The following is a 72,089-nucleotide window of genomic DNA, read 5'->3' on the forward strand; positions in this document are numbered from 1 at the left end:
GTCATTCCTAGTTTTACTATTTATTCTGGCAGATCATTGCATATACACTCTAACCTATGGTGAAAATGGGACTTCTCAGGTCCCTTTGAAATCCCAACCTTTGCTGCAGGAATTCAATGGGAGAAAAATAATAGTTAATGTTTCAAGATGAAACTCTTCATCAGGATTGAAAGGTGTACAGAAGCAGTGCAATGAGGATTCAGTGGGAGAGGTGAGATAGGGCCCCATGAGATTGGCCAATGAGTAGAGATGAAATATGATGGACAGAGGCAGTAGATTGGAAGATGCCAGACAAAGAAGAGAGAGAGAGGCAAGAAAAACAAAGGGACAGGTGGATGAAAATGTGTCATACAGGCTGGAGTGGATGATTAGAAGAGAAAAGCCGCCTGTCCTGGAATCTGATAAATAGAAAAGATGAGAATGGTGGTGTAAAGAGGAACCAGATGGAGTCAAAATTACGGGGTTTTGAATGGGAAAAAGAGAAAGTTGGGAGAATTCAGTGGAGAGAAGAGGGTGGGGGATGGGAGAACTAAAGAGCTGAGGGATGAATGGTGTATGCATGGTTGGGAAGAGGGAAAAAATAGATGGGAAGGTAAGAGTGGAAGGGATACAGAAAAGAAGAGAGAGAGAGACCATTACCTGAAATTAGAAAAATCTATGTTTATATCATTGGGATAGGACTGCCTTGGCAGAAAATGAGGTGTTGTTCCTGTGATAGACCTGTGTGGAAATGGGAGGAGAGTTAAAATGGCATGTGACTCAAGGTGTACATCCACGACAGGTAATGTAGGTTGGTGGGAACTGCAGGTGACGTGACTGAGTGGGATCTGAACCAAGCTTAATCTAGCCTGCAAATATGTTTAATATTGTCAGAAAACTATTGCCCAAAAGTACATATTTAGATCAGCTGAATGACCCACTTAGAAGGAAAATATGAGTAGTGACATTTTGCTACTTAATCCACATGGATGCAGTTTTATTTCTGAACAAAATTTTTGACCCACTCCACTACATTTCTCAATTGTATCTGATTAAAGAAAGTGAGAATTTAAGCAGGAGTGCTTTGGAACGCAAGGTCAAAGAATGGTGCAATGCCTACAACCAAGCAGATCCTTCTATATTCCCTGCATATCAGGATGCAAATTACCAAGCTTTTCAAAAAAAAATACCTGCAATGTCAGAGATAAATTGAACAAATACCATTTAATACTACAGTCTGTTTTATAATGTCGCTGAAGACATAATCTTTCTTTTTCCTGAGGCGACTGGATGAGGATATGTATGGAAACTGCTGATGGTGTTACTTGCTGACCCACTTGCTGCATCCCAGTGGATTGCACCAATCTATACAAAATGTTCTTCACATCCTTAATGCAGCAGAGCTGGAAAGTTGCAATGCTAAATAAGGTGGGTTAAATGTTATTGGATTATGCATGTTTTAATAAATGTCAAGCTTACTTATTTTATATGCTGAGAATTTTTGAAAATGTCTCCTCTCACTGTTTTGCCTCCCTCAATAACTATGATTCGATCAAAGGACTATACAGCATTTTATCTTGTGCAACTGTGGGATTGGACGGGGGAGGTAGAGGTGGAAAGAATCTCAACAGATGTTTATTTTTAGAAGTTAGTTATTGGCATATTGTCCATTCACTCTGCTTACATAAACTGATCTAGTCACCAGAGACACCACCAACTCACCAGTACAAGTCAGTGAAGCACCAAAGTCTGAAAACACTGTGGTTGTTGTTGAAAGAACTCACTCCATGTGAAGTAACAATACTTAACCAAGATTTTTGGCCTGAACCCTTCTCCAAGGTATGAGCAAAATGCAGGAGGGAAGAAAGGGCAGGGGGAGGAGCACAGGCCAACAGACAAAAGGTTAAAATTGGACACTGTTATATAGTCAGGATAATGTGAACTATTTTGTAACCGCGTAAGAATACACCCTTCTCACTGTAGTGCACCACTGTGGGGTGTATGTATATGCAGAGGTGTGAGAGTGTGAACAGTTTCCTGAGATGGTGGAAGGCATCAGTAAGTAAAAGTCTCTTCAGTTATTTGAATCTTGCATCTCTAAGTTATTTAAGAAGCCTTCCAAGTAACACAGAGACATAACATGGTGGCAGCAGTGTCAGAAAACAAGAATAAACCCATACAATTGATTGTAAGTCATTGAAATATGAAGAGGAAGGAAAGAAAAAAAAGCATTACTGATAAATAGGCTGAAGCAATAGCAGTCCAGTGATCGACTGTTAGGCTGGAGACATTGTTGAATCATTTAAAAAAGTTTCAGCCGAAGTGCGATTTAGCATTCAAAAACTATCTTAAAAATGCAACAGCAGAGGAGAAGTTCAGTTATATATTTTTCTGAACAGGGGAGCGAAGCCTTGACTTATTTAATGTCTGGGAGCTTACAGAGGTAGAGGAAAAAGATCCAGAGCAGCAGTTCACATGACAAGAATCCAGAAAGTTGGCTGCAGAGAATGGGTTTGTTATCACTACATAATCCCCATACACCCCAAAGGTCACAGGCTCATTGAAAGAAAAGTGCAAACTGTGAAATACACACTAGTTAAGTGTCGTGAAACAAAAGAAGACCCATACTAACTTTTCTATCATTCTGACCAACACCTTTAAGGGCTGACATGAAGTCCTAGGCTGAACTTCTAAATGGCAGGAGATAAAAAGCAACTCTGCTAACCAAAATACACCCTCCAGAAGACCAGGAGGAAACCAGAAGAAGACTGGCTGACACACAAGATGAAGAATGTCAGCAATATAACAAACATGCACAAACATTGCGAGAACCCTTCAGAGGGCAGCATGTGCATATTCAAGAGCCGATGCTGAAAACATGGACCCCAGCAAAGGTCATCAGAGAAGCTGAGACACCAAGATCATACATTGTTGAAACAGACTCTGGCAATCAGCTGAGGAGGAACAGAATTCGCATCTGGCCAACACAAGATGTGATGAAGCAGAAAGCTTTAATAGCAGCAAAGTCTGCAACATCAGTATCAAGTGAGGTATCAAGTGAAGAGACCACAACCACTAATATCGAAACATCAACACAGCAGTTGTCAGGTGAACCACAACAAGCTACATCACCTACATGTGTACCAGCAACACAGAGCCCATCGTTCGCAGGCAAATCTACAGAATAGCGAAGGAACATACTGCTATATCGATAAGAACTATTTAAAAATAGTTGTGTAAATAAACTAGTGTACGTTCAGTTACTTAAGGTGCACTGGAAAGAAAGTGATAAAGAATGCTAAATTTTCTTTATCTTGAGAAGGAGGGATGTTATATGGTCAGGATAATGTGAACTATTTTGTAACCACGTAAGAATACACCCTTCTCACTGCAGTGACTGTGGAGCGCCAATGTGAGGTGTGCGTGTGTGCGTGTGTGCGTGTGTGCATGTGTGCGTGTGTGCGTGTGTGCGTGTGTGCGTGTGTGCGTGTGTGCGTGTGTGCGCGCATAGTTTCCTAAGGTGGTGGAAGGCATCAGTAAGTAAAAGTCTCTTTTGTTATTTGAATCTTGCATCTTTAAGTTATTTCATAAGCCTCCCAATTAACACAGAGACATAATAGACATGGTTTGGAGAATGGGAGCAGAAAGGTGAGAATTCATTCAGAATGGTGGTGGCTCTGTGAATGCAGAGCTGAAGGAAAAGAGACATAGAAATAGGGGAAGGGCAGAGATGAGTGTGTGTGGGGGGGAGGTGTCTAATGGAAAAAATAAATCAATGTTAAAGCCACTTGGTTGGAGGGTTCCCAGATGGAACATGAAGTGCTATTCCTCCAATTCGTGGGTTGACTCAGTCTGGCAGAGTATGAGACAATGGCTAGACATGTCAGCATGCGAATGGGGCAGGGAATTTAAATGGGTTGCCACAGGGAGATCCTTGCTATTGCAGTGTACAGAGTGAAGGTGCTCAACGAAGCGATCTCCCCGTCTGCGTCCAGTATCACCAATGTAGAAGAGACTGCAACAGGGGCACCAGATGTGGGAGATGTGCTACAACAGTACTGGTCACCAGTGCCGCAGGTCACCAGGACCACATGTCATCAGTACAAGTCACAGAACCACATCAGCAGTACTGCAATTCACTAGGACTGTCCCATTTGTTTCATTTCTCAGAAAGCAGAATCATGGTCTGCAATTTACTTAGGCTCTATGCTATATATTTACGGGTTTCTTCGAGGGTCTAAAGGCTGTGTACGGCCCCTCACCCCAAGTCCAAAGCCCGCTGCGCAGATCAGACGGCAAAGTCCTCCTCAGCGACAAGATCTCTATCCTCAACCGATGGTCAGAACACTTCCAATCTCTTTTCAGTGCCAACCGTTCAGTCCAAGATTCCGCCCTGCTCCAGCTCCCTCAACAGCCCCTAAAGCTAGAGCTGGATGAGGTCCTCACCCAGGATGAGACATATAAGGCAATTGAACAACTGAAAAGTGGCAAAGCAGCAGGTATGGATGGAATCCCCCCAGAGGTCTGGAAGGCTGGCGGCAAAATTCTGAATGTCAAACTGCATGAGTTTTTCAAGCTTTGTTGGGACCAAGGAAAACTGCCTCAGGACCTTCGTGATGCCATCATCATCACCCTGTACAAAAACAAAGGCGAGAAATCAGACTGCTCAAACTACAGGGGAATCACGCTGCTCTCCATTGCAGGCAAAATCTTCGCTAGGATTCTCCTGAATAGAATAATACCTAGTGTCGCCGAGAATATTCTCCCAGAATCACAGTGTGGCTTTCGCGCAAACAGAGAAACTACTGACATGGTCTTTGCCCTCAGACAGCTCCAAGAAAAGTGCAGAGAACAAAACAAAGGACTCTACATCACCTTTGTTGACCTCACCAAAGCCTTTGACACATTGTGAGCAGGAAAGGGCTTTGGCAAATACTAGAGCGCATCGGATGCCCCCCAAAGTTCCTCAACATGGTTATCCAACTGCACGAAAACCAACAAGGTCGGGTCAGATACAGCAATGAGCTCTCTGAACCCTTCTCCATTAACAATGGCGTGAAGCAAGGCTGTGTTCTCGCACCAACCCTCTTTCCAATTTTTTTCAGCATGATGCTGAACCAAGCCATGAAAGACCTCAACAATGAAGATCCTGTTTACATCCGGTACCGCACGGATGGCAGTCTCTTCAATCTGAGGCGCCTGCAAGCTCACACCAAGACACAAGAGAAACTTGTCCGTGAACTACTCTTTGCAGACGATGCCGCTTTAGTTGCCCATTCAGAGCCAGCTCTTCAGCGCTTGACGTCCTGTTTTGCGGAAACTGCCAAAATGTTTGGCCTGGAAGTCAGCCTGAAGAAAACTGAGGTCCTCCATCAGCCAGCTCCCCACCATGACTACCAGCCCACCCACATCTCCATCGGGTGCACAAAACTCAAAACGGTCAACTAGTTTACCTATCACGGCTGCACTATTTCATCAGATGCAAGGATCGATAACGAGATAGACAACAGACTCGCCAAGGCAAATAGCGCCTTTGGAAGACTACACAAAAGAGTCTGGAAAAACAACCAACTGAAAAACCTCACAAAGATAAGCGTATACAGAGCCGTTGTCATACCCACACTCCTGTTCGGCTCCGAATCATGGGTCCTCTACCGGCATCACCTACGGCTCCTAGAACTCTTCCAACAGCGTTGTCTCCGCTCCATCCTCAACATTCATTGGAGCGACTTCATCCCTAACATCGAAGTACTCGAGATGGCAGAGGCCGACAGCATCAAGTCCACGCTGCTGAAGATCCAGCTGTGCTGGGTGGGTCACGTCTCCAGAATGGAGGACCATCGCCTTCCCAAGATCGTGTTATATGGCGAGCTCTCCACTGGCCACCGTGACAGAGGTGCACCAAAGAAGAGGTACAAGGACTGCCTAAAGAAATCTCTTGGTGCCTGCCACATTAACCACCGCCAGTGGGCTGATATCGCCTCAAACCGTGCATCTTGGTGCCTCACAGTTCGGCGGGCAGCAACCTCCTTTGAAGAAGACCGCAGAGCCCACCTCACTGACAAAAGACAAAGGAGGAAAAACCCAACACCCAACCCCAACCAACCAATTTTCCACTGCAACCGCTGCAACCGTGTCTGCCTGTCCTGCATCGGACTTGTCAGCCACAATCGAGCCTGCAGCTGACGTGGACATTTACCCCCTCCATAAATCTTCGTCCGCGAAGCCAAGCCAAAGAAACAGAGAGTAAAATTGTTAGTTTGAGAAATTCATAGGGGTAAAAACTTGTGGGTGAAACTAATATTTCTATGTATGTAATCCAATTCAATGATAGCACCGGAATACATGTCTTTCAAGTATTTTTATGGCCTGTTCTGTCAATCTTTCTATTCTGTGAATTCATACCATCTTCGTTTTAAAAATATTATCAAATTAATAAATTTGGGATTGTTGACCACAAGATGCACTACAAATCCTATTTCAAGCCAGCTCGGTTTTATGGTTAATTAAGCACTTAAACATATCATTTAGGAGCTAAATGACTGTCAAAAAATCCTTTTTCAAAAGTAGCTATGGTGAGTGAGAAATTGAAAAGTTATTATTTCAAATGGCCTTGGAGTGCATCAAAATTATGGGAAAGAATTTTAATGGAAAACTAGAAATGCATGAAGAGTAGGATGACAACTAAGGAAATAATAAAGTTAATTGGGACAAAAATGTTAATCTGTGTGTGGAGTTAACTATATGGGGATGGTCCTAATGAAGATGGTGGAGCAGAGTAAGCATGGTATAAAGTTAAATTATACTATGGGCAGTGCAGTCAGCATAGCAGTGCCACACTATTACAGCAGCAGCGATCGAAGATTGAATCCTGCGCTCTCTGTAAGGAGTTTGTACATTCTCCCTCTGTGGGTTTTCCCAAGGTGCTCTGGTTTCCTCCCACCCTCCAAAATGTATGGAGTTGGTTAGTTAATTGGGTGTAATTGGACGGCATGTGTTTCAATGGTTTCTACCGAGTTTTAAATAAATATTTTCAAAAATTTTAAATGAAATAATTTTTAAAAGGGTAAATTCTCAGGTAGTTAATGAAACATTTCCCAAAAGAAGCAAGCAATAAAATTACAGAAGATCCAACCATTATTTTTCAATACTCCTTGGATATTGGCTACAGGCATGATGGATGAGAATGACATGGCTACTAAAGTTATACTGTTCAACATGGGCTGAAAGGTTGAATAAAGTCATTACAAGCCAGTTAATATGCTTATAGATAAAATATTTGAATTGTACTAAAAATACAGCATTAAACTTCAGAAGTCCTACCGCGGACCTCCACCACCTAAAATGACAGAATGAGAAGACGAAATGAACTGACCCAGTATGTAAAAGTAGATGACACAAATTTCTTGTTTATTTTCATTGTGTGATGACATTGTTTAATGGGTTTAATGTATCATATATGTTGAATGTTGAGTGGGTGGGGAGGGGGGTGGGAAGGAGGGAGGGAAGGGAGGGGGGGAAGGGAGGGGGGGAAGGGGAGAAAATGACACTGCATATATTCAAGAGGGAAAGGTTTATGTGTATTCTGATCAATATGGTTCATAGTGTGAAAATTTTTTTTTTAAATTTAAAAAAAGAAAGACAAATACAGTCAGCACGATTTTGTTACAGGGTAGATTACATCTGACTACTTAATAACAGCATTAATAACTACTTAATAATGGCATTGTGTCAGATGTTGCCAAATTGGGTTTCAGCATAGCTTCAAACAAGGTCCTACATAGTTGGGTTGTCAAAAAGGTAAATGGACATGGGATCAATATAAAATGGGATATTGGATCCAAAATGATCTCAGAGCCAGGAAGCAATGGGAAATGGTCGATGGGTGTTTTGTGACTGAAAAGATGTTAGCAGTAAGGTTCAGACTCTGTTGTTTAAGCTTTGAAGAATATAATAATTATATATATTAAAAATGGTGATGGAAGGCTTGATAAAGAAGTTTGCAGACCATTTGGCTGAAAGGAAGGAAGAAAGATGCAGACTGGATGTTTAGAATTTTTTTTTAAACCTGGTGGAAATCTAAAATTAAATCCAAAGAAAAAGCTCAGCAGAAACAGGCTGAAAAGAGTTAAAATTCCACATTGAAGACCTGTCATCAAAATTGCTCTCAGAAAGGGTTTTTGCCCATTTACCTGACTTGCTGGATACTTCCAGTATCTTATGTTTTCTATGGATGCTCTAACCCATTGAATAGGAAAAGTGGGAGATAGAATTTCATCAAGCAAATGTGAGGAATCACATTGGGGATGTGCAACAACACAGGAAATGTGTGGATATTGAGGACAGCTATGGTCAGTGCTACAAAGGACACAGAGGAAGACTTCAATTATCAGGAGGCTACACTTTGAAAATAAGAAGAAAACATTGAGCTGAGGAACAAAGATTAAAACAGTCAACAGAAGGTCTAGAGGGGAAATGAGGAACCATTGTTTACTTGAAGGATGGCAGGAGCCTGGAAGTCACTGCCCCAACAGATGGTAAACACTGAAACCCACAGCACATTAAAACTTGTGTGGCTGTGTGGCCTATGTAGTTGATGAGCAGTGACTTGCAGTGTTCAATGCTGAAAGATAGATCATGCTGTGTCACTCTTTTAAAAACAGCAACTATTGATAAAATGCCCTCCTTCTATGTTTTAGGTGCTGGTTAGCATTGCACAGGATTGTGCAGATCCAGGCGTGCTCTTCTAACCTGATGGTCTGAGAATCAGCTTGTTCCAACCCTTTATCAGAATTCACCTCAGAGTCATTGCACCAAAATATTATGAACAAAATATTATTCAGGAGGAGCTCTGGAGATGAAGCAGGTTCTGCAGCTCATTTGGAATATTTGGGTAAGATGCAACATTTTCAAGTCTCTGGTGTCTCTCTTTGGGTGCTGTGGTAAATCACTGTTTAGCCATGATTGGCCACTGCCATCTGGACATGCCTCCAGAAACCATTCCTACCAATAGCACCTTGCATGTTCCCCTTTCTTTTTGCTTTGATCAGTCAATGAGGTTGATGTTTGCTCCAGTCTTTAGTTAATAAAAGTTTGATAGTTTCGCAAACTCAGCCTTTCGTGATTATTGATGGTACATCAGATGCATTGTCAACAGATTCATTTCAACTCCTTTTCTGCCCTGTTTCATATCTAAAAATGTTTGAAGGCAATCTGCAACCTTGAATTTGGACAGACTGACTCTGCTCCACATTTCATACAAAGTTACTTTGTATCAGGAGATGGGTTTTTTTTTCCAAGATTAACCACTCAATGCATCATAACACCTTGAAACAAATTGGGATATTACTACTCTATAATACAAATCATCAGAACACAGATTCATGTGACTTTTTTTTATTAAGCATCTGTAGGTATGAAATAGATATCCAAATAAACCACTGACAGAAATGCTTTCTTCAGGTGTAGTTCCTGTAAATGGATGATTGATTGAATCCTGCTCGCAAAGGTGGAAGCATTATTTCTGGTTTATTTTCTGCTTTTAGAAGCTCATTAGAATGTCCCACAGTGGAGCAGGGCATAACACAGTGAGGACATGAAGGACTGAGAGAAGGATTAGCAATAGGAATGAAGTCTTTTTCAAATACCAATAAATTAAACTCCCCATCCCTTTGGACCAATTTAAATTTAATCAACACAGAGACAAGGGAAGGACAGACACACTTTAAGCTTTTGTTTATATATTTTAAGAAGAGATAAAGACAAGTTACGATTGGCAATTTGATTGTGAATTGCATAATGCACTCTTATCACATTCCTCTTCCTATTTTCAGATATTTTTTTTATTTGTCTTTCAGATGTAAGCAACAATGATAAGGCAGCATGTACTGTCTGTCCTTGGTTACCTTGAGGACATGGAAAGTCAACCACTTTGTATGCAACTATAATCATTTATGTGTCGAGCCTTGTAGCAGCAGTAAGTCACTTCCAAAAGGGCACTGGTAATGCAGCTGAATTTTTACAATCTTGTGGCTTTCCAGCCATTTTATTAGTTACCAGGCAATGATTACCAAAGGCAATTTTACAACAATGAAGAGTCTAAGTGGTTACAACGTGTGTTTAATCTGCATGAAATGATTGCAGCATAAGCAATGTGCTAACCTCATGTACAAGGTCAATGAATATATTGTCAAATGCCATATAACCTATGTGCGCCACTACTCTCACACATTGCACAATGCATAACCATCACTGATAACTACAAACCATTTCTAAAAAGCCAGATTCATCAGAAACCTCACAATGTTGCATGGTGATGGTTATTCATCAGTGGCTGAAGCATCAGTTACAGAACATCCCATAAACTCCCACTCCCCTCTCCCCTTGCTAATAAATCTGACAAATCATTGGAAACAGATTGAGTTGGGGATGGGCTGCATCCTCCACACCAGCTACCACCTACCTGGTGGCAAGGACGGTGAGTTTAGTGAGGTTGTGCAGGAAACAGCAGAGCACCGCCAAACCTGGATATTCAATCTGCCAAGTCCAAAAACTGTCCTTCAGATCCTTCTATTCAGTGACGTCATCTCAGCATACCAGAAGCTGTTCATTCACATTTTGTGTGGCATTATTACTTCTCATGTTTATGATGCTCTTGTGTGTAAAGCCCCAAAAACAGACCACCAAGAGGCACCTTTTGATTTGCCGCATTAAGGTATCTTAGCTCACCAAATTATAAAAAGATGGATAACTTGATAAACAGTTTGTGGCAACATTCAATTACAAAGATACATTAACAGAATTTGAAAAAGGGAGAAACAATATGGATTTCAAGTTCAAATTCAAAAGCAAATACAAGTCATCAATTTGGGACTATTGAATTAAGCACATTCTTCTTTTCAATATTTTTTATTGATTTCATCCAATAAATGTTACATAGGTACATGACAATAAAATCAAGTATTAAAACCTGATAATTGATCCTCGAGGAGACATCATGCAATCATGCAATATCACTAAAGAAGGGTGAATATTCAGTCTTAAATCTATCTTAATGAAAGGTCAAGATGTTCAAAATAACTGGAAGGATTTGGGGAATGTATGAAGGGAGCAGAAAGTTTTTTATAAAGGATAGGTTGCTTAGATCATCAATCCACCCTTAATTAAATAGCACATACTTCAAAATGCTGAGAGGAGCAAATTATGTGGAAGTCAGTTGAAACCAAGATAAAAATAATAAAAAGACAAACTTAACTTGCTGTATCCCAGAAGAAGGGAATTTTTTTTTTTCTAACGCAGGAACAAGCTGCTGATCGAGGAGAGGATTGAAAATGTTATGCTCATATCACACGAGATTCTCAGTTTTCTCGTACCTAATATAAGAATTTCAATCAATTGATCTTCTGAAATCTTGTTTGTATGCCAAATTTGTTAATGAATACCATCTTCTGTTAACTCTCAACTGGACTATCTTGTTAATCACCTCAGTGCCTTTCTATTGATCTAATATTGCATTGGGATATGCCTGTAACTTGACACTTGAAAAGAAATTTAAGCACAAAAAGTCTGCAGGAGCTGTGATTGTAGTAAAAGCACAGAAATGCTGGAGGAACTTAGCAGGCCTCGTAGTGTCCATAAGAAGTAAATACGTATTACCGACATTCCTGCCTGAGTCCTTCATCAAGGTATGAGTAAAATATAGTCAGACATCTGCATTAAAAAGACTTCTTCTTTGGCTTGGCTTCGCGGACGAAGATTTATGGAGGGGTAAATGTTCACGTCAGCTGCAGGCTCGTTTGTGGCTGACAAGTCCGATGCGGGACAGGCAGACACGGTTGCAGCTGTTGCAGGGGAAAATTGGTTGGTTGGGGTTGGGTGTTGGGTTTTTCCTCCTTTGTCTTTTGTCAGTGAGGTGGGCTCTGCGGTCTTCTTCAAAGGAGGTTGCTGCCCGCCGAACTGTGAGGCGCCAAGATGCACAGTTTGAGGCGATATCAGCCCACTGGCGGTGGTCAATGTGACAGGTGAAAAGGGAAGTATGGCAGAGGGTGGAATACAGATAAATAGACAAATTGTGTTAATTGGATAAAGAACAGGAGAGAGGAAAGATGAGAATTGATTAGAGGAGTGAGGGAATAGTTTTTGGCTTTGTGAAAGGAGACAGAGAGAAAAGGGGAAAGGGAGACAGAGCAATAGGAAAGGAGACAGGGGGAAGATGAGGTGTGGGCAAATGTAAACTGGAGAAGTTGATGTAAATGCCATCCAGTTGGAGGTTGCCAAGATGGAATATGAGGTGCTGTTACACCACTTTGCAGGTGGCCTCAGTCTGGCAGTGCATGAGATCATGGACAGTCATGTCAGCAAGGGAATGGTGCGGAAAATTGAAATGGGTAGCCACTGGGAGATCCACCCTCTCACAGAGAACAGAGCCAAGGTGGTCTGAAAAGAGATTAATTGACAATGATTTTGAGACCTTCCAATAGCTATTCCCAAACTGACAGGTGCTAACCCATCCACTTTTTTATATTGTTTCATCTGAAAAAGCGAGAGTTTATGTTAGAGCTAACTTGATATATGTATACCTAGATGCCTCTCTGATGCAGTGATAGGTTGTTATTTCCAGCTGCATGCTTTGGAATCAACATAATTTTATCCATGCCATCTCCAAGGCTCATCCATTCACAGACAATATCAAGCCCAGTTGTGAATTTCTGCTTCTATTTTCATCATGTTCTGAAATCAAGTATCTCTGAATGAATTGTTAAAGAAATTGTCAAAGACACATGGATTTAAAAAAAAATGTGTATTGGGATGGCACAATTAATATAGTGGTTAGTCCAATGCTATTACAGCACCTGCCACTTGGGTTAAAATCCACTGCTTCTCTCTGTAAGGAATTGTTTCCTTCTCCTCGTGTCTGCATGGATTTCCTCTGGGCAGTCCTGTTTCTTTCCACCTTTTACAAACATATGGGGGGTTGTAGGTTAATTGTAGTATTTGAGTGACATGGGCTCATGTGCCAGAAGGGCCAGTTACAATACTACACGTCTATTTCTTATACTTTATTACCTTTGTGATAAAAGGAAAAGTTTCCTTCTTTTAGTTTGTTTTACAACACTGGGATGAAAAGACCATATTCCCTACTAATAAATAGATTATTTCTGACTCAGATCCTTTAAATCAGTGGTTCTCAAGCTTTTTCTTTCCACTCACATACCACTTTAAGTATTCCCTATGCCATAGGTGCTCTGTGATTAGTAAGGGATTGCTTAAGGTGGTATATGGGTGGAAAGAAAAAAGTTTGAAAACCAGTTTTAATCTTACCTAATTGACTCGTTTTGTACACAGTTTCAGAACTCCAAAGGAAATAGTCCAATGACAATTTTTCCAAGCAAAATATTTCATTAACAATTGTGTCTAGTGCAGTGGTTCTCAATCTTCCCTTCCCACTGATGGCATAGGGATTACTTAAAGTGGTATGTGAGTGGATCCTGAGGCAGTTTACCTTGGTCCCAACAAAGCTTGAAAAACTCATGCAGTTTGGCATGCAGAGTTTTGCCGCCAGCCTTCCAGACTTCTGGGGGGATTCCATCCATACCTGCTGCTTTGCCACTTTTCAGTTGTTCGATTGCCTTATATGTCTCATCCAGGGTGGGAACCTCATCCAGCTCTAGCCTTAGGGGCTGTTGAGGGAGCTGGAGCAGGGCGGAATCTTGGAATGAGCGGTTGGCACTGAAAAGAGATTGGAAGTGTTCTGACCATCGGTTGAGGATGGAGATCTTGTCGCTGAGGAGGACTTTGCCGTCTGAGCTGCGCAGCGGGCTTTGGACTTGGGGTGAGGGGCCGTACACAGCCTTTAGAGCCTCGTAGAAACCCCTGAAGTCGCCAATGTCCGCGCTGAGCTGTGTTCGTTTGGCGAGGCTAGTCCACCACTCATTTTGGATCTCCCGGAGTTTGCGCTGAAGATGGCTGCATGCGCGACGGAAGGCTTGTTTCTTCTCTGGACAGGACGGCTTTGTAAGGTGAGCCTGGTGGGCAGCTCGCTTCTTTGCCAGCAGCTCCTGGATTTCCTGGCTGTTTTCGTCAAACCAGTCCTTGTTTTTCCTGGAGGAGAAGCCAAGTACCTCTTCAGTGGATTGCAGTATGGTAGTCTTCAACTGATCCCAGAGGGTTTCAGGGGACGGGTCCGTGAGGCGGGTTGCAACGTCGAGCTTTGCTTTGAGGTTTGCCTGGAAGTTTCCTCTCGCTTCGTCTGACTGCAGGTTTCCAACATTGAACCTCTTTCTGGGGGCTTTATTGTTCCTGGGCTTTAGCTTGAAGTGAAGGTTGAGCTTGCAGCGAACCAGCCGGTGGTCAGTGTGGCATTCCGCGCTAGGCATGACCATGGTGTGGAGCACATCTTGTTTGTCACTTTCTCGCACCAGGATGTAGTCCAGGAGGTGCCAGTGTTTGGATCGGGGATGCATCCAGGTGGTCTTAAGGCTGTCCCTCTGCTGAAAAAGGGTGTTTGTAATGACAAGTCGCTGTTCTGCGCAGAGCTCCAACAGGAGGCGCCCATTGTCGTTGCACTTGCCGACGCCATGCTTGCCCAGGATTCCTGGCCAGGTTTCTGAGTCTTTGCCGACACGAGCGTTGAAGTCGCCCAGGATGACAACCTTGTTGGCTGTAGGGGTACGTTGGATGAGGTTGCGCAGATCGGTGTAGAACTTGTTCTTTTCTGCTGGTTCCGCCTGGAGGGTTGGAGCATAGACACTGATGAGGGTGATGTGACGCTTGTTTTGAAGTGGGAGTCGCATGGACATGATTCGGTCCGAGAGGCCTGTCGGAAGGTTTTCGAGTTTGGAGGCAATGAAGCCATCATCACCCTGTACAAAAACAAAGGCGAGAAATCAGACTGCTCAAACTACAGGAGAATCACGTTGCTCTCCATTGCAGGCAAAATCTTCGCTAGGATTCTACTAAATAGAATAATACCTAGTGTCGCCGATAATATTCTCCCAGAATCACAGTGCGGCTTTCGCGCAAACAGAGGAACCACTGACATGGTCTTTGCCCTCAGACAGCTCCAAGAAAAGTGCAGAGAACAAAACAAAGGACTCTACATCACCTTTGTTGACCTCACCAAAGCCTTCGACACCGTGAGCAGGAAAGGGCTTTGGCAAATACTAGAGCGCATCGGATGTCCCCCAAAGTTCCTCAACATGATTATCCAACTGCACGAAAATCAACAAGGTCGGGTCAGATACAGCAATGAGCTCTCTGAACCCTTCTCCATTAACAATGGCGTGAAGCAAGGCTGTGTTCTCGCACCAACCCTCTTTTCAATCTTCTTCAGCTTGATGCTGAACCAAGCCATGAAAGAGCCCAACAATGAAGACGCTGTTTACATCCGGTACCGCACGGATGGCAGTCTCTTCAATCTGAGGCGCCTGCAAGCTCACACCAAGACACAAGAGAAACTTGTCCGTGAACTACTCTTTGCAGATGATGCCGCTTTAGTTGCCCATTCAGAGCCAGCTCTTCAGCGCTTGACGTCCTGCTTTGCGGAAACTGCCAAAATGTTTGGCCTGGAAGTCAGCCTGAAGAAAACTGAGGTCCTCCATCAGCCAGCTCCCCACCATGACTACCAGCCCCCCCACATCTCCATCGGGCACACAAAATTCAAAACGGTCAACCAGTTTACCTATCTCGGCTGCACCATTTCATCAGATGCAAGGATCGACAATGAGATAGACAACAGACTCGCCAAGGCAAATAGCGCCTTTGGAAGACTACACAAAAGAGTCTGGAAAAACAACCAACTGAAAAACCTCACAAAGATAAGCGTATACAGAGCCGTTGTCATACCCACACTCCTATTCGGCTCCGAATCATGGGTCCTCTACCGGCACCACCTACGGCTCCTAGAACGCTTCCACCAGCGTTGTCTCCGCTCCATCCTCAACATCCATTGGAGCGCTTACACCCCTAACGTCGAAGTACTCGAGATGGCAGAGGTCGACAGCATCGAGTCCACGCTGCTGAAGATCCAGCTGCGCTGGATGGGTCACGTCTACAGAATGGAGGACCATCGCCTTCCCAAGATCGTATTATATGGCGAGCTCTCCACTGGCCACCGTGACAGAGGTGCACCAAAGAAAAGGTACAAGGACTGCCTAAAGAAATCTCTTGGTGCCTGCCACATTGACCACCGCCAGTGGGCTGATAACGCCTCAAACCGTGCATCTTGGCGCCTCACAGTTTGGCGGGCAGCAACCTCCTTTGAAGAAGACCGCAGAGCCCACCTCACTGACAAAAGGCAAAGGAGGAAAAACCCAACACCCAACCCCAACCAACCAATTTTCCCTTGCAACCGCTGCAATCGTGTCTGCCTGTCCCGCATCGGACTTGTCAGCCACAAACGAGCCTGCAGCTGACGTGGACTTTTTACCCCCTCCATAAATCTTCGTCCGCGAAGCCAAGCCAAAGAAGGATGTGAGTGGAAAGAAAAGGTACAAGGACTGCCTAAAGAAATCTCTTGGTGCCTGCCACATTGACCACCGCCAGTGGGCTGATATCGCCTCAAACCGTGCATCTTGGCGCCTCACAGGTTGGCGGGCAGCAACATCCTTTGAAGAAGACCGCAGAGCCCACCTCACTGACAAAAGGCAAAGGAGGAAAAACCCAACACCCAACCCCAACCAACCAATTTTCCCCTGCAACCGATGCAACCGTGTCTGCCTGTCCCACATCGGACTTGTCAGCCACAAACGAGCCTGCAGCTGACGTGGACATTTACCCCCTCCATAAATCTTCGTCCGCGAAGCCAAGCCAAAGAAGAAAGATGTGAGTGGTATTGAGTGACACGGGCTCATGTGCCAGAAGGGCCAGTTACAATACTACAATACAACCGTGCATCTTTGCGCCTCACAGTTCGGCGGGCAGCAACCTCCTTTGAAGAAGACCGCAGAGCCCACCTCACTGATAAAAGATAAAGGAGGAAAAACCCAACACCCAACCCCAACCCACCAATTTTCCCTTGCAACCGCTGCAACCGTGCCTGCCTGTCCCGCATCGGACTTGTCAGTCACCAACGAGCCTGCAGCTGACGTGGACATACCCCTCCATAAATCTTCATCCGCGAAGCCAAGCCAAAGAGAAAGAAGAATGTGAGTGGAAAGAATAAGGTTGAGAACCACTGCTTTAAATAGAGATATATGTCCTTTATTATTAAACGACTTGCCATTTCTAGTAAATGTTAGTAATGCCAAGCATATCCAAGTGCTGAAAATAATCAAAACTCTTGAGCTATCACTTGCTGCCCAGATAAACATTAGCTACTGCATCAGCAGCAAAACTCTGATGCGCAACAATGCCTTGATCTAAACTTGCGAAAACTGAATCAAGAAGATTCACACATAGCGCCAGGGACTTTGATGTGTATTCTCACAGCTTTGATTAATTGTGAGGATATTTGTTAAATAGTCTTCCTTTAAGCTTCAGCCTGGATCAAAGGAGTAGAGAGAAACAGAACAAGATATAGATCTGTAATTAGTATCCTTACTCATTACTTTTATCCTTTCTTCACTGTTGTATGCTAGAACATGGTCTTATGATGGGTAAGTTGCTTAATTATTTAAGAGAATAGCTGAAAGTTTTTTTTTGTTTTGAAAACAAAATGAAAGTGGCTCAACTTTTCTGTTTTTGGTGATGTGGTGCGCTGTTATACAGAATCAGACACACACAAGTTAAAGACTGAACAACAGGCTTTAAGCCAGAAAAATCTCCACAGAGCCATGCTGGCAGTGTAAAGCCTCGGGAGGCCGGCACAGGCTTATATCCTGGAGGGCAATTGATACCCGACCGGGTGGGGCTTGATCCATTCAGGCTGACTGATTGGCAGCCGGCCAGGTGTTGTCCTGTCCCCTTACACTTTTGTAGGTACAGAGGTTGCCCCCTGCGGTAGGCTTTTGATGTGCCACCACATTCACCCCTTCTTTAAAATTGTCCCGGGGAGGGGGAGGGCAGTAACAAGGAATCACACCAACTATGTACACACAATATTTACAGGTTGAGATGATTCAGCGGCTGCCGGGGTCTCTGTGACCATCGTAGAAGTGGCTCCTGGTCACTGGTCAGAGGGGAAGTGGGGGGGCTGGCGGAAGAGGTGTATGTTGCTGGTGTGGTGCCACGCAGAGGGATGGCCAGGGGGTCTGGGGTCGACTTTTGCGAGTCGTATTGGATGGGTGGGGGCGGGTTCACCTCTTAAGGCTGAAGCAGGCCCCTGGTGGTCAAGGAAGCCCTGCGTGCCCCATTGATGCATGGAGACGGGGGTGTATGCCCGGTCAACGTCGTCCTGGGTTGGAGGGTGGCATGGTGTGGTGGGTGCTCCTGCTGGTGCCAGGTCTCTGGTTGAGACAGTGTCCTCCCTGCCACTGCCGAACCTAATGTAAGCGTAGTTATGGTTTGCATGAAGGAGGAAAACCTGCTCCACCAGAGCTTCAGCCTTGTGTGTCCTTACATGCTTACGCAGAAGCACCGGTCCCGGGGATGTGAGCCGTGCTGGGTCTGACATTCCAGTCGCCGACCTCCTGGGGAATGAGAACAGACGTTTGATAGGGGTCTCATTGGTAGCCGTGCACAGTAGTGACTGAATGGCATGGAGCGCCTCGGGCAGGACATCCTGCCAGAATTCAACGGCCCACCCTTTTGACCTGAGAGCCAGGAGGACTGCCTTCCAGACCACCCAATTCTCGCATTCCACTTGCCCGTTGCCTCTTGGGTTATAGCTTGTTGTGTGACTGGTCGCAATATCCCTCGCCATCAAGTACTGGTGCAGCTAGTCACTCATGAAACTAGACCCCCGGTCGCTGTGGATGAAGCCGGGGTATCCAAACATGGTGAAGATCTGCCCCAAGGCCCTGATGACGGTGGCCGTGGAAGAGTCCGGATAAGGGATGGCGAAAGGGAAGCGTGAGTACTCGTCCACTACCGTGCAGAAGTAGACGTTTCGGTTCGTGGAAGGAAGGGACCCTTTGAAGTCCATGCTGAGACGCTCGAAAGGCAAATTGCCTTCACAATGTAGGCCGGGGGGTGGAAGAAGTGGGGTTTACACTCCGCACAAACCCGACAGGCCTCGGTCATGTCCCTGACGTCCTTAATGGTGTTCGGCAGATTTTGGGACTTGACAAAATGGTACAACTGGGTGACGCCCAGATGGCAGAGGGACTCATGCAATGCCTGCAACCTGTCGTCATGCATAGACATGCAGGTGTGAGAGAAGGCATCAGGGGAGACTTTAAACTTCCGGGGGCAGTACTGGATGTCGTAGCTGTAGGTTGCCAGCTCAACTCTCCAGCGCAGGATCTTGTCATTTTTAACTTGCTCTTGTGGGAAGTGTTAAACATGAATGCCACAGCACACTGGTCCATAAGAAACGTAAATATCCTGCCGGCCAGGTAGTGGTGCCAGTGGTGGACCACTTCCACAATCGCTTGGGCCTCCTTTTCAATGGCGGAGTGCCCTAGCTCGGAGCCCTGGAGGTTCCTGGAAAAGGAGGTGACAGGTCACCCCCCCCCCTTTGGTTGAGGGTAGCAGTGGAGGCATCGCTCTCCACCTGGAAGGAGAAGTCCTCATCCACAGCCTGGATCGTGGCATCCGCGATGTCTTGCCTGATGCGGGTGAAGGCTGCCTGTGCTTCAGGTGGGAGGGGAAAAGTTGTGGCTTGGGTCAATGGGCAGACCTTGTCCGAGAAGTGAGGGACCCACTGAGAGTAATAAGAGAACAGGCCCAGGCACTTGCAGAGGCCATTTAGCGTGGGGGGCAGGGGTAACTGCATTAATGGCCGCATCCTTTCTAGATCTGGGCCGACGACTCCATGGGCCACGATGTACCCCAGGATGGTGAGGCGGGTGGTGCTGAATACACACTTCTCCTTGATGTAAATGAGGTTCAGCTCCGCGGCTGTCTGGAGGAATTTTTCCAGGTTAGCATCATGGTCCTGCTGGTCATGGCCGCAGATAGTGACGTTATCCAGATATGGGAACATCATCTTCAGCTTATACATGGTCTACCATGCAATCCATCTCCCCGTTCATGACCCCAAAAGGAACCCGGCGCAACTGGTATAGGCGCCCATCTGCCTCAAAGCCGGTGTAGGGCTTGTCCTTCTGGTGGATAGGGATGGTAATACGTCGACTTCAGGTCAATTGTGAAGAAAACCCAGTAGCGGGCATTCTCATTGACCATGTCAGCGATCCTCGGCAGGGGGTAGGCATCCACCTGGGTGTACATGTACTGATTAATGGTCTGGCTGTAATCCACGACCATCCTCAACTTACTTCCGTCTTTGACCACCAGGACTTGGGCTCTCCAAGGGCTGTTTCTGGGCTCTATGACGCCTTCCACCAGGAGTCGCCGCACCTCCGCCTTGATGAAGTCCCTGTCTGCAGCGCAATAGCGCCTGCTTCTGGCGGTGATCGGCTTGCAGCCTAGCGCAAGATGTGGGAAGAGCACCGTTCGGGTGATGCGCAGTGTGGAGAGGCCGCAGGTTGGCTGGGGCTGGTAGGTTAGCGTGCTGTGCAATGTCAGTGGAGGTTGGGGCACCTCGAAGGCAAGGGTGACACTTTACAGGTGGCACTGAAAACCCAAGCCCAGGAGGAGTGGTGTGCAGAGTTTGGGCATGACCAGGAGCTTGAATCCTGTGTAAGTCTCCCCCCCCCCACCCCAACCTCACCGTTATATGGACCAAGCAGTGCCCGAGGGTACCAGCAGTCTTATCTTTGGTGGCGCGGGTGATTGAGCAGGTGGTGGGGTGGAACTTTAACCTTAGGGAGTAGGCCACACTTGAGTGAACGAAGTTCTCGGTGCTGCCACTGTCCAACAGGCACTTCATTACCTGCCCATTGACTCACACGTCCAACATCGAGCGCCTGAGATCGTGGGGAATGTCTCTGGTCAGCGTGGTGATGGCCAGGACCATCTCGGAGTTGGAGTCCTCACTATCCGGAGGTATGGGGACCATCGACGGGGGGCTTAGTTATTGCCTGTGTTGACCACATTGACATCGTTCGTGAGGTGCAACATGCGGTAGCCGACAGCCTCCAGAGGCGTGGGGAGTGTCGGTAGGGTGGCCTGGTCATCGCCCGTGTTGACCACATCGTTCTCAATGTCGTCGGGGGCCCTAAGTGTCGGGCGCCGCCTTGCCCAAGATGGCAGCCGCACGTGGGGAGCCGTTGCGTGGTTGGCCTTCTTCCCCAGCTGTGTCTGCTGCACCGAGGGAAGTGAAATCATCACGGCCGGCGGCAGTGACCTCATTACATCATCTGGGAGTGACGCCATGCCGTGAGCCAGAAGTGACATCACTGTAGTTCTTAGCGAGTGGCCAGGGTGAGGGCTGGTGCAGATGCTCGAGGCACACACTGCAATGTTTGCTGGTGGGGCCGCCGGACATTGTGCGGTCAAAGTCGGGGAAGACTGGAGTCATCATGGAGACAATGGGGCCGTCCAGCATGCGCACGTGGGGGGGGGGGTCCGCGGGGGAGGTAGGGAGGTCATAGAGGGCCACTGAGCTGCCAGCAGGTTTAGAAAGGCTCACTTTTGCAAACTGGCCTTTCTTGCTGCATCAGGAACAATACAGGTTCCTAGCTGGGCAGTTTGGGCGTAATTGTCGATCTGTCCCGCATCAGGACCCACAGTACTTACAGGGGTGCTGGGCATCTGCCGCAGCAACGTTCTCTTCCCCAGCTTGGCCTGGGGCTGCAGCTGCAGTGTGAGAGGGCCATGAGGGAGCCTGGGGAAAACCGGAATTGAAGGCTTCAACATACAGGGCTGCTGCTTCCAGGGTTTGGACCACTTCCACAGTCCGGGTTAGGGCGTAGATGTTGTCCTCCAGCAGCTTCTGCCAGATGGCCCTCGAGCGTAGCCCTCGGATGAAGGCATCCCGGATCAGCCTTTCGACCTCTTCTACATCTACCCTGGGTTCAGCCAGACACGTTCGGGCCAACTCTCGCAAGTGTCCCAGGTAAGACTCAGCCATCTCCTTGGGTTGCTGGGCTCGGATGCTGAGGAGTTATCTTGCACAGACCACATTCATGGGGGGTTTGTACAGTTCTCAAGAGTTTCCATAGCGCTATTGTACGTGGTGCAGCCATTGGTTACCTGGAAGGCTCAAGGTCCCAGCTTTGACCGGAGTAGGACCAATCTTTTCCAATCAGAGTCCAGGATGTTGCCCTCGTGTGCCTTGATGATTGCCTCGACCGCGTGCTGCCAGATCTCGAAGCGTGTCTGGGCGTCCGGGTGGCGTGGGTCGACCTTGAGGCTCCCTGTGCACAGGAGTTTTTTCCATGGCAGCCGTGGGAAAATTTTGTGGATTAAACTGTGGTGCACTGTTGGACAGAATCAGACACACACAAGGTAAAGACTGAACAACAGGCATATATCCACAAAACCCTCCACAGAGCCAGGCTGGCTGTGGCTGCAGCAACTCAGTGTGAGGCCTCGGGAGTCTGGCGCAGGGTGATTGACACCCTACAGGGTGGGACTTGATCCATTCTGGCCAACTGATTGATAGCTGGCCAGGTGTTGTCCAGTCCCCTTACACTCCTGCAGGTACAGAGGTTGCCCCCTGCAGTAGGCCAGCGGTACACTCCTGCAGGTACAGAGGTTGACCCCTGCAGTAGGCTGGTGGTATACCACCACAGATGACCAATACAGTTTGTGTTATTTTCATTCTTTTGTTCAGCAAAAACATTCCAGCTAGTACTTTTCTTTCTGTGTCATAAAATTTACTTACAGCCCAACTCACAAGCCAGTTCACTGCTCATATGAACGGCAAAGAAAGTTCAAAAAAGAAAATGTGTGGAATATGCAAGTAAATGAGTTCTCCACATCCTTCTTGTTCTTATTTTTCAGACTGAACCATAAGAATGGGAGTCAAAAATATGTAGATGTCTTCACACTATGTGGTTGTCATTCCAGCATAAGAAAAATGCTTAGGTGTTAAATTATATTAAATTACATAAGATATAGATGCCAAAAAGATCATTCTTTCCAACAACAAAAATGTTAATGTACAAGTGGACAACTTAAACATATTCAAGATTCAATTTATAATAATTGTAATAAAACAATGTCATATTACATGAAATTGCTCTTCCCTGTTGTGAGGCAGACAGATTTGCCATTGGAAGAAATTGCCTTAAGTGCCTCTGATAGTCAGAGAAAGGAGAAAAAAAAGTCCCCCCAGAGTCACCAAGTGTCTGTAAATTTACCTCCAGCACTTCTGCAGCCACACAGAGTCCAGTGCATACTATTTGCAACCCCGAGCTGCAGATCCAAACCTCTGACATGGTCAGGAACCTTTCAGCGCCCTCAGCACCCCCTCACATCCTCGTTCTGAAACCTGGTACTCCTTCAGCCAGTTTTGAGCCAGTCTCCAGCAAGTCTCCCGACACCAGTCTCCAGCAGCCCACAGCCTCTGAGCATTCCTCGCCTCGAGTCACCAGCAGGTGTGGGTCTTTCAGCCGCAGAGCCCCCTCACTGTTCCATTGCTGTGGTCACCATCCCATGTGTCATTTGCTCGCTTCAACCTCTCAGGTGGTCGATGGTCTCCCCATTTTCTGGTACTCTGCACCAGTCCTCCGCTCCCCTGGAGCTGCAGCCCCTCATGGCTGTTGCTGATCAGAAGCTCTGCCATCTTGGGTGCCGACCCTGTGGTCACAAGATTTTAAATAAAATTGCCATCGGCTCCTTTAATGGGCTGTTCAAAGCCTGTGCGGAGATGATGGCAGTTGACTGGGTGGTTGGGAGCACTGTATTTCTGCTCCTCACTCCCTGAGGATCCACACCAGAGGCAACACTGCCATTACAGTGGCTCTGGCAGCACCGCCATCTTCTAGCAATTTGGCAAAACTTCCTATCGCAATGAAATTGAGAAAGACAACCAACATGATGGAAGATTATCTACATGTAGCTTATGCTCACAAATTGCACAGTGGGGATTTCCATTCGTGATAAGTTTCCTAATCAATATAAATAACGCTTTACCATCACATTTCCAAATTATGTCCTTCCCCCTTTTAGATGCAAATAATTTCAATCTACAATTATATTCTGGCTTTTCTCTCTGTAATTTCAGGAAACCTCTCACTTTAGACAATATTTTCTCCTCCGTTCAGTAGAGAGAAACTTATGCTACAAAAAAAAATGCAGCAATATTGGGACATCAAGCAGTTCCTGGCTGGTTGTTGATCTGAAGCTCAACTGTAAACTTTCCAGATGTTTCAGCCCTGCAGCTGGTGACCTTAATTTTCTCCAATATGATGAATGTCTGAACAAGACATGATTCATTGCTTGGAAGATTGTGTCCTTACATAAAGTGACATTAATGTTTGTGTGCAATGGATCTTCTGTGATGTAAAAGAAAATAATACAAAGAATTCCATGTCACGTCTCTTTTTACCACATAGAAATACTTCTCTTCAGATATGTTTGAATGCAAATGAAGCATTATCAACAAAAAGTGGCAATTAATTATCATCATTAATAAATATCATTCATTCAATGTCTTGATCCTAATTCACCGATTCAACTAATATATCAGATATTATTTAGTAGTTGAACAAGCTGCATAATATTATTTAAAGCTAGTTTATGGATTCTTTGAAGGACTTTAATTTTAGGATGAAAACTTCCTTAAAAAATATTTTTTCACATGATGTTTTCTTTCAACTAAGTGCTATCCATACTGTTAATTCAACACATTATGCAATGTATAACCAGATAAGTGAATTTTCTGGTTGCTTGAGATTGTGTGTTGCATGGATTGGCAAATTGATGACGAGAGAGGTGCCTATTTTTAACTTTTGTACTTTTTAATCTACAGTATTTATTTTCCACACATTTGTTGCTGCTGCTGGTTGATTGAACTCTGAAAAATGGGAATTTTACTGTTATCAACTTTACGAAAGTGACTTGAATTTCTCTCTGCATCAATTAATTACTACATGAAAGGATATTTTTGAGATTTTGAAAAATGGCCTATTTTAATGTATTAACCTTTAAAGCTGAGCAATCTGCTGCTTTCTTTTACAAGGAGGCCAATGAGAATTTAATTCAGATAACATTATTTGTTCTATACAATAATGTAATGTGGGTGGCACGGTTGCCATAGCGGTCAGTGCCATACATTTACAGCGCCATCGATTAGGAACGGGGTTTGAATCCCATGCTCTCTATAAGGAGTCTACATGTTCTCCCCGTGACTGTGTGGGTTTTTTTTTGTTCCCAGGGGCTCCAGTTTCCTCCCATCCTTCGAAAAGTACTGGTGATGTGGGTTAATTGGGTGTAATTGGACAGCACAGACTTGTGGGCCAAAATAGCCTGTTTCTGTGCTGCATGCCCTAATTTAAAATTTAAAGTTTAAAATTTTAAAGGAATCTTGAATCTTGAACAATAACAATTTTTTTGTGACTCAAGAAATCTAAAATTCCATGCACTCAATTAGTTAGCCTTGAAAAGTGGTCATTGCAGTAGAATGGAAAACCCTGTGGTCAATTTACATTCATCAGTTCTCACCAAAAAAATGTAAGAGGACTAAATATTTATTTCCTATTTATGATACTAATTTTTAATATATTTTATTTAATATTCCATACATGCAGTAACTACAATCATTAGAATAATACAGATATTTAAATAAACAAATTGATTACATACATGATGGATTTCGCACCATCTCAAAAATCCTCCCTCCCACCCTCTGTATTTTTGTGAAAATTGATGAGTTGTACTGCATGATATCTCTCTGCAATCCAATTTTTTCAAACTTTCTTTTTCCTTTCTTCTTACTTTTTTAAGTCTAGAAATTTTTTTAACTTTTTTTCAATTTGTATATTTATGACACTGACGGATAAACATGAGCTAGGGCACCTGCTGTTGCAAAACCCGTGTCTGCCTCAGAGTTTAACATCTCATCCAAAGGAGTTATATAATGCTGCCACAAATTTGCAATACTGCACTGAAAGGGCTGCCTTCAGTATTTTGCTCAGGTTCCTGGATTGGGAGTTGAAATAGTATTATTTGAATCAGTTGCAAAATTTAAGACCCAACAAAATCTCATGTCAACAGAATAGATTTAATGAATTCCATTGCATTTGTCCATTCCCTTGGTGCCCGCCTTCCACATGCTTTTGCTTCCCTACCTACTCCTCAGTTCAGTGCTCCTCCATTTCCTCCAGCCAGACTGTTCTTGGTTACTCATGCGGTAGATGATTACAAAGGCTGATAGTGAAAATCTTTGGCTCTATGATCTGACTTCAGACTGTGGATCGTGCCATGAGCAGTGTGAGCTAGTTGACCAGTGGATAACAGTGAGGTCAATGTAGGTGTGGCAACAATGGGAGTATGCTTGCTCTCAATCTTATAGAAGACAGTTGAGTACTACATGATGAAGCCACTGCCACTTTTCAAAGTTAGATATCAGGAATCTTTGTACTCTCGCAAAGGCAAATTGGTGAAAGTGTGACCTTACCAGCATGGCCCCTTGAAACGTTTGTTGAAGACAGATTGATGGAGTGTGATCTCCCCAGCATGGCCCCTTGAAACGTCTGTTGAAGACTGATTGGTGGAGTGTGACCTCACCAGCATGGCCCCTTGAAACGTCTGTTGAAAACAGATTGGTGAAGTGTGACCTCACCAGCATGGCCCCTTGAAATGTCTGTTGAAGACAGATTGGTGGAGTGTGACCTTACCAGCATGGGCCCTTGAAAGATCTGTTGAAGGCAGGTTGGTGGAGTGTAATCTTACCAGCATGGGCCCTTGAAACAATATATTAGCTGTTTTGCTGGATAAAGGAGCTTCCACTGCTGCACTGATTTTGATTGTCTTATAAATGGCTGATACTTTAGCCATTAAATAACGTGCAGGCATTAGTTAGAGGCATAGAATATGGAGTTCACTCACCTATCCACATCAATGGCTCTTAGATGGAGATAGTAGACAGCTTAAAATGAGAGATCCTTGACCGCAAGTCGCACACTGCCTGTGTGGGTCCCTCAGATGCTGAGCCCCTTGCCAGTTCACTGCTGTGTTTACCATCCTGTCATCTCATCTCCTATGCTTTTCCTGCTTATCAGGGTGTGTTCTCCTGTTTCTGGTGCCCTGTGCAGTCTGCTGTTTCTCAGAGACCGTAATCCTTCACGGCCACTGCTCAGCACCACAATGTTAGGCACAGACCTTCGTGTTTGCAGGATTTTACTTACAAACACTGCCAGCTCCTTTAACAGGCCATTTGAAACCTGTACAAAGCCATCAGCATTAGAATCGGGTGGTTGAACCCTTCAGAGCAGCACTATGTCCCCATTCTCTGCTCCCCACTCTCCTTATCACCAGCAACAATGTGGCCGTTAAAGCAGCTCCGTCAGCGCTCCCATTTTCCTTATGCAGAGGGACAGACTTCTCCTTCTCCCGATAATACATTACATGCATTTGATTTATCCATCCATTTCCAACACTCTCTTACATCTAAATCATGAATAATGATGGTGGCTGCAATAGCTTCATTTAGTATTTTATTTTTATTTCTGTTGATGGTTTGGAGTTTTGATCGGAATTACAGGCAAATTAGATGGGAAAGATCAAGCCAATATTTAATGCTGTTTTCATTTTATCTTTCAGAGTTACTTAATAAGTTAAGAATCAAGGGGCAGAGGTTTAGAGGTAACATGAGGGGGAACTTCTTTACTCAGAGAGTGGTAGCTGTGTGGAATGAGCTTCCGGGAGAAATAGTGGCGGCGGAGTCAATTGTATTATTTAAGAAAAGGTTGGACAGGTATATGGATGAGAAGAAGATGGAGGGTTATGGGTGTTGTGCAGGGAGGTGGGACTAGAAAGGGGTGTTTGGTTCGGTGTGGACTAGAAGGGCCTAATGGCCTGTTTCCGTGCTGTAATTGTTATGTTATGTTATGTTAATATTGTGCCCTAGAATCATAACCTTTCTATTGGCCTTTGGCAATGCTATTACATTGACAGGTATTTGGCTTCTAAATTATTTATCCCTGTTACTAACCAGCTCAGAGTATCGTGTGACATATCTTCATTGTATCACTGCATGACATAATTTTCAGTCCCTGAAATACTTCCATTACCTCATCTAACCTGGATTGCAGCATTTGTTCTGAAAAATGCTGATGCAGTGTTAGAAGGTCAAACAGGTAGAAGCATTCAGTCATTTCAAAACGTTGAAACTATTGAGGAGACAGAAACATAGGTGACTGTGGAATGCAGGAGCATGGATTGTGATCATGTAAATTAGAGATACTCTGAACAGAAAATTGAGGGATAAGTGGAGATATGATTGTTGTCTTGAAGAAAGTTTTAAAAAAAGACTAGATTATGACAAGCTATTCTTTCACATCGAGAGTAACAAAACCAAATTATGCAGTCCATTCCCTCAAGGAGGATAAATATAAAACTACTAAATCATAATATCAGAGAATGGGCATTTGATCCATGATCCGGGCTCTCCGGATTGAAAGATGCAGATCATTTGATTCATTCAAATGCAAATTCAATTTCCTTCTGAAAACAATATCTTGGGATACAGTATAGGCATAATTTGAGACATATGATAAATATAGCATGGTAGGTTTGAATAGGTGGCTTTGGAGCATCAATATTTATGATCATTGTAGATTAATTTACAGGGATTGATCGACTCAACATGTCCAGAGTGGGAAAAGTCAAACCAGAAGAACACAGAATCATTGACTGAAACAGTGGAAGTAGCGGGCCATTCAAGAACATTCTAGCATGCTAGCTCTTTTAAAGGACTAAACAATGAGTCCCAACTTCCAATTATGTCTCCATTACCATGGGTGCAATGCTAAATTTTTAGGTGCCAGAGCTCACCAAAAACGGCAACAAGGAGGTGCCTGGAGTGGCCCCATGAGGTGCCGGAGCAGTGCTCTGCTGAACTCCGGCAGCACTGCATCCCTGCTCAGATGGTCAATCAAATGGAGGAGAAAACTACTACATGGTGAAATAAGGGTTTATGATGAAATCAAAATGTTGAAATGCAGGCCTTTACGTAGAGTGAAAATAAACAAAAGTACTGCAAATTCTGGAAATAAAAACAGAAATGCTGAAAAGACTCAGCATTCTGACTCAGGATAGCGATGGGACAGCATACAGGATGGAGACTGAAACCTTGGCTGAATGGTACACCAACAATAACCTTGGACTCAATGTCACCAAAACTAAGATGATTGTTAACTTCAGGAAAGGAAAGCCAGAGGTATACAATCCAGTGATCACTGGGGGATCAGAGGTAGAGAGACTAAACCCTGCAGAGGCCAAGGTGAAAGCTATTGCAGAGGCACGTGCACCTCAGAACGCAACAGAGGTGAGGAGTTTCCTGGGATTGGTCAATTTTTGTGCAAAGTTCATTCCTAATTACGCTACAGTGGCAGAACCACTAAGGAAACTAACCAGGAAAGGTGTACAATTTCATTTTGGATCTGAGCAGAAGAAAGCGTTCACAGCGCTGAAGCAAAGCCTGACAGATGCAAAAACTCTTGGATATTACGATCCGGCGGCATCAACCAAAGTCATAGCGGATGCCAGCCCGGTTGGTTTAGGAGCCGTGTTGGTCCAGATGCATGATGGAGGACCAAGAATCATTGCCTATGCCAGCAGATTGTTATCAGATGTGGAAAGAAGATACTCTCAGACAGAGAAAGAAGCACTCGGACTTGTATGGGCCTGTGAGAGGTTCCATGCATATTTATACGGCATTGAATTTGAACTCATCATAAGCCATTAGAGGTGATCTATGCACCTAGATCCAAACCATGTGCCAGAATAGAGAGATGGGTACTCAGACTACAACCCTACAAATATAAAGTGATCCACATTGCAGGGAAAACAAACATTGCAGATCCGCTGTCCAGATTGGTGAAGGATGGTGGTCCACAATCCGTCAGAATTGGGAACAGAAACAGAGAGCTTTGTACGCTTTGTAGCTATTCAGTCGACACCGAAAGCTGTGACTACGAAGGAAGTTGAGAGAGAATCCGAACGTGATCCAGAACTCAGGGAAGTAAGAGAATGCATACAGAGTGGACAATGGGACAAGCGTACTCACAAGGCTTACATTCCCATTAGAGACGAACTTTGTTGCATCGGACAGTGTGTATTAAGAGATTGCAGATTGGTGATTCCGCAAAGATTGAGACCGAAGATCGTATCCTTAGCGCATGAAGGACACCTAGGTATTGTTGGTACCAAGCAAAACCTCAGGACCAAGGTATGGTGGCCAGGTTGTGATAAAGACGCAGAGAAATTTACCTGATAAAACTTGTGTTTGATGTTTTATTAACTTCACATTTCGGGCCACAAATGTGACAAGTACATTTAAGTTCTGAGAAGTCACTACCTTGGAGGAACTTTCCTGGATCCAGTACACCAATGGCATTGTGAAGAAAGTATGTCAGCACCTCTACTTCCTCAGGAGTTTGTGGAGGTTTGGTATGACTTCAGAATTCCTGACAAATTTCTACAAATGCGTGGTGGAAAATGTGCTGACTGGCTGCATTACGGTTTAGTATGCGGACACCAATACCCCTGAGCATAAAGCCCTCCAAAAGGTAGTGGACACAGCCCAGGACATTTCAGACAAAACCCTCACCATTATTGAGTACATCTACAGGGAACGCTGCTGTCGGAGGGCAGCAGCAATCATCAAAAACCTATATCACCCAGCACATGCTCTGTTCTCACTGCTGCCATCAGGAAAGAGATAAAGGTGCCACAAGGCTCACACCACCAGGTTCAAGAACAGATGCTACTCCTCCACCATCAGACTCCTCAACCACAAACTCAGTCAGGGACTAATTAAGGATTCTTATTTGTGCCCTTTATTGATTTTCTTTGTTCTCCCTGTATTGCACAGTTTGTTTACGTTAGTTATCTGTTTACAGTTATTTTGACCGCTGACATGTTCATGCTGTGTTCAATTAAATTTTTGCACTAACCATAAGTGGTAATTCTGCCGGGCCTGTAGGAAAAAGGAATCTTAGGGATGTATGTGATGTCATGTATGTACTCTGACAATAAATTGGAAATCTGATCTCTGAAATCAAATCACCTCACATCTGTGGAAGGAGAAACAGAATTAACATTTGAGCCCTGAGACATGAACTGTTAACTCGATAACTCATGTAATTTTTGATCTTTCCCATGCACAATATATTTTCTGCAGGGAAGATAAATTAGAATCCCCCTCTCAGGATTGGAAATTACAGTATTTAGCCCAACACTTGCACATCAAATTGAAACAGAAAATATGTCCCAGGTCAGATAAACCTCAAGCACAACCTCTCTGGTCATTTCAGTGGAAGGAAGACAAGTAACCACAAATTGATTTAGAAATCATTTTCTTCAGTGGTGCTTTATTTACATTCATTTATTTTGCTGTTCTTTAGTTTCATACTATTTATTTTCAATTTTGTTTTAATATTTTAGTTATTTGTAAAGTTTTTAAAAAAAATTAAAGCCCTACTTATATTCTTTCATGAACTTCAAAATATTGCAAATTAATTGCAGATGAGATAGACAAAATAATAGAAAAGTAAGAGCTACTTTAATTAATTGGATTTTTTTTATAAACCAGCAAATGAGCTTATTTTTTGGGATGAGGGCATCTCTTAAATTATATAAATAGTTTTACTTTTATAAGTCATTTCAATCATCCCATTAAATTTTCTCTGTTGAATGTTTTACCTTTCAAAATTTTGCATACTTCTATTCATTGATCTGATTCAAGGTTATGACTGATCTGGTTTCTGGGGTCTGCAGTATAAATAAAGAGGCTGGGGTCTGGGACTGAGAAAGTAAAAGGCAAGATTCAGCTGGAGTTAAACTGATTGTCAACAGTCATTTCAAAGGTCGTATGTAGATTTCAGGTCATGATTTGCTTAATTCTGCTTGTGACGTGTAACCCAAGGTCACCGGTCTAAAAGGTCATGCTGTTGGAATCTCTTGACGCTATTAGCTGTGGATCAGTTGAGCTTATGCCTCAAAATGCCAAAGACCTGCATTCAATACTAAGGTTCAGTGCTGTCTATGTGGAGTTTCAACATTCTCCCTGTTTCCTCCAGGTACCCTGCTTTCCTCCTGCATCCCATAGATAGGTGGGTTGGTTTGTTAATTGGTGACAATAAATTGTTCCTTGGGTGCCAAATGATTTCTAGAATCTGTAAAGAATTGATGAGAATGGGGAGAATAAAACATAACCTTAATGTAGTATTAGTATACATGAATGCTTGATTGTCAGTTAGATTCAGTGGGATGAAGGGTGTTTTGTGTTGTATCACTCTATATCACTTTGAATTACAGAACTTGAGAATATATGGTGTACTGTTCTGCAACCTACACTAATCTACATTAGAAGAATTGCAAGCTGACAGGTAGCATGATCTGATAATGTATTAATTGATTGCCAAATGAAATATGTCCCATCCTGGCTTCTTTCAAACATCCATGTGTATACATAAATGTATTGCTAAAGTATGTTGGCAAAGCAATTAGTGATAGCATATTTGCTGCCCCATAAACTCAAAAACTCAATTCTAACTTGTTACTGACAATAAATGTTTTATGAAGTTGGGATAAGGAACACAGCTGTTGTGCACTGGTTGATTTATACGAGTTTTCATCAAAATAATTGTTCCAGTTGCAGGTGGTTATTTGTTCACAGTCTATTTCAACACATAAATTTCCCATCTGTTTTTTTTATTTCCTCACTCTCTCTTTTCACCTGATGTTGTTAAATGAATACAAGGCCATAGTCCCAGAGCTGTTCTCTGGGTTATCATTAACGGATTGTTCCTCACAAGCAGTCTTCGGGTGGACTACAACGTCATAGAGAAAATCCACTGCAGTTACCTTCCATAACTTGAATAGTGCTTCCCAAATCCCACCCTCCATAATTTAGAATAAGGGCAGCTAATGTAAGGGGAACACCACCATCACTAAAATTCCCTCCAAGTCAAGTCAAGTTTATTGTCACCTGATTGTACAAATACTACCCGACCAAACAGTGTTTTCCAGTCCTCGGTGCAAAATATGCACACATACAACCAGACATAACACACCTACAGACAAACAATACATTTGCTGGACAAGTATTCATCTAGACCAACAAATAAATAAATAATGCTTCATGAATATGAGGCTATTGGACGTTTAATGTGAGCAGTTCCTTCGGCCGTTCAACATTCTCGCTGCCCGTGGGAAGAAGCTGTTTCTTAGCCTGGTGGGTGCTGGCTCTGATACTCCTGTATTTCTTTCCTGATGGGAGCAGCTAAAAGGGTGGAAGGAATCCTCAATAATTTTTGCATGCCCCCCCTTCAGACATCAGCACATCACATCGATGGGGGGAATGGAGATCCTCTCTGCCACTCTTTCTGTCCTATCCATTTCTCTGGAGCAACTATACAAAACTGTGATACAGCCAGTCAGAACTTTATCTCAGTGGTGAATGGTCACTGAACAGAGATGGTGTCTTTCCCTTCACCTGAACATTGTCTGTAGTGTCAAATTTCCCATTGTTGCCATCACTGTTATTGATCATCTCAATTATTTGGAAGAGATCATTAAATTAGATGAAAAACGGAGCTGCTAAAAAGGTAGCGCTGCCATGAAAGAGCGAGAAGTGGAGACACCGTGTTGTTCTGAATGGCTCAGCCACTCAGACATAATGCCAATGGCCCACACAGGCTTTAAATGGCTGTTAATGCAGCTGAGGATGGTTTTATTTAATGTCCTGCAACCACGGGGGTCTGTGCCCAAGATGGCGGTGCTCATGTTCAGCAGCAGCCTTGAGGGGTTGAAGACTCCAGGGAGCAGCAGGCCAGTGCAGGACACCAGAAACTGAGAAGGAGAAGCAGAGGAGATGATGCTACAGGTCAGTGACCATGGCTGCAGACCAGCAAGAGGCTCAGCGGCTGAGGGACCACATATGCTGCAGGTGACTTGCGATCAGAGGGTCCACATGGGCTGCAGGCTGCTGGAGACTGGCCCATGGGAAGCAGGTATTGGAGCTGCATGCGGGAGGGTGCTGAGAGCAAGAAGGCCATCGGAAGGACCTCAGGCATTGAAAGCTTCCTGACTGTGTCGGAGATTTGGAACTTGAGCTTAGCTCGGTGATGAATCGAACAAGAGTCTGTGAAGCTGAAGAGGTGGCAGGAATGCTGGAGGCAAATCCACAGACACCTAGTGACTCTGAAGTGATCCCTTTGGTCTCCCTTTTCTCTTACTGTAAGGGGCATCAGGCATCAATAATGACAATTCTTTGACTACCTTATGGCAGGCAGAAGGTAATTTTGCATGGATGTTCTGTACTAATACAGGACAATAAAAGAAACAAATAATCTTTAGGGTTCATTTCAGGAAATCTAAAATGCCATGCACTCAGTTAGCTTTGTTAAGTGGTCATTGCTGAACTGTAGTCAATTTGCACTCAACAGCTCTCACAAAACAAAACAAGAGGACCAAATAATTATTTCATATTTGTGATAATATATGAGGAATAAACATGAGCTAGGACACCTGCTATTGCAAAACCCGTGTCTGCCTCAGAGTTTAACATCTCATCCAAAGGAGTTATATAATGCTGCCACAAATTTGCAATACTGCACTGAAAGGGCTGCCTTCAGTATTTTGCTCAGGTTCCTGGATTGGGAGTTGAAATAGTATTATTTGAATCTGTTGCAAAATTTAAGACCCAACAAAATCTCATGTCAACAGAATAGAATTAATGAATTCCATTGCATTTGTCCATTCCCTTGGTGCCCGCCTTCCACATACTTTTGCCTCCCTATCTACTCCTCAGTTCAGTGCTTCTCCATTTCCTCCAGCCAATCTGTTCTTGGTTACTCATGCGGTAGATGATTACAAAGGCTGATAGTGAAAATCTTTGGCTCTCTATGATCTGGCTTCAAACTGTTCCTCATGCCATGAGCCCAAACAGTGTGCGCTAGTTGGCCAGTGGATAACTGAGGTCAATGTAGATGAGGCAGGGGAGGAGTCACGTGATGGAGTAGTGGCCGGACGGTGAACTCCAGCCCTCTCCAGAAAAGTCGGGAAAAACAAGAGAAAATACAAAGGCACAGAAATACAAGTTAAAGAAAAGTGAGTATAAAGGTGGAAAGAAGATGGAGACAAAAGGAGAAAAATCAAAATCAACGGAAAGAAGAGAGGAAGAGAAGACAATGGAGGAAAAAGGTGAAGGCCTTACCTGTCCGAAGAGGCCCGCTGTGGAGAGAAGACCCCACTACCTCAGGTCGGTAGAAAAAGAACTACAACAATGGCTCACAGAGCCGAGTAAAAGTGCGCAACCGCGCATGCGCGAGGAGTCGCGCATGCGCGATGCGCATGAAAAAAAACACACCGACGGGAGGGGGGACCAGCTGGGGAGTCGATCTCCACAGCCGGCAACGACAGCTGCAGAACACCTGCAGCAAGAAGAGACCACAGAAGACAATGGAAACAAGAAAGAAGAGGAGGAAAGGGCAGCAAAGAAACAACAGATGGCCAAGCTAGAGGAAGAAGAAGAGGAAGAATACAGTGAAATAGATAAAGGGAAAGGCAAGGTAAAGGATATACTTGCTCTTGTTAGAGGATACATGGAGTCATTTAAAGAATGGCAAACACAGGAATTCAATGATTTAAGAAGAAGAATAAACAACACAGAAAATAAAATAAATAAAATGGATATGACTTTAACAGAAATGGGGAAAAAAATGGACAAGATGGAAGAACGGGCAATAGCAGCAGAAATGGAGGTAGAAGACTTAAAAAAGAAATTGGAGGAATCTAATAAAAAAACTAAAGAGACACAAGAATTACTAGCCCAAAAAATAGATATAATGGAAAATTATAACAGAAGAAATAACATAAAGATAGTGGGCCTTAAGGAAGATGAAGAAGGCAAGAATATGAGGGAGTTTATAAAAGAATGGATCCCTAAGGCCCTAGGATGTCCAGAACTACAGCAAGAAATGGAAATAGAAAGGGCACATAGAGCATTGGCCCCTAAACCACAACCACAACAAAAACCAAGATCTATTGTAGTAAAATTCCTAAGATATACTACAAGAGAAAAGGTACTGGAGAAGACAATGGAAAAAGTAAGAGAGGGCAACAAACCACTGGAGTATAAAGGGCAAAAAATCTTCATTTATCCAGATATAAGCTTTGAACTCCTAAAGAAGAGAAAAGAGTTCAATACAGCAAAAGCGATTTTATGGAAGAAAGGATATAAATTTACACTGAAGCATCCTGCGGTATTGAAAATATTTATTCCAGGACAACAAAACAGACTATTCTCAGATCCAGAAGAAGCACGAAAATTTGCAGAACAATTACAAAAATAGACTGAGGGATGAAGACGGGTAATGAGAGCAAAAATTATCACGATTGATATGTATGTGGGTAAAGACAAAAATATACTGAGGGATGAAGACGGGTAAGGAGGGTAAAAATGACCACGATTGATATGTATGCGGGTAAAGAGGTATAAGAGTGAATAGAGACAATGGGCATATGTGAAAGTATCTGTAATTAGAGGAAAACATAGAGAGTATAGACAAGAATTAATAAGGGAAGGTAATGGAATAGAGAGAATAAGGAGGGAATTAAAAGAGTGACCTTTGTGACATATAAAAAGCGAAATCTTTTCTGGGGGGGGCTGGGTGGGGGAAAAGAGCGGTCACTGCAAAATCAGTTGACGCTTGCGAGTGGATTCGCAAATCCAAATGGAGAGGGGAGATGTGGTTGTCCGACAAGGGATAAAGGGCAACTCAGGAGGGGAAGGGGAGATTGGGGATAAAGAAGATAGAAATAGGAGAATAAGGAAAATGTTGGATGTTGTAGGAATGTTGTCTGGTAAAGAGTTGAAAATAAGAAAACAGAAATGGAAAAGGAGGAAAGGTAATGATGGAAAAACGGAAAGAGAAGATAAACAAAATATAAAATGGCTACGCTGAACTATATGACTCTAAATATTAATGGAATACATAACCAAATTAAAAGGAAGAAACTACTAAATTTACTGAAAAAGGAAAAAATAGATATAGCATTTGTCCAAGAAACACACTTAACTGAATTGGAGCACAAGAAATTAAAGAGAGATTGGGTAGGACATGTAACAGCAGCATCGTATAATTCAAAAGCAAGAGGAGTGGCTATATTAATTAGCAAAAATGTGCCATTTAAAATAGAAGAGGAAATAATAGATCCAGCAGGGAGATATGTTATGATAAAATGTCAGATATATTCAGAGCTTTGGAATCTACTTAATATATATTCACCTAACGAAGAAGATCAAAAGTTTATGCAAGATATCTTTTTGAAGGTAGCTAATACGCAAGGGAACATACTAATAGGAGGGGATTTCAATCTGAATTTGGATCCAAATATGGATAAAACGGGGAAAAAAATTAACAGGAAGAACAAAGTAACCAAATTTATAATTAAATCAATGCAAGAAATGAAACTTGTGGACATATGGAGGAAACAAAACCCAAAAGAAAAGGAATACTCACACTACTCGACTAGACATAAAACATACTCAAGGATAGACCTATTCCTGTTATCAGCCCACATTCAAGGGAGAGTTAGGAAAACGGAATATAAAGCTAGACTATTATCGGACCACTCACCCCTGTTATTGGCAATAGAGCTAGAGGACATCCCTCCAGGAATGTATAGATGGAGATTAAACCCCATGCTACTTAAAAGACAGGATTTTAGAGAATTTATTGAAAAACAATTAAAAATGTACTTTGAAGTAAATACAGAATCAGTGGAAGATAAGTTTATACTATGGGACGCAATGAAAGCATTCATTAGAGGGCAAATAATAAGTTATGCAACCAAGATGAAGAAGGACTATAACCAGGAAACAGAGCAGTTGGAAAGGGAAATAATAAACATAGAAAAAAAATTAGCAATAAAGGAAGATACAACCAAAAGAAGAGAATTGGCGGATAAAAAAATAAAATATGAAACATTACAAACATATAAGGTAGAGAAGAATATAATGAAGACAAAACAGAAATATTATGAACTAGGTGAAAAAACACACAAAATCTTAGCATGGCAGCTTAAGACAGAGCAAACTAAGAAAATGGTATTGGCAACAAGGAAAAAAGACAAACAAATTACATATAATCCAAAAGAAATTAAGGAAAACTTCAGAGAATTCTATGAACAATTATACCGAACCGAAAACGAAGGGAAAGAAGGGAAAATAGATGAATTTCTGATTAAAATTGAACTACCAAAACTACAAATAGAGGAACAAAATAAATTAACAGAACCATTTGGAACAGTAGAAATACAAGAGATAATAAAAAATTTACCAAATAATAAGACACCAGGAGAGGATGGACTCCCAATAGAATTCTACAAAACATTTAAAGACCTAATAATACCGCCCCTCCTGGATGTAATCAACCAGATTGACGAGACACAAAACTTACCAGATTCATGTAAAACAGCAATAATTACAGTGATACTAAAACAAGGGAAAGATCCACTCTCACCAGCGTCATATAGACCAATATCTCTGCTAAACACAGATTATAAGATAATAGCTAAACTATTAGCGAACAGATTAGCAGAACAGGTACCGAAAATGGTAAATTTAGACCAAACTGGATTTATCAAAAAAAGACGCACAACAGACAATATTTGTAAATTTATTAACTTAATTCATGCAGTAGAAGGAAATAAAGCACCGGCAGTAGCAGTTGCTTTAGACGCAGAGAAGGCCTTCGACAGAGTAGAATGGAATTACTTGTTCAAAGTACTACAAAAATTCAGTTTACCGGAGAAGTATATTAATTGGATTAAAGCATTATATAAGGGACCGTTAGCGAAAGTGACAGTAAATGGACATGTATCAAAGCAATTTAACTTAAGCAGGTCAACGCGGCAGGGATGCCCACTATCACCATTATTGTTTGCACTAGCTATAGAACCACTAGCAGAATCGATAAGAAGAGATAATAATATAAAAGGAATAAAAATAAAAGACAGGGAATATAAAATCAGTCTGTTTGCGGATGATGTGATAGTGTACTTAACAGAACCAGAACTATCAATAAAAGGACTATATAAGAAATTGAAGGAATATGGAGAAGTGTCGGGATACAAGATAAACGTAAATAAAAGTGAAGCAATGCCTATGAATAACGCGGATTTCTCAAAATTTAAGGAGGAATCCCCATTCAGATGGCAAACGCAGGCAATAAGATACCTAGGTGTGCAAATAAACAAAAATCTAGGCCAATTATATAAACTCTATTACAATCCACTAATGAAAAAATTACAGGACGATTTAGAGCATTGGAAAGAGCTACCACTAACACTGATAGGAAGGATAAACTGTATTAAAATGAACATTTTTCCAAGGATACTATACTTATTTCAGGCATTGCCAATACAACTGACAGAAAAATTCTTCAAAGAGTTAAAGAAAATAATAAGGAGATTTTTATGGAGAGGGGGGAAACCGAGGATAGCACTAGATAAATTAACAGAATGGTATAAACAAGGAGGCTTACAATTGCCAAACTTCAAAAATTATTATAGAGCCGCACAATTAAGGTACCTATCAGATTTTTATCAAACAAGGGAAAAACCAGACTGGACGAGACTAGAATTAGATAAAATAGGGGAAAAGATACCTGAACACATATTATATAAATGGGACGAAAAATTGGTACAACATAGAACTTCTCCAGTATTACACCATCTCCTCAATATATGGAAGAAGATTCATGTAGAAAGAAATAAAATAAATTACCAAATACCAAAACTAATATTGATGCAAAATAAGCTACTCCCTTTTACAATAGACAACCTTGCCTTTAGAAAATGGGAAAAAAAAGGGATTAAAAGAATAGAAAATTGTTTTTCAGGAAGTAGATTCTTATCCTTTGAACAAATGAGAGATAAGTACAATATAACTGGAGATACAGCGCTGGCATATTACCAACTGAGATCCTACTTGAAAGATAAATTAGGAAGCAACTTGAGTTTACCAGAGGGAAGTAACCTTGAATATGTGATTACAGATACAATGTTAATCAAAAGATTTATAAAAAATATGTATATTAAACTGCAAGAAAAGGAGAATGAGGAAACAAATGGTAAAACTAAACAAAAATGGGAACAAGATTTAAATATAAAGATAAAAAAGGAAACATGGGAGAAGTTATGCTCTGGAACGATGAGAAATACAATAAATACGAGGCTGCGTATGATACAATATAATTGGTTACACAGACTATACATTACACCGCAAAAGTTAAATAAATGGGACCCAACAGTATCTGATAGATGTTTTCGATGTAAAAAAGAAAGGGGAACAACAATTCATGCAATCTGGACATGTGAGAGAGTAGAAAAATTTTGGGATGATCTCAATCAGATATTAAATAAAATAACAGAAAACAATATACCAAAGAATCCAGAGATCTTTCTCCTAAGTAACATAAAAAATAAAGAATTTGGAATTGACTTGGAAGATGCACAAAAAAGATTTGTCAAGATAGCCCTAGCCGTAGCAAAAAAATGTATTATGTCAACCTGGAAATTGGAAGATAATTTGAAAATACAACAATGGTATATAGAAATGAATAAATGTATTCCATTAGAAAAAATAACATATAGTTTAAGAAATAATATTGAAATATTCGAACAAGTATGGGAGCCTTACATTAAATACAATAGCGAAAACCTACCGGGAACAAACATTACCTAAGTTGATGGAAGGAGAAGAAAAGAAAAGAATGGACTCAGTAGAATTTCTGGTGTATTTTTGTTGAATGACAACATTGTCTAACTGAATTAATGCAACCTAGATTGTATACCTAAAATGGATGAGGGGGGGGGGGTGGGGGGGTGGCTTGGGAGGAGGGAGGGGGAAGGGAGAAAAAGTCACTGTAAATGTGTGGAAAAGAAAAAGTGTATATCATGGCTATTGTGATTTATGGTGTGAAAAAAAAAAAATGTAGATGAGGCAGCATGGCCACTTGAAATGTCTGTCGAAGGTAGATTGGTGGAGTGTGACCTTACTAGCATGGCCACTTGAAATGTCTGTCGAAAGCAGATTGGTGGAGTGTGACCTTACTAGCATGGCCAATTGAAACATCTCTCAAAGGCAGATTGATGGAGTGTGACCTTACCAGCATGGCCACTTGAAATGTCTGTTGAATGCAGATTGGTGGAGTGTGACTTTACCAGCATGACCACTTGCAATGTCTGTCGAAAGCAGATTGGTGGAGTGTGATCTTATCAGCATGGTAAGCATTACAAAAAAATTGCAAAGGTTTGGAGCTGGAGTCAGCCATATTGCTAGATGAGCTGGCTTTGCTTTAAGCTTTAAGCCTAATCTACTGAAGCACTGAGGCTTTGATAGCTCAGTGGTTAGAGTTGTAAACTAGGGGTCATGAGTTTGCTCCTCACTAGGTCCTCCTTTCTGTGAGGGGCACTGGACATATTACGTGTCAATAATGGAACATTTCATGCAGCACAAATAAATAAAACACCAACGGTAGCTGTTACATTAGATACAGAGAAAGCCTTCGACAGGGTAGAGTGGAATTATTTGTTTAAAGTGTTGTAGAAATTTAAACTATTTATTAACTGGATTAGAGCATTAAATAATGGGCCATTAGCAAAGGTGGTAATAAATGGATATGTATCAGATCACTTTAAATTAAGCAGGTCAACAAGACAGGGATGCCCATTAACCCCTTCACTGTTCGTTTTGGTTATTGAACCATAAGAGGAGTTGATAAGGAAGGAATAAAAATAAAAGAGAAAGAATATAAAATCAGCCTATTTGCAGATGACATCATAGTATAGTTAACAGAACCAGATAAGTCAATAAAAAACTACATATGAAACTGAAAGAGTATGGAGAGATATCAGGGTATGATATTAACACCAATAAAAGTGAACAACATTGATTATTCAGAATTTTAAAAAGGAACCCTTTTTAAATGGCAATCATAGGTGATACGTTACCTTGGTATCAGAATAGATAACAACCTAAAACATTTATACAAATTAAACTATGAACCTTTAATTAAAAAAGTACAGGAAGATTTAGAGAATTGGAAAGAACTGCCATTAACTTTAATAGGAAGAGTAAACTGTATTAAGATGAATATGTTCCCAATTCCCCTGACAGAAATTATTTTTGCAAAACTGAGGAAAATAGTAAGGACATTTTTATGGAAAGGTAAGAAATCAAGAATAGCACTAGAAAAAGTGGTGAGAGAAACAAGTATTCTGTTTTAGTGATCGACATCTTATAAGCTAGATAAGATTTTGGGATGAAAGGGAAGTAGGACGTGAGGAGTGTGTGACTAATGGACATGATATCAAATTGAATTACCTCTGCTTCATTGATCTTCTTGAGAATCATTGACAATACACTCATCCAAGCCAATGTTCCATTATACTCATGACTTTTGCCTTGCAGGTGCTGATAAGCTGTTAGGGGTCAAGAAATAACTAGTGATGAGAAACTAGTAGCGTGGTGCCAGTACAATAACTTTTCAATCAATGTCAACAAGAGGCATGGAACATAAAGCTCAGTCACCACTTCATATCAATGCCACTGAGATGGAGTTAGTAGACAGCTTTAAATGCCTATAAATATACATCTCCAATGACCTGTTCTGGTCCACCGATGTTGACATGATGGGCAAGAAAGTGTACCAGTGCCTCTGTTGCCTCAGAAGCCTGAGGAAAATTGACATGTTCTCTGTGTCCCACAAGAACGTGTACAGATTCAACTTTAAAAGTCTTCTGTCAGGGTGTATCACAGTGTGGTAGAGGAACTACGAGGCCTAAAACTGCAAGAACCTGCAGAGACTTTTGAATGCAGCTCAGATGATCATACAAACCACACTCTCGTGCCCCCCCCCACCCCCCTGCGTGACTTATTCCTGCTGTTTTGGAAAAGCAGACATCATGTCAAACAGCCAACATCCCACCCCGGCCACAGTCTTTTCGCCTTCCTCTCACCTGGAAGAAGATTCACAATTGTGCGATCACTGCAACCAGATTAATAATAATACGTTTATTGTCTTACACATTGTAAAATGTATCTATGCTTAAAATTCTGACTTGCTAGCCCAATGGGTACTATTAAAGTAAAATGGTTGGATCATTGAATTACTGTAAATTAAAGGAGACAATAGAAACATTAAATAGATCATAAATAATCACCATAATCCTAGTGCAGAAAAGCGACTAGCAATAGTGTAGACAGTCCATGATGAGTGTATCAAGGGAGGTCCAAGGGTCTGACAGCTAAATTACTATCCCATCGTTACCTTTGTCATTTCCTTCGACGGAACCCTAATGCGCACATAGATCTCAAGAGCATGATGGATGCTATAAAGACGACAATGAATTGAGATTCAGTTATGATAATAAATCAAGATACAAGTGCATAAACAAAGTCCTGTGTTGGAAGAGTAACAAGTTCTTCCATACCAGTCTACAGTGCATACTGATGTATTCAATTTTATTTTTATTAACTGTTAAAATGTAATTTTTTTCTTTTTTTTCATGTGGATGAGAGATCTCATTTAAAAATATCTTTGTGCCAGTGATACTCACCTCTTCTTACCTGGAGAACTGTGGCTGATGTCATCCCCTGAATCAACTCTGCTGATTTCTGCATCTGTGATTTACAACGCATTTAGATGCTGGAGCACACAACTACTCTGATACAACACCGTCTCTGGTGACAAGATATGGACATCCTGAGCTAAGAACCAAATGCACCACATCTGGCTGCTCACAGTTCAGGAAAACAATTCAATTATTTTAAAAGGTGTAGCTCATTTTGATTAAAAAGATAAAATGAAGGAAAGTGGTTTGTCTATTTTTCTCATTATTTTCCTTAATATCGAGTCATTTAATAGAGTTCTAGGAAATTAAATTACTTTGAAATGCTTTTAAAAGTTTCAAATTAGCACATACAACCTGTCCAAAAAAAGCTGTCAGGGTGCTTCAGCAGAAAATCTTCCACCTGAGAACTGGCCACGCTCGTATTTACCTGGGCTTCAAAGGTCTGCCTTGGTGTGATGTAATTACAGCTGTGAAAAAATCTCAAGGGAGATTTTTTTTTCACCAAGAATGGCAAGGGGTGAAGGAAATAGCTGCATATTGAATGCAAGTTGCAGGCAGCCAATGCCTACCCAGTGCCCTGAATGAGCAATCCTATTACACACATGGAATAAGCTATAATTTCCTAAAGTTTGCATTGCCTACAATGAATTGCTGGTCACATTCAGCAATTGATTTTGAGTCAAAACCTAGTGTATAGCATGTAAAAATAATGTACTAATTGATAGATTATAGACAACCCTTTATTGCATTATAGTCTTCATGCAAATGTGGCTTGGTGATTGCAAAATCATTGGGTGTTTTTTCAAGTAACTTCTAGGTAAGTGAAGTGCCTTCCAATTAATCAGAAACCAATTTCTTGACCATGTAGATGTGGTTAGAAATTTTCAGAAAATTAGTTGTTCCACAATGAGTTGTTCAATTACATGTAAATTGAAGGAAAACTTTGTTGCATTTCATTTAATCCACAACCAGTGCATTATTTGTGACATATAGCAGAATTATACTATCTTTAAAATCTCCAATTTGGCAAGTTAAAAGAAATTGCCCTTTTATTTTTATCTTTCTATTGTTTTGTACATCATAACATGATCTTAAAGCCACCATAATCGTAGACTCAGCACATTAACACTGAACAAAGACAGAAATGATTTATTTCCGTTCCTTTTTCTGCAGTTATTTATTCCTAGACCTGAAAAATGTAATGCGCTGGGTTTCACAAATCCTGTTCTCTGTGTTTATAACACTCACATTAATATCAGATTTTCAAAAGACCATTTGTATCTTACAGCCTTTTTAAATTACTTGTCATCGTGAGCAACAAAAAAAAAAGAAATGGTTCAAATGACATTGATAAAATCAGTGCAGTACCACATTTCAAAATTATCCTATTGGAATAAATTTAAAGTGGAATATTTTACATAAAAACCAACACATCTCAGTAAAATTTCTAGTTCTGGATGTGTTGAAAGCAAGTATGCATGGTATAATGAAAAATAACAAGTATATAATGAAAGTCTATTTATAAAAACTAGAAGACTAAAATCTAAAAACAAAAGAAAAACTACAAACTACAAAAAAACCCAAGTGACCCACCCTCCCCCCAAATTAATCTAATCTGAAAATAATATCTAAAATATTCATTGTGAAATAAATATTCATTATTACAAATAAAAACATCAGATTGCATCAGTTGACTCTCAAAGTCCTAAAAAAAACTTTATAAAATAATTATATTTTTAGGGAAAACTTCACTGATAAATAAAATTATAAATTCATAATTTAAATTTCATTATTTTTCCCCAAATTTGCAAAAATAAAAAAAAATTATCCCTTAAAATATACATATTTTTTTCTAATGGAATACAACTTTGAATTTCAGCATGCCATCTCTCTAATGTTAATGAAACATCAGATTTCCATGTTACAGTGACACATTTTCCTTGCTATTACTAAGACCAACTTAACAAACTTTAATTGAGAATATGACAACAATAATTTAGGCATAACACTTTCAAAATTTCCTAACAAAAACAATTCAGGAATTAAAGGAAAATTCACTGCCATTATCCTTTGTAGAAATTTACTAATAGAAACCCAAAAAGGATTAACCTTTAAACAAGACCATGTAAAATGAAGGAAATTTCCAATTTCTGTTCCACGTCTAACACAATGATCCGATAAATCCGATCTCCATCTATATTTTTCAATTCTCCACTATAAATTGGGAAAAGATGACAGAATGGACAGAAAATAAATTCAGAAGATTTGGCTAAAGGGACTTGAGCAGCACAAAATTTGAAATCTTCTGCATTTACCCTCAATAGGGACAAGAGAAGGAACTGGACAATAGATTCATGAACCCCTCACTGGACATCATGTCAAGCATGCAAGGACATCACCGTTGATGCTGGCTGCAAGGAGAAATGTGCAACTAGCGCCACAAATTTAGGGATGGACATCCTGAAATCAGCAGTAGGACAGTTGTCCTATCTTCCTGGATACAATATCACAAGCTTTGTCAGGTCAGAAAAGATAGACATATGTTTATCACAGACATGAGCATTGTCAAACTGCCTCGCTGCTCAATTAACTCTATACCTACATTCAAATTCAATTACCTAGAATTCTTCTCCCTATGATTCTCATTTCAAAATCTGTACAGCCAGGGCTGACAATTAAACTTTCCTTTGTTTAATATATTTCCACCATCTAGTTACCATTAACACTACCTCCTATTCCTTCCTTCCTTCCTTCCATCTATCCATCCATCAACCTAGATGATATTTCTCTCATTCACTGAGCCCTGTTACTCTCTTTATGAAAGTCAGCAAAAAGAACCAAAGGGAGCCACAGAACTAGAGGTGATCATTCTGAAAATGACACAATCTTTGATGTAAAAGCAGTCAGAACATTCTGGGAACACAGATTTTCAGCTGAGAACCTTTAACAGTAGTAAGCAAATGCAAGTTTTCCTGGAGAAAACGAGGCAGGGATAGAGGGGTCACACCAATTGCCCAGATACCTGCAGCCCCCTCTTGAACTAACCTTCCATGGTTGCAAACCACAAAATGCTAATGGAAAGGAATCCTCTCTTTTTTATGCAAACTCCAAGCTATCACACTGATCTGGAGACCATGAGACGATAAGATGTAGGAGCAGAATTAGATAATTTGGCACATCAAATCTGTCCTGTTATTTAATTATGGTTGATATATTTACCCCTCTCATCCATATTCTCCATCTATTTCTCCATGACCTTTGATATCCCTTATTAATTAAGAACCTATCAACCCCCTACTTTAAATCTACACAATTATTTGGCCTCCACAGCCATCTATGACAATTAATTCTACAGATTCACCACCTTCTGGCTACAGAAATTCCTCTTAATCTCTGTTTCAAAGGGATGGTCTTTTATTCTGAGTCTGTGCCTTCTGGAGCTAGACTCTCCCACCACTGGAAATATTTCTCACATCCACTCTTCACACTCTATATTCATTTTGTTTTAATAAGCTTCCTCCTAATCCTTTTTTAACTCCACTGAGTTCATACCCAGAGTCATTAAACTCCTCATACACTTACCCTCTCATCCCCAGGATTATTCTCTTAAACTTCCTCCGAGCCTTCCTCAGCACCTGCATTCCTTAGATACTGGGCCTAAAACTGCTCACAATGCTTCAAATGCAGTCTAACCAACACCTATAAAGCCTCAGCAGTATATACTTTATTTTACATTACTCTTCAAATTAAAGCTAGCATTGAAGTTGCCTTTCCTTTCTTTTTCAATCTTTTTTATTAACATTTCATAATGTACACAGCATAAGAAGAGAAATAACACAATTAAAAAGGTGTGTCTAAGTCTACATAGTATTAGTATATATACATTCCAGAGTGAAAATTGTGACATATTAGAAATTATTCTCCTAACAAAGAAAACAAAAATAAAGAAATAATTATAATATATATAAAAAATCAAACTAATCTACTAAAAAAATATTTTAAAAAACCAACTGACTGGCCTATCCAAGGATCTGTCAAATAGTTTAAAACATAGTTCCGGTCCACACCTACAGAAAACAAAAATGGAAAGAATCGTATTACATCTGAAAAGGAAGATTTAATTCGTAGAATAATGCCAGTTATATCCCATGAAAGTAATCAATAAATTGTTTCCATGTTTATTCAAATTTAGTAATTGCACCTAAAGTACAACTTTTTTTTCTAGATTACTAAAGACATAACATAAGAATGCTATTGAAATAATGTAGGAGAATCAGAGTCTTTCCATTTAAGTAAAATGGCTCTTTGGACTGAAAAAAAATTGCCTTGGCTAATATTATATATTTTAATTAATTTTTTACACCATTTACTCTTGACCTAACTTTCCTTGTTTGGAATTTTTTCTTTTGTAGATTTATTTGCTGATGCTGGCTTGATAACTTTTGAACAACTTTTTACCAAATATAATTTACCAAACATGCATTTTTTTAGATATCTATAGATTAGAAATTTCATGAATATGGTAATGTCTAACATTGCAACAACCAGATTTACTTGAGACTTTGTTCCAGTTAAACCTCTTTCAGAAGGGTTTAATTGGTACTATCTATACCCTTATATTAAATTTGAGATCAGTCCCCATGGATAAGATTCGACATACATGGGAACCAAAACTTCAACTAACATTATCTCCTGAAACATGAGGAAGAATTACTAGACTAGTTAATACTTCTTCAGTTTGTGCACATCATTCTTTAATACAGTTTAAAATAGTTTATAGAGCCTATATGTCTGAAGATAAACTACCTTACATCACATCTACTTGTCATAGATACAATCCTGATGTTGTTTCATTGACTCATATGTTTAGATCATGTCCTGTGTTAGATAAAATTTGGAAAGATATTTTAAAAACTCTATCAATGAGGCTGGATATTCAATTATGAACTAACCCCTTAACTGCTCTTTTTGGAATTACAGATGTAGTTTGTTTACCTACTTCTGCATATCGAGTTATAGCTTTTTCTAAATTATTAGCTAGAAGACCCATTTTACTTAAAAGCATTCGCCTTTCCTTACTACTGACTTAAACTGTACTTTCATCTTTAGGGAATCATGTACTAGGATTCTGATGTTCCTTTAGATGTTCACTTTCTGAATTCTCCACCCATTTAAAAACAAAATAGTGTAAACCTTTATCCCTTTTCCAAAAAATGCATGATCATCCCTAAGCTATATTCCATCTGCTACCCATTTGCCTATTCTTCCAACTTGCCCAAGTCCCAGTCTTTCTGCAGACTCCCTGCAGTTTCAACACTAGCTGACCTTTGTGGTCCCTTGATAGCCACTCAAGTGCAGTCAATTATTCCTTCACTTCCCAGAATCCAGCCAGAACAAAATATACCCCTTCATCCTCATTAGCCATATCCATAGGCTATTTGATGCCACAAACAAGGTCCATGGCTGCCCACACACTTAAATAAAGCAACTATGGAATCACACAGATGTCTTCAGCACTGGAATGATTATGAAGCTAAGGAGTTGAAGGCTGTGGTGACATTGACAAGCTTTGGCAGAACATGCACACCAATGGGAAGTAGATTTTCTTTGATAAACTTACAGAGATCTTTCTCCACTTGATATATTAGCCTGAGTTCTCTGAATCACTTTAGACTGATACATGAAAAAAAGATGGAGCCTCTTTTGGCATTGACTCTGTGCAGGATATGGCCTCCTGCAAGCTTGGCCTCTGTTATGAGCCTCTCTGTGTTGGACAGTTAGAGTGGGTCAGCAGCAGACTGCATTTGTTCTGATGCCTCCTGTGGTTGTTCAGCCTGCTCTGGTTTTTGGTCTGCAAGTGAAGATTGTCAGTCTAAACTTGCGCCAATTTTCTGTAGAAATAAACAACATAACTCTTGTGAAGCAAGTCTTTCACAGAGACCAGCTGTGAAGCTACATTATTTACGCTGATTACTTTGTAATCTTCTTAGACCCCACCAATACTATTCTGCTCATCAAAGTTTTATTAGAAGGTTTGAGACAGCTCATAAGAAACATAAACATGAATCCAATCCTAAACATTAATTTAAACCTTTTTTCCCCAAAGAATGATTAAGATACTTACATTACTAACCCTCTTCCCTGTAGGTTATTTTTTTAAAAAAGAAGCAATATATCTCCCAGAAATATTTCCACTTATTGAGAGTATCAGATTGGTCTGAGATGGAGTTCAATATCTCACCAGATTATTGTGTGGCTCGCCAGATCAACACATAAAGTTTCTAAAGAGCAATAAAGTTTCTAAAGGGCATAGCAACATAATTTAATTTTCAGGAAGTATTGCAAAATTCACTAAATTCTGGAGATCAGAAAAGTTAATGTTTCAGATCATTGGTCATTCATCAGGAAACCTTGTTTGGTAGAGAGATGATTTTATCTAAAATGACTAAATTTGAGACTTTTCTTATGAAGGTACCAGAGAAGGGTTATATTTCATTTATGTATCAAATATTACAGGATGGTATGGATAAAAAAGGTTGGGATAGATCTAAAATTAAATAGGAAGCGGATATTGGTTTTATTTGTTCTGAAGAGGATTGGTTAGATATCTGTTATGAACGTGTAACTCGATTGATAAATGCATGTTATGCAATGATTAATTACAATTTTTTATATCAATTATATTTGACACCTGAAAAATTAAAAAATATGGTTTTAATGAAACAGATTTGTGTTTTAGATATGGTGATATGGTTGGAAATTTTTTTCATGCTGTTTGGTCATGTATACATATACAATCTTTTTGGAAGAAAATTCAATCGTGTTTAGAATATCTGTATAAGATTAAAATAGTTTTAGATCCAACAGTATTTTTATTGTGCAGTTTGCAACCTCTGAAAGGCTTGGGATTAATTAAATTTCAGCTTGCTTTTGTATATTTAGCTTTATCCATAGCAAAAAAATGTATTGCTAGTACGTGGAAAGATACAAATATGATTGAAATTAATCGATGGCATAATGAGATCAAATATTGTTTAATAATTGAAAAAAATTATGTATGTTTCGCATGATAATTATAATTTTTTTATTAATAAGTGGCTGTTATTTTTGGAATATTTACATTTCAATTTATAATGATTTGATTTTAGTATGTATATTTAACTTTTTTTAAATATTCTTTTTTTCTTTTTTTATGGCTCTCCTTAGGAGAGTTGGCTGAAGGGGGGCGGGGCTTTCTCTCTTTCTTCTTCTCTTTATTTTTCTTCTTTTATATATATAAAAAATGTTCATGCTTAATTGTTGTATATGTCATATATTATTTGTTTTTTGAATGAATAAATAAAGTTTTAAAAAAAACGGCAAATTCATTTTCCAGAGCAGGATTTGGAAAACTTTTCAAATACCTTCCCATTATGCTCCATGATTTTTCTCACCAATTTTGAAACAATGCCATTTCACCTCTCTCTGTTATTACTGCTGTTTATTTGCTTCTCTTCTTAACAATCAAACTTCCCACATTATTCTCACATGATTATTCTGTTTGCGTAAGAAGAACCTGTGGGTGCTTCTCTGTGCAGGTTTAAAATTATTACATTGCTAAACAAATAATCAACTCAAAAAAATATTTTTTTGAAACAAGAAGTAAAATACTGTAGATTGCAGGCAGCAGAATTGAAAGCAAAAGTTCAAAACCATTCTGGGGGAAATTTTAGGAATGGTGAAAGCAAGATGAACATTTCAGAATGTTATTGATTTAATTTGTCCTCAATACACTCTTTATTATCTTTCAATGCCAGAAGAGCAAGGGATCATATTCTTATATGTTCTTCAATATGTTGTATTTCTATTGAATGACATTTCACATGGTGTTCCATAAAACACTCAACCTCAAAAGAAAGTAATAGTATAGAGTAATTTTATAAAGAGTGCCTTAAAGAAGGGAAGAGAGTTAAAGGGATAGGGATGGAATTTCAGAGATTTGGGACTTGGTAGTTAAAATCTTTGCTGCCAACATAAGAGTCATTAAAATTAGAAACTGAGAAGTCAAAATTTTAAGAGTAAGTATGAAAATGGATGAAGGTAGGGCAGTTGATGTAATCTATTTGGATTTTAGTAAGGCTTTTGATAAGGTTCTGCATGGAAGGTTAATAAGGAAGGTTCAATGACTAGGGATTAATAGAGAGATAGTGACATGGGTTCAGAGATGGCTGAAAGATAGACAGCAGAGAGTCATGGTGGACAACTGTCTGTCACATTGGAAGCCTGACAGACAGTTGCTGGGTCCCATGTTGTTTATCATTTATATTGATGATTTGGAGGAGGATGTGGTTAACTGGGTAAGCAAATATGCAGATGATATGAAAATAGGGGGAGTAGCGAATTGTGAGAAAGATTTTCTTGGATTACAGAAGGATTTCGTTTGTTTGGAAGAGTGGGCTGAAAGATGGCAGATGAAATTTGATGTAGACAAGAGCGAAGTGCTGCATTTCAGAAAAAAAAACAAAATAGGACATATGCAGTTAAGGGGAGGGCATTGAGGTATGCAGAGGAACAAAGAGACCTGGGGGTTATGGTACAGAGTTCATTGAAGGTGGGTTCCCATGTAGACAGGGTGGTTAAGAAGGCATATGGTATGCTGGCCTTCATAAATCATAGTATAGAGTATAGGAGCTGGGAAGTGATGCTGCAGCTGTTTAAGGCATTGGTGAGGCCAGGTTTAGAATATTGTGTTCAGTTCTGGACTCCAAATTATAGAAAGGATATAGATAAGGTGGAGAGGGTGCAGAGAAGATTTACAAGGATGTTGCCTGGCTTACAGCATCTTGATTACAGAGAAAGATTAAGGAGACTGGGACTTTATTCATTGGAATGTAGATGGCTGAGAGGGAATTTGATAGAGGTATTTAAAATTATGAAGGGAAAAGATAGACTAGACTTAAATAGACTCTTTCCCCTGAGGGCAAGGGAGGTTGGAACAAGAGGGCATGAGTTAAGGGTAAGGGGACAAAACTTTAGGAGAAATATTAGAGGATGCTTTTTCACTCCGAGAGTGGTGGCAAAATGGAATGATCTTCCAAAAGAGATAGTTGCGGCAGGGTCCCTTCTGTCATTTAAGAGAAGGTTGGATGTGTACATGGAAGTGAGGGGGTTTGAGGGTTATGAGCAGAGAGTGGGAGGGGGGAGCTAGTGAAGTTGTTCAACTGAACTGGCATGAACTCGAAGGGCTGACATGGCCTGTTTCCGTGCAGTAAACGGTTATATGGTTATATATGGTTATATGGAAATGACGATAGGATTTGAAATCAAAGTTGAAAATTTTGAAGTTGCACTATTACTAGATGATGTTATTTATGGTTTGGTTGGTAGACTATTGCCACTAAGTGTAAAAGACTAGACTGATATCTCACACTTTTGGCTTGAATACTACAATGTAGAGAGGCCATCTACTGCAAAACTGTGGGTCTAACAAACTGTTTGAAGTGATGACTTTCAGATGTAAGGTTAAATTGAGAGACAGTCTATTCATTTGTGTAGCAGTAAAAATTAAATACAGATATTCCCTGACTTACAACCATTTTTGGAACTGAAGGATCAGTCGAATCTCAAAAAGGACGTAAGTTGGAACTTTGCCCGTGCGCATAGAGTACCGAAGTCCTAAAGCAAACTTTTCAACCAAATCTTTTTTTTTCATTGTAGATTTGACAAAAACAACTTAAAGCTTCCTGAATTTGTTGATCATCCATAGTGAATCTTTCTACATTCTGGTCCATGCTTACTTTTAGTCAGTGTCCCGGGATCTATATGTTTGGTGTGGCCATCTTGATTCCTGTGCACAAGCGTGAGTTTTCAGTTGGCGCATGTGCGACAGTTTCGCTATTGGTGTTCGGTTGGTGCATGCATGAAAAGTAAGCACCCTAACAATATTGAATTTGTGCTCTCACACATGCAACAACCAAATTCCAATGCGCAAACCCGCTATGCGCGTGCCAACTGAAGACTTGCGCATGTGCACAGGAAGCAAGATGGCCGCACCAACCCTGTGGACTCTGGGACACTGACTACAAAGTAACTACGCACATTTTGGCTCTTACATGCCCTGTATCCCTATTACTGTTTGTCAAATAAAACATAATCCATGTAAATTTTATGTTTTTCATTTATTTTTTTAAATGTATATTTGTTTGTGCAGATAGATGTTAAGTTGCATAGGTTGCAAGTCAGAGAGTATTATTTGGAAGAAGCAGTAGGAAGCTATTCCATGGCGCTGAACATGAATCAGCATTTCTAAAACAGGCTATTTGGTTGTTGTCACATTGTTATTTTTAGGAACTTTCTCTACACAAAATGACTCTATTGCTTCCCATGTCGTAAGATAATGACAACTAAATATATTTCATTCACCTTGAAGCATCCTGAAGGGGACATGAAGAGTTTAATATTAATCTAAGTATTTTAATTTAGAAGACAATGAAGATCTATGAGCACAGGTCTAATTATTGTTCAAGGATTAGACTGAGTTAGGATGCAGGAAGCAGAGTTCTGCATCATCAGAATTTTACAACAATTTTCATTAAACAGAACAACTTATTCTTAATTGAAATTCTGTGAATTTTCAACTGTGCTTCATTTCATTTTATTGAAAGCCTAGTTCACAGATATTTGCCTGCTTGTTTGTTTCTTATTTATTCTAGGTAGATGTTATACATTGATAGCCAATTAGAATTGCTTTAGGTACAGATTACAAAGCCATTTAATGTCTAGATTTGAAATAATGTAGTCATAATTGTTCCTAAACTTTTTTAGATTCATCTGATTCGCTTATATCTTCTTACATTTGGCAATGAGAATTCTCCCACTTGTATAAAGTTTACCTTCAAAAATCTAAAAGGAACGGTGGTTTGGTGTTTCCTAATTTTAGATTTTATTACTGGGTGGTCAATATATGGAACTTGATTCTTTTGTTACAATTGGATAACTGAGTTGACTGCCCCACATGAATATTTCCATGTTGGCAATTCTTGGGTTTTCTCTATTCTCTTCTTTATACAAATTAACTGACAACCCGGTCATTAAACACAGTTTTTTTTTATTTCAGAGCTTTTTCTCTTGCCAACCCTATATATCCAATCACCTCTTTTAACCTTCTTTGCAAGACTCTGCCTTCAAGGTTTGGCACAGATTGGGTAATCAATGCATTAAAGACCTTTTTATTGACAATAATTTTGCATCTTTTGAAAAATTGGTGATAGAATTTAACTTATCTCAAGCTCATTTTTTAGACATTTACAATTAGACACTTCGATCAATCTCAGATTTCTGATTTTCCTGGGATTCCTGAGGCGATTATTCTTTGTACATTTTTGAACTACAACCTATCTATAAAGGCTTAATATTTCTTATTTAGGACAATTTGGGTGATTTAAGACAGGCCCCATTAATTAAAATCAAGAATGCCAGGGAACAAGATTTGAACCTTTCACTGTCCAATGAGTTTTGGGAGTCTATTTTTAAAGCGATGAACACTACATCCCTTTGTGCTCGGCATTGTCTGCTACAATTCAAAGTGGTAAACAGAGCACATATATCTAAAGTCAAATTGTCTCATATTTAGTTGGATGTAAATCCCTGATATGATTAATGTAAAACAGGTGATGCTTCTTTAATTCATATGTTCTGGACTTTCCCTAGCTTTGAAAAAAATTGAAAGTCTTTCAAACATGATCAGCAATTATCTTTTTGGAGCATTTTGAGATGATGTGTTACTAACTTCAATTCAATTCTGCATTTTATCTTTTGCTTTGTTGATGGCCAGACATGAAATTTTGATTAAATGGCAAGATAATACTCCATCTACACATGCACAATGGCTAAGGGATATTGTGACTTGTTTAAATTTGGGAAAAATTAGACTTGCAATCAATGATACAAATATTACATTTCAAATTATATGGGGCTGGATCATGGAGCACTATCACAACATTAAGATTTAGAGTCTATCTGGAATTTTGGCTTTGTATTGTCCCTCTCTAAGATTGCGCCTCTTGTATTGATGAAAGTTCATTTTCAACCTTGTTTAGGGAAAGGGGATTTTGATTTTTTTTTCTCTTTTATTATGTTCTATTTTATAATCATGATTGTGCTTTGGGAATTGCACTCATGATCATTTTTATAACTTTTCTTCTGGTCTTGCACCACACTCATTTTTATTGTTCAACTTTTTTATTGTAAATATCAATAAAAATATTTTAAAGAAAATAATTTAATCATGCTGTGTTCCTTTCTACTGTCTTTAACTGTGCTCAAATACATTTGTCATCACCCAGCTGCATGTGTTTGCCATTAATATATTGATTTTGTTCTTTTACTTGGTTTGATTTTGCCCTGAATCCAGTCATTAGTGACCACACATTCCCTTTCAGCTGAAAGAAGAGGACTGTATCAGATCCTCCTGTTTAACCATGAACACAATATTATAACAACAATCACCAACCAGCAAGCCTTTGTGAACTGTAATTATCTTTCATTTATCCACTCGCTGCAGGGTATTTTCCAATCTTGAGCATTTTCACTTATCAGCCTTGTCAGACTGAGAACTAAATTTAGGAAAACTGAAAAATATTAATGCAAGAAATCAAAAGTAAAGATAAACTATTCAAAACATGAAAGTAGGTCAATATTTCATCAGACACAAGTTAATTTTTTTCAGTCTGATGAAGGACCAGGCAGAAGCATTGATCGTAACAAGAAAATCTGCAGATGCTGAGGTTGAGTGCAATACACAACTTGCTGGAGAAACTCAGCAGGTCACACAGCATTCATAGAAGTAAAAGGTAACGAACATTTCGGGCCTGAGCCCCTCACCAGGAACATTGTTCTGGCTTTTTCTTACACATTCCCAGTCTTCTTCTTTCTTCTTTGGCTTGGCTTCACAGATGAAGATTTATGCAGGGGTATGTCCACGTCTGCTGCAGGCTCGTTGGTGACTGACAAGTCCGATGCAGGACAGGCAGGCATGGTTGCAGCGGTTGCAAGGGAAAATTGGATGGTTGGGGTTGGGTGTTGGGTTTTTCCTCCTTTGTCTTTTGTCAGTGAGGTGGGCTCTGTGGTCTTCTTCAAAGGAGGTTGCTGCCTGCCGAACTGTGAGGTGCCAAGATGCACGGTTGGAGGTGAGATCAACCCACTGGCAGTGGTAAATGTGTCAGGCACCAAGAGATTTATTTAAGCAGTCCTTGTACCTCTTCTTTGGTGCACCTCTGTCGCGGTGGCCAGTGGAGAGCTTGCCATATAACACGATCTTGGGAAGGCAATGGTCCTCCATTCTGGAGACGTGACCCACCCAGCACAGTTGGGTCTTCAGCAGCATGGATTCAATGCTTGCGGACTCTGCCAGCTCAAGTACTTCGATGTTGGTGATGAAGTCACTCCAATGAATGTTGAGGATGAAGCGGAGACAGCGCTGATGGAAGTGTTCTAGGAGCCGTAGGTGATGCCGGTAGAGGACCCATGATTCGGAGCCGAACAGGAGTATGGGTATGACAACAGCTCTGTACACGGTGATCTTTGTGTGTTTTTTCAGGTGGTTTTTCCAGACTCTTTTGTGTAGTCTTCCAAAGGTGCTATTTGCCTTGGCGAGTCTGTTGTTTATCTCGTTGTCGATCCTTGCATCAGATGAAATGGTGCAGCCGAGGTTTACCTACCACCTTCCCAGTATATCAAAAGTATTTTACATTTCACTTCAGTATAGGTTTTATTTTCCTATAGGTTGGTCATATGAGGACAAAGTCCACATTAATCAACAGTCTAAAATACAAATGATATCAAAATATAGATTTTTATCCTTGCCTCTAAAGTGGCTAGTTTAATTTATTTTCATGATTAACTGCAAAAGTCCCACACAAGGTGTTGCTGTGGTTATTTGTAAACCATTCTTCTGATGCGAGAAAAAACAGAGATGTTCTTGCAGGACTCTGAAGGAAGGTTTATACTCCACTGTCCTGGACTTCCTCTTCCATACCATGAGGTCGCTCTGTGCACCAATGATAAGCAACCATTAGCTTCCATAGAATAACTCACTGGATAAAGCTCCCTAAATGGGCAACCACTTTCTGGGTACGCCCATCCATTTCAGGTTGAAGTCATTGGGAAGCATGTAAATGAAAATGCCAGTTAAAAAATGTGGCTATATTTTGTGATCAGACACTGAACTAACCAAAAGCCAGCATATTCAACTACTTTGTTTGCCGTTCAATGTCTGGATTGCCTGGTCAGAGATAAAAATAGACATTATACCAGGTAGTCAAGCAATTCTTGATAATAGTGGCTGCAGTGAATAGAATAAAGGACCTGTTTTCTTCTGTCATTTTTTCATGGCCATCGTGCATCACAAAGCAAGGAAAGATTCTTTGAAATGCTGTCATGTAGTACATTTTAAATGTCAAGCATGGAGCTTATATTGCTGAGGTTTATTGAAAGATAAGTATTGACTGTAGTGTAATACCCCTTCCTCTTCAATAGCTGCAACTTGAAAGAACAGAGTCTCACTTTGTAATCTCAACTAGAAGATTACACTGATACCAGTGCAGTACAGAGTGATTGGCCACACCTAGGTTTTGAGTCATAAAGTGACATATACAGCATGGAAAAAAAGGCCTTTTGGCCCATTGAATCCATGTTGAACATCAAGTGCTTACTTAGACTAATTCTATTTAATTCTCTCCACTTTCCCTTCAACAACCCCAAATTCGACAACTCACCAACACACTGGGGACAATTTGCAAAATTAACTGACGCACTAGTGCATCTTTGAGAAGTGGGAGAATATCAGAGTACCAGGAAGAAGCACAAACTCCACACAGTCAGCACAGGAGGTCAGGATAGAATAGAATCTGGATTATTGGCATTGTGAGTCAGAAGTTTCATCAAATGCCATCTTACTGGCCCTGAACAAATTTTCGATATTCTATGAGCATTGCAATGAAATTAACAGAAGGACAACACCCTCCACCTTCTGCAGGGATCATTCTCTCATGACTCCCTTCTCCGGTGATCCTTCCCCACTAACCTTTTCATGAGCTCTGGTACTTTCCCCTGCAATCACAAGAAATGCAAATCTTGCACTACACCTCATACCTCACTGCAGTCCAGGGACCAAAACAATTCTCAGGTAAGGCAAAGATTTGTGTGCACCTTCTCTACCCCCGTGCACTGCATTTGGTGCTCCTGATGTGGTCTCCTCTTCATTGGGGCAACTAAATGCAGACTTGGGGACTGTTTCAGAGTATTTGTGCATGTCCACAATTGTCGTTCTGAGCTCCAGACTGCATGTCATTTCAACTCCCATTTCCACACTAACCTGTCCATCCTTGACCTTCTCCACTGCCAGAATGAGGCTCAACATAAACTAGAGGAAGAAAACATCAGATTGTGCTTGGGTCATCTGCTGGTATGTGTGTTGCATTTTCCATTTTCAGACAATGAGTACCCTCTATTACCTTCCCATCTTCTTCTGTTCTTCCCACTTCTCCCACCTCTTCTTTGTTCCTTTCCTTGCCTGCCTCCAAGCCAACCCTCACACCCATTGTAATTCCCCTCAGTTTCTGGTTCATCCCAACCACATTTCCTCAAGATTCTCCCACTCTCCCATCTTCTTCATTTCCATCTGGTCCCAGCTGTCCTTCCCTAGCTGCTCTTCACTAATAGGTCTTGTTATACCATTATCACCATCTTTGCTTCCTATCTGATTCCAGCATCAGCACCCTTTGTCTCCACTTACCACTCTGCTTTATCTTGTATGACTCATCTTCCATCCTCTTTTGTATAACTTCTTATCTCTCTCTTCCTTTGTCTGGAGGCTTAATCAACTGCCCCTCTCCATTACCCTAAACCCCTTCTTGGTTCACCAATTCCTGCTGTTCTCATCCAATGCCGGCCGCTCTGTCAACATCATGGGATTAGGGGAAAAGTATTGATGTGGATTGAGAACTGGCTGGCAGGTAGAAGACAGAGAGTTGGGATAAATGGCTCATTTTCTGAGTGGCAGGCTGTGACCAGTGGGGTGCCACAGGGATCTGTACTGGGACCCCAGCTGTTCACAATTTACATTAATGATCTGGATGAGGGGATTGGATGTAATATCTCCAAATTAGCAGATGACACTAAGCTAGGAGGGGTTGTGTGCACGGAAGAGGGGGTCAAGAAGTTCCAGTGTGATTTGGATAAATTGAGGAACTGGGCAGATATATGGCAAATGCACTACAATGTGGATAAATGTGAGGTTATCCACTTTGGTAATACAAACTGGAGGGCAGATTACTATTTGAATGGCAATAGATTAAGAGATGGGGAAGTGCAGAGAAACCTAGGGGTACTTGTACACCAGTCTCTGAAGGCGAGCATGCAGGTACAGCAGGCGGTTAAAAAGGCAAATGGTATGTTGGCCTTCATATCAAGAGGGTTTGAGTATAGGAACAAGGATACTTTACTGCAGCTGTACAGGGCCTTGGTGAGACCCCACCTGGAGTATTGTGTGCACTTTGGTCACCTTATCTAAGGAAGGATGTTCTTGCAATGGAGGGAGTGCAGAGCCGATTCACCAGGCTGATACCTGGAATGGCAGGAATGACTTATGAGGAAAGATTGCACAAATTGGGATTGTACTTGCTGGAGTTTAGAAGATTGAGAGGGGATTTCATAGAGACATATAAAATTCTGGTAGGACTGGACAGAGTGGATGCAGATGGGATGTTTCCAATGATGGGAAAATCCAGAACCCGGGGCCATGGTTTGAGGATAATAGGCAAACCATTTAGGACCGAGATGAGGAGGAATTTCTTTACCCAGAGGGTGGTGAATCTGTGGAATTCATTGCCACAGAGGGCAGTAGTGGCAGGTTCATTAAATATATTTAAGAGGGAATTAGATATATTTCTTCAGTATAAGGGTATTAAAGGTTGCGGAGAGAAGGCGGGGACAGGGTACTGAACTTTAAGATCAGCCATGATCTCGTTGAATGCCGGAGCAGGCTCGAAGGGTCGAATGACCTACTCCTGCTCCTATCTTCTATGTTTCTATGTTTAACATTATACTGACTAGCCTTCCTTCCGCAATCTCAGTCTTCGTAAAGGTTTCGCCCCTAAACATTGACAATTCTTTTCTCCAACTTATCTTGCTCAACCTGCTGAGTTCCTTCAGCAGATAGTTGCCTATGAACAATATTTTGTGAACCAACAGAGACAAAACTGCATAAGGATCAGGACCCCCATCAACATTCATTTCTCTTGGGTCATAATAGATATTGCAATTAGAAATTCTGGGCAAACAATATTGGATGTATTTATGAAAATCATTTTATGTCAACTCTTTAATCTTTTTTGGTTTACTTATTAAGAATGGATAAAATATTGATTTGACAGATCATTATTAGGCCAGAATTAAGATATTGTTCCCTCTTCGAGGAAAAATCATTGCATTGTTGACACTTCAGTTTTAAATCTACTGTAGCTATATATAAATTCACTATGAACTTGGGCATAATATGTAGAATGACTGGTGGAACAATATGTTACAAAGTATTCAGTTTTAAATAATATGTTATGGACAGAAATATTATGTGTGGGTTAATTTTTTTTCCAAAGCCTTGGCTTAGTCATTTGAAGTGGCTATTTATTAGATGACACACTCAATGTATGTAAGCTTTACCTTTGTTAGTACTGATCCATGGATTGAATGAACGAGTTTCTGTTATCCTAGCAATAATCCCTCATTTGTTTATGTTGCAATGTGTATTGGATTTTAAATCAATAGAACAATTTTCACCTTCTCAACCATATACCTACCATATGTATGATTTCCATTGAAATCTCTACAATGAATATTGGAAGGGTGATATACTTACAAACTAAATGTTGAAAGTGTAACTTGTCCCATTGGGGGAAACACCCTGAAACCTTTGAGGTGATTTGATATAATCTTCTGTGTTTGCACAACCATGCAGAGCAACAAGCACCAGATGAGAGACATTGCCCCATTTTGCAGCCTAACTGATTTTCTTGTCATCTTCAACAGAGAGATAATTGACTATTTGCATAAGGATTTGTAAATCTCCATGGGAATGTTTAATATGCGTTCTTGTTGTATGATAGGAGTAAAAGATGAAAATATCTTAAATGTGCAGAGGGTTATTTTTCAATCAACAGCATAAACCTCCATAATGTGTTCATTATTGGGAATTGTCACTGCTGCGTTGAATGGCCAGAAATAATTCTACATTGACAAATAACCCAATGAAGAGCATAGTGTACATCATTTTAAACTTGTGGTTGTTGTATAATGGGGTTTAATGTGTTAAATGTGTTATCTAAACATCTAAAGTGTTTGTGTCTCAAGTGATAATTTCAACATCTGATGCAAAGACCTTTGTCTCTCCTGAAGTATTCATCGGATGACATTGCTGTAAATATAATTACTTGACATAATTCACCAACGAACTGACATTTAAAAGAAAGAAAATGGATCGACCTACTCAGTGTCAAATTAATAATCTGCACAATTTATTTTCAGTGAGCTACAGTACACTTTGATGAAAACATTTAAAAGATATGGTACATTTTTTTTTGTAAGTCATACATCAGTTTCAAAAACAGAGGAAGTGCAAACTTTAATTACAACTTTGCAAGTGATTCTACTGAACAACATATTAATTTTGACATTTTCTCTTGGCCTGTTACACATATTATAATTGGACATTACCAAAAGGTTATTCATGATTAGTGTTAACAGATTTGGCCACAGTGCAATGATGAATGTTTAATTTCACTATCAAAATCCTTTGAAATCCCATAAAGTGGTGCAAGACAAAAAAAAAACATCAAATTTGCTCTGACTTCTTCCATGAAATACCAGAGCTTCTAATCTTCAGTCGAGCATCTCAGGAAGGCAAAATGATTGAGCTCATTAAATTCTGTTCACATTCCACTAATGTTGATTTTAAGTAAAATTGGTTATTTTGAAAAGTCTATTTTTATTCTTAAATATTAGCTTATAAGATTTTCCATAATTTTACCAGTGCTTTATACATAAATTAAGTCTGACAATTTTTTTTCTCTCTGTGAAAACTTCATTTCTGTGGCCTCGGTCAGCAAATCTAACTTTCCATGATCCTCCAATTCAACATCCAATGTTTTTTTTAGATTTCAAATCTCACTGTTTCACATCACTGGAACCCATTGATTTGGTGAAGTTGGAGAAGTAAAAATAAGAAAGCTTAGAGGGAAGGATTAATAGACAAAGCCAAAGTAAAGAGGTGAAGGGCTAATAACTTTCGTGAACCCCTCATATATGATAAGGAGTTGTCAGCTGAAATACCAAAAGGATGAAAGTATATGAAAACAGTGGACAGATCCATGTTAACAAAAGCGAAAGAACATGAGGAATAATAAAAGATGAGAAATAATAATGACAAGTATCATGGATTCTAAAATGAAAACAGAAAATGTGACTGATCTACCAATACAGAGAAAACCACCCTATCTTCAGCAATTTACATTCTTCTTTTAAAATGTATTTATATATTTTTTAATTTAGTCATAGAGCCTGGTAACAGGCCATTTCGCCCCATGAATCTGTACCACCCAATTTACACCCCTTTAAGATACACCCCTGGTATGTTTTGAATGATGGGATGAAACTGGAGCCCTCAGAGCAAATGTAAATATCAACCCCATCTTACCTCCCTGCTAATACTGACGGAGCCTCAATCATCACAGGTCACATCCCACTTTGATTTAAAAGTTGAGCCGATGGCCAAAGTGAAGCTATTCCCGTCCATCTTTGCTCCATTACACAATTGGCACAGTGATTAGTGCAACATTGTTACAGTGCCAATGACGTAGGTTCGAATCTGGCTCCGTCTGTAAGGAGTTTTACTTATTTCCCGTATCTGTTTGAGCTTCCTCCGGGTGCTCCGGTTTCCTTCCACCCTTCAAAAATGTACATTGGGTGACATGGGCTCGAGGCCTGAGGGCATGTAACTGTGCTGTATGTCTAAATGTAAAGACTTTGCACAGAAGAGGGATCAGCCTAGTGAGGAGGAGTTTAAGTGGCAAGTCAGAAGAAGGTCAAAGCCACAGATGAACTGAATGGAGATTGAAAGTTCAAATCAAAATCTCTGTAGCTGCTAAAAGCTGTAAGTATGAAATAAAGCCTATAATTCTCACCAGGTCAGGCAGAATTTATGGCCGGTGAACTTTCATCAGAACCTAATGGAAGAGCATCAACTTGACATGGTGATTCTGTTTTTCCATCTTGATCATCCACATGACTGAAGAAATATGTTCTGCAAGTGATCACAGAATATCTACTAGAATCCATAATTGAAAAAAAATGTAGTATTTGAGGGGTGTTACAAGCCCAGAGGACCCATAAACCCAGCAGCAATAGATTTTCACCAAGACAAATGGTTACTTAAACAAAAGTTGCTTTGAATTATCTTTAAACATGAAAGCAGAAGCACACTTTAACTTATCACTCTTGACTTAACTAACCTAACTTAACTCCCTTCTAATTCTAAGCACATGTGTATGTAATATGTGTGTAAGTTCTGAAAAGTTCTTTAGTTCACAGTTCAATCTCACTTCTCATTCCTCCAAGTTCACAGAATTTAACATGTATAAACTTCACCAGGCTTTGGTGCCTGAAAGGTAAATGGTTACCACTCAGGAAGGTTCTTGTCGGTTTTCAGAGAGACATTTGTTTTACGCTGACACCCACAACTGATTCCTTTTTTTTAATTCACCCACTTCAGTGTCTTGCTGAGCTGAAGAACCTTGCCTCCTCAGGGTTCTCCAGATGATAACCTCTTTCTTTCAAGTCACCACAGAGTTCCTTTTTGTTTCTCTTATTCCAAGTGAAGCATTAGACAGCCAGTCCTCTCCTGTTGTATGAACCATAAGGGCTTTGACCAGGCTGAACTAAGCACTCACAACCCGTCTTCCACATGGGGTTTTCCAAAAGCTTGCCAGCTTGTCCTGTTCCATTTCCAGTTGCTGCTGCTGACTGTAAAACTGCAGAACTGATCTCTGTCTCTGTCTCTGTCTCTGTCTCTTTCTTTCTCTCTCTCCACCCTCTCTCTCTCTCTCTCTCTCTCTCTCTCTCTCTCTCAAAGAAAAAAAATGCATGACTCTCTTAGAACAGCAAGTTCCCCTCCAGACAATCTACGGCTCTGATAAGTTCTTCCATCTGTTTCCTTTTGTAAACAACAATCTATTAGTGAAGTCTCTTGGGCACTCTCCAAAGCTTCTGCAAAGGCTGTGGGGCCGATATGGCGAGCATGAGAGGAGCTCCAGTATTTTAAATAAAATCTGTTTTAAAGTGTTTGTATGTGACCTACACTAACAAACCTGCCCAATTTTATCACTTAAAATCATATCTATATTCGGTCACAGGGGGTAGGAGATGGAGAGGTAACTACACAAAAAATACTGGAATTTAGAAATGCAACATGAAAGGAGATTAATGGACAGTAATGCAATTTTGGAATTTCAGTGTATATAGGAAATTACATCACAATTTGACACCATGTCAGAGATAAACATTAACTGGTGGGTACATGCTCAATATTTCCTTGCAAAAATGACCTAGAAGCATTGATTGAGTAAATAATGGAATATTTCCCAAGTTTTCCCTTCTTCTGGCCTGGAAACTATAATATAGTGACAAAAATATTAAGGGAATTTTTCCACCATATAATTAATATTGGGGCAAGGCTGAAAACATTCCACCTCAGAAATTGTAAGATTGTCACAAATAGTTGATATAGCTTTGGAATATATTTATTTATTGAAGCAATTTCCCCTCTTATTATAATATCAATCAAATTCATCTTCCTTTCTGTAACTTCCTGGCCGTGATACAACTTACATTTTCTTAAACAGCAGGTGCAATTAGAATCCTTATCTGACATATAATCCCTGCTGAAAGATTTCATTTAGGTTGTGACAAACACTTAACTTGTGTTAATTTAGGAATCTTGGATTATTTCCTTAATGTCTGAGCCTGTATTCCAGTAGCATCTTACTAATACTCAGCAGGTTGAAAACATGACTGATTTAAGAGGATAGTATTATGCGAAGACTGTCTTGAAACATTAAAACACCTGCTCCCTCATTCTATGCATTAACATAGCTCATTGATGCATTGAGTCAGAACAGAATCTGAAAAAGTCTGGATTTGAGTTAAAAGCAACAAAGATAACTCCCTCTCATCTCCTTAGGGCATGAAAAGCTCCACCAAGCATGCACCTCCATTTAATTAGGAAATGCCGAATATTTAGGTTAGGAATTTATTCGCTGGAATGTGGAAAACTGAGGGGAGATTTGATAGAGGTATTTAAAATTATGAGATGTACAGACAGATAAATGTAGATAGGCTTTTCCCCATTACGGGTAGGTGAAATACAAACCAGAGGGTGAAAGGGGAAAAGTTTAGGGGAACATGAGGGGGAACTTCACACACAGGATGGTGGGAATGTGGAATGAGCTGCCAGCTGAAATAATGAATGCGGGCTCAATTTTAAATTTAAAGAAGAATTTAGATAGTTACATGGATGGAAAGGCATGGAGGGCTATGGACTGGGTGCAGGTCAGTAGGACTAGGCAAAAAAAATGGATCAGCACAGACTAGAAGGGCTGAAGGAGCCTGTTTGTCTGTTGTAATGTTCTATGATCTCTATGGTTCTATTGGTAAGTTTCTTGCTCATCATCATTTACATATGCTCTGAGAAACCCAAAAGTAGGCATCGTCAACTTGGTTGTGCTTTCAACAGATGACTAATCGTGCCAATTTCTCCAGCTGAATCCAAATGAGCTGCCTTCTCCCTTTTAATTTATATAAACCCTTTCACAGTAACCAGGTGCAAGCTTTTCGAGGATGTGTGCAATCAGCCAACTTTCTTTCCTACAGGCCCAAGCTCATTTCAATTTTAGAAGGCCTGCTTCTGGATCACTTGCAAAGAGTTCTGTTCGAACCATTTTCTCCAACATGAAGGTAGAATAGTAGCCAATACATCTTTAAAGCACATCCTATGCTCAGAAAAAAAACAGATGTGGAGCTGATTTTTACCCTAATTATCACGAATGGTCCAGGTATTTTTTGGTCTTGAGCAGATACAAAAAGGATATGATGTGTCAATAATGTTAAGACAAATAATCTCAATATCCCCAAACAAACTGGTATAATTTCTTAAAAATTTGGTTCAAAAATCACAGAACAGTTACAGCATGGAAAGAATCCATTTGGCCTTTCAAGTCTATACAGGCTCTATGTAGGTCACACTCCATTTGACTTCTCCTCAAAGGCATGAAAATTATTTCCTTACTGTTCAGATCATTTTCAAAGAACCTAATTTAATTTGACCCTATGGCCCTCCTCTAAAATTGCAACCAGTTCTTGCCTTTGATCATTCACTATATAAGAGAATGCTGATCCTTATCAATAAAGTTATTATTCTCACACCTCCCAACTATTGAAACATAGATTAAGGGATAAAGTTTCACTAATTATTTTTATTCTAAAATTGCTCATGACTTTGGGTACATAGTTGTAAATCAAATATGGGCTGGAGTGATACCTTGACTTCCTGACTGGGAGACCTCAGTCAGCCCAGATCGGAAACAGCACATCAACACCAACACAGTGAGTGCAGGGGAACTGGGCTGCGTGCTCAGCCAACTGCTGTTTACCCTGCTGACCCAAAATATGCTGCAACGTACAGTTCTAATCATATCATAAAGTTCACTGATGACATGTGGTGGGCATCATAAGGAAGAACGGTGAGTCAGCTTACAGAGAGGAGGTGCAGACACTAACAGACAGGTGCAGAGACAATAACCTGCACCTGAACATCAGCAAAACAAAAGAGATGGTAGTTGACTTCAGGAGAGCCCAGGGGTATCACTCTCCACTGACCATCAACGGCTCCACCATCGAGGAAGTCAAGAGGACCAAATTCCTTGGTGTGCACCTGGTGGAGGATCTCTCCTGGTCCCCCAGCAGCAGGTCCATTGCCAAGAAGGCCCAACAACACCTTTACTTCCTGCGGAGGTTGAGGAAAATCCAACATCCACTGTCCACCCTCATTACATTCTACAGGGGATGCATTGAGAGCACCCTATGAAACTGCATCACCGCCTGGATTGGGAACTACAGCATCCCAGAACGCAAGTCCCTGCAGCGGATCATAAAGACTGCAGGGGATTATTAGGGTCTCTCTCCCTGCCTAATGGTTGTTGTTTGCGGAAAGCCATAAACATTGTGAAGGACTACACACACCCCTCCCGCAATCCATTCTTCCTCCTGCCGTCCAGGAAGAGGTACCAAATTGTTCGGGCCCTCATGACCAGATTATGAGACAGTTTTTTTCCCCCAAGTTGTGAGACTTCTGAACTCTGGGGACACAGGGCTAATATATGACATTTATAAGTGATATTTATAGAAAATTTTCTGTTGTACTTTAGCCATGTAAATAACCAGCTCCATGGTCCAGAGAAATGCTATCTTATTTTCACTGTACACTGCATTAGTATGAACGACGAATAAACATGACTTGACTTGATAAACAGAAAGCTTGGGAGCAGTGCAGGGGGTAAAATGTTAATCAGGAACAACTTCATTGAAAGCATCATCTTTGGGTTTACTGCACAGACTTTCAGATGTCAACGTAAAATCCTGCCTGACAAATTTTGGCTTTTCTGAATGGCATGCAAAGCACATTCCTGTTGATGTCCTTTCTGAACAATAATGTTGAGTTGATGGTACATTTAACTCAGTTCCAGATTTTACTACCCAACTGCAGTTTCTGACAGCTCAGGAAACAGACAAAAAAGTGGAGGGAAATTTTTGTTCAAAATTATCTATCGTTAAACCTATTAACTACAGGCTAAATAGTTTAAATTTAGTAGTAGGGAAGTTATAGAAATAGCAAGAATGATAAAATTAGCATTCATTTAGACGTGTATGGATTGATTAGAAAATGTCAGCATGGATTTGAAGGGAATTTGTATTATGTCTTGATAGTATTTTCTGAAGTAAAAGGGAAAGCTAATGAATCAAGTGTGATTAATGTGATATCTGTATATTTTGTATCGTGCATCTTGGCGCCTCACAGTTTGGCGGGCAGCAACCTCCTTTGAAGAAGACCGCAGAGCCCACCTCACTGACAAAAGGCAAAGGAGGAAAAACCCAACACCCAACCCCAACCAACCAATTTTCCCCTGCAACCGCTGCAATCGTGTCTGCCTGTCCCGCATCGGACTTGTCAGCCACAAACGAGCCTGCAGCTGACGTGGACTTTTTACCCCCTCCATAAATCTTCGTCCGCGAAGCCAAACCAAAGAAGATATTTTGTATTCACAAAGGTCTTGAATAAATTAATGAATGAATAAATGAATTAATGAATGAATGGTTAATTGTCATATACATGAGTACAATGTACAGATGCAATGACAGTCTTAATTGTCGCAGGTACATAAAACACGCAACACATAAATAAAAATGGAGGCACTGCTGGAGCTGCTGTATCACTTACGACTAGTGCAGATCCCTGGAGAGTGGGAAAGCAGTGACACTGTAATGTGATTGATTATATTCGGAGCCTTGTGAGGACCACAAACATGCTTTCATTAGCTTACAACTAACAGTCAATATTTACAGTGGTCTTCAGGTAATTCTGAGGTAAGGTGGGAAAACAGGGTTTATATCGGGACTGAGAGGGTCAGAGCCAAGAGGAAGGGTCAGCCATCTAATCTACACACACAGATAGTGAATTCCAGTTCTCTATAGACACAGCACCTCCTGTGGGGTCCAACCATCCAGTTCAATTGCCATCAGCTCCAAACAGGCTTTAAATGGCCTGTTAAAGGAGCCAACAGTAGTTTATTTGAAAATCCTGCAATCGCAGGGTCTGGCCCCAAGATGGCAGCACCCATGTTTGTCAGCGATCACGAGGGGTTACAGATTCTGGGTAAGCAGAGGACTAGTGCAGGACACCAGAAAGCAGTGAGACCACCCCCATTTGAGAAGGAGAAGCACAGAACATGATCCACCAATCAGTGACCATGGCAGCGAACCAGCAAGGGACTCTGAGGCTGAGGAATACACAGGTGGTGGGCTGTTGGTGACTTGAGGCAAGGAACCCACACAGGCTATGGACTGCTGATGTCTATAGTCAAGGAACGTGTACCAGGCTGCTGGAGATTAGCTCGAGGTTGACTGAAGGAGTTCCAGGTATCAGAACCAAGGTTTGAGAGAGACCAGAGAGCACTGAGGGATTCCTGATCATTTTGCAGGTTCAGGTTGCCGATGATTTGGACTGAAGGCTGTGTGGCTGCAGACACTGTGAGAACACTGGAGGAGAATCTATTGGACACGCAATGACACCAGGGGAGGTGGAAAGAGGACTCCCTTTTGCTTCTCTCTCTGACTGTAAGGAATGCCCAGCAATTTCTGCTGATGGTGAATCTTTGTCTATAAAAGAATCTTGAACCTTGAATAAGAAGAGAACAAGAAAATAAAATGAAAGGAAGAGGGAAAAATAAATATTCACAGTAGAGAAACACAATAACGACAGATTCTGGAATTGCCGGCAGATAAAGAATTGCTGAAGGAACTCAACAGATCCGACTCCATCCATGGGTAGAAATTTCAGTCAATGAGTGAACATTTTTCAAGACTGAGAAAGATGTAAATGATATATATAAAAGGAGAAAGACGCTGGGAAAGGGTGATGGAAAAAGAACAGTAGTTCAGGAAGTGGAGAGACAGGTAGAAGGATAAAGAATCAGGAAGTTGGAAGTGGGGGAGGGGAGAAGTTAGAGAGTGAGAAAAAAGTAGGTAGAGATGGACACAGTGAAGAGATGGGCGTGGAGATAGACTAAAATGGAAAAAAATCCATGTACTTGCCATTAGAAATTAAATCTTACTGTATATTCTGTCCACCAGCTCATACGAACCCTTTGTAAATGTACCTGACCATTCTTCTCACTTTGAATGTGCAATATTTCAAATATTAATTTGAACCTGTTGAAATTGCCAGGAAATTTATTATGAATAAAGTTAAAAGTTGAATCAATCTTTGGGTTGAAATGATGTTGAAGATGTAATAAAATATATGTGGCATCATTAAATAAAAAGAATTTTTCCATGACTCTTTGGGAAAGTTTCTTCTGTGCATCCTTGCTGGAATAAGATTACTTCAGTGTTCAAAGGTCCCTGGTCTGATCATTCCAGTCTGTGCTAAAATAAGTTTACAGCATTAACTGTTTTCATTCCAGATTTCCAGCATTTACCTTTGTAACAATCATGTCTTAACAGACCTCCCCACCACCATCCCTCCCCCAACCTTGCTGAGAGTGTGATGGCAACTGGCTGAATGACTGATGTTAATGAGGAACACACCACTGGCAATCTCTTTCTCAACAAAAGCATTGACGTGCAGCTGACCAAAGTCTGAAAAGGACAGCCAAGCTTGATGTGGACTTTGTGCAACAATCCCTGCTGATAACTTCTCCTCTGGTCACTTGTGAGCTGTGAATCACTGACCTAAATCCAAAAGCAAACTATTCACTGGAAGCACAGAAGTATTTGGGAGTGGAATATTCTCCTGAAATACTGTCCTGATGCATTGCCTACATGCTGCATTTGAGATATGATTTGGATGTCATTATAATCAGGTTTCGTGCTATTTAGTCATTGATTGTGTAATATCAGTGATATTTCCAGTCCTGTCACCAAGTATCCCTACCTTCATCCCTCACTGAGAAAAATGCAGATGTGCCAAGTTGGCTATGGGGCATCGTCTTCTCCATCTCCATTCGTGATCAAGAGGACTTGTGATGAGTCAATTCCAGTCTGTGTGCTATATCTTCTATCCAAATAGGATGAAAGCACAGATTGGCCGCAACAAAAAATAGAATGTTGTTGGGTGATCAATAATCATGTCTAAGAAAGTGTATTCACACTGTGAGGAAGGTCCCTCACAGTGGATGGATAACCAAGAGGTGATGACATGTAAGGAATAGAGTGATGGTGATGGAGATCGCCGGCAGAGATTAGAGAATGGAATCAAATTAGTTTATTTATTAGTTCACATCCTTTCTGTATTCCATTTGTAAACTGAGAACAATGAACCTGCTGTTCACCTCCTCACCTCTCTCCAAACAGTGCTTCTTGATGTGACCAGTAGTTTTCTTCTTCCAATCCTGGATAAAAAAATACTGGGATTCCTATCCCCAAATAGCAAAAATTCCAATTACATGACAAATAAACCTCGCCATTGTCTATCCTGAACACGATCAATTTTCATGTGGATGCTTCCATTGAAAACAGGTAAGATCAGCTCATCTGAATGCAATTTATTGCCC

The 72,089-nt window shown here is 40.7% G+C and overlaps 1 long non-coding RNA gene across 2 annotated transcripts; it reads left to right on the plus strand.

Moving 5' to 3' along the window:
• The first annotated feature begins 7,700 nt into the window (after window positions 1-7,700).
• Window positions 7,701-43,881, plus strand: LOC138756217 (uncharacterized). Of its 2 annotated transcripts, XR_011352875.1 has the most exons (5): window positions 7,701-7,779; window positions 8,679-8,872; window positions 9,837-9,955; window positions 32,350-32,420; window positions 43,653-43,881. It is a non-coding gene; the product is annotated as an uncharacterized lncRNA (long non-coding RNA). The 2 variants fall into 2 exon arrangements; XR_011352876.1 differs by lacking the exon at window positions 32,350-32,420.
• The last annotated feature ends 28,208 nt before the right edge of the window (window positions 43,882-72,089 follow it).

The sequence above is a fragment of the Narcine bancroftii genome, chromosome 3, assembly GCF_036971445.1.
Source record: "Narcine bancroftii isolate sNarBan1 chromosome 3, sNarBan1.hap1, whole genome shotgun sequence".
Classification (NCBI taxonomy): domain Eukaryota; kingdom Metazoa; phylum Chordata; class Chondrichthyes; order Torpediniformes; family Narcinidae; genus Narcine; species Narcine bancroftii.